Genomic DNA, 60,948 nt, shown 5'->3' on the forward strand with positions numbered 1-60,948 from the left:
AATTCCCTTGAGTTATTAGCTTAAGAGGGACTACTTGAGGCCATCAGTTCCAAGCCAGAACAGTTCTGAAAAGCCAAGATCAGTGATGCTCTCTCCTCTTATCCCCTGAGCCTCCCAGGTACTGGGATTTTGTTTTTCTCTGTTGTTAAAAAGTCACTATGTCCCACTCAGTAATTAAAACTTTAATTCTTGGGGTGCCTGGGTGGCTCAGTTGGTTAAGTGTCCGACTTCAGCTTAGATCATGATCTCATGGTCTGTGAGTTCAAACCCCGCGTTGGGCTCTATGCTGATAGCACAGAGCCTGCTTTGGGTCCTCTCTCTCTCTCTCTCTCTCTCTCTCTCTCTCTTCTTTCTTCCTTCTTCTCTCTCTCTCTCAAAACCAGAGAATCAGACTATCAGTCAGTTCATTGATGGAAACTACAACTAGTGGAAAAGTCAAATGCAACAATCCATAGCCATGAGATGTCTCCCATCTGCCAGGAGTGGGTGGGAGGGTCACGGTCCTTGTGACATGCCCTCGCCCAACCTGCTGCTTTGGGCAGGAATCACAGTTAGGAAGGCAACGAGTCTGCACCAGAAATAGCCGATCAGCAGCTGAGTTTTAACTTGTGCCATCAGAAAGCAAACCCTTCATCGTGGACATCTGCACAACCAGACGGTCCGGCAGCACCCGTAATGTTTTCACAGCGGCCGCTCCGCAGAGGGGTGTCCCAAATCTGGCCAGCTCATCGAGTGGAGTGATTTCACCTGATTTTCATTCCACACAGCTCGTGATGGGGCTGAAATGGCTCGCAGCAGACAACAGCAGGTGTCAGCCCAGAGTGGGAGCCAGGCAACCAGGCTCTGTGAATTCAGGATTCCAAAAGTCAGTGGCAAAAAAATAAAAACGGTAACTATGTAGTCTGATGGATAAGTTCATTAGCTTCATCGTGGTAAATATTTCACAATGTACGCGTGTTTTGTATTTCGTACATTGCATAGCAGGAAACCACATTGTAGACCTTAATTATGGGCAATTTTTTCTAGGGAATTTTTATTTGCCAGTTACACTTCAATAAAGCTGAGGGGGAAATGGCACTGGGTTTTCTTTTGCTGCAGCCAAGCCAGACAGCTTTCCTAACTCTTTCTGTCATGTTGGTCTTAGAGCCCAGGTGGGTGACCTCAAAAGTATACACGTCATCCAGAGTATCATCAGCCTCTAACGGTCAGACAGGCAATTTCACAAGAACTCATTAGCAACCTCAAAGTGCTTTTTAAAAAAAATTTTTAAATGTTTATTTAAAGAGAGAGAGAGACAGATTGCAAATGAGGGAGGGACAGAGAGAGAGGGAGACACAGAATCCGAAGCAGGCTCCAGGCTCTGAGCTGTCGGCACAGAGCCTGACGCGGGGCTCGAACTCACCAACCATGATATCGTGACCTGAGCTGAAGTCAGGCATTCAACCAACTGAGCCACTCAGGTGCCCCTGAAACTGCTTTTTATAAACCTCAAAAGTGTATCTCCATTTAGAGATTGCTTCTCTTTTTCAGTTCTCGCTCTCTTTTTTTTTTTTCCCTTAGAATTTCCAAAGGGCGAAAATCATAGTAAGAATCATCGGTTACAGATGATTGTTCTGTTTTCAATACTCGTAAGATTTCAAATTCCAGGCCACCCACATGGCAAAATACAAGAAAGTTGCATCCCAGTGACTTTTATTTTTTTATTTTTTTGCAACTCTAATTGGGATGATCCCTCTGGCACTTATGAAATTACAGGCATATAACAGTTTACATCAATTTTAACCATACATCCAGATGCAATAGCTGTAAAATACAAAGGCATTTTAAAAGTTCCTTCTCCTTTATTTTCATTGCAAATTTACTTAAACCCCTCGCAGTAAATTCAGTATTTATGGGGGGGTTGTGGCAGCAGCACCAGCTGGAGCACCCCCTCTTTTCCTTCCCCCCTGATTTGCCTGAAGCTTTGCTCCAGCTCTGAGAACTGATTTAACTTTTTCCTTCCCGCTTGGAGGAGAGCATAATATAAACTTCCAACATTTTTGGTGCAACCAAAGGCCACCATTGGAAATGTTTGGGCTCTTTCTCCTCCTGCCCTGAGGAGGGAACAAAAACCAAAGACATCACCCCCTGAGACTTCCCCCTCTCATTTTAGCCAGCGCACCCAAAAGAGGCCAAGGGATCTGGCTCCTCAACTCTCCTGGGCTCCTTCTATCACTGTCAGATCCCAGAGGTAATCTGTACTTCTTACAGCAGATTCGGCTGTGGCTCAAACAGCTCTTGCAAAAACCACGGGTAACTGCAGAGCCACCCACGCACCAAAGGATGGCTGACCATTCCGGGAGGCCACGCAGGCCACCCCAGGGCCCCTGGGCAGGTACCGAGCACTCAGCAAGGGCTTCAGAAAAGAGCTCAGGGCCAAGGCCGCCTGGGTCACGGTCACAAAGGAAGAAGACAGCCAGTGCTTATACAGCTAGGAATCTCATGCTCATATCTTAGCAAGGATGTCCCTTTTCCTTCACCCTTCCTTTCCCCAGACAATGCTTGTACCGCATTCCACTTGAGTCAGGATCCATCGAGCACGTCCTATCGCCGCCAGCACGGGTTGGGGGTTCCCAAGGCCACCACCGGGTTTGTTAATGTGCTAGGAAGAGTACAGGCCCCAGCCAATGGCCATACCCATGCCTCAGATGTATTACAGCCAAAGGACACAGGGCCAAACCAGCCCAGGGAAAAAGCACGTAGTTGGAGTCCGAGGAAACCAGGTACAAGCTGCCAAGGGCCCTCTCCCAGGGGGGGTGGGGGTGTCCCACGGGATACACTGCTTTCCTCCAGCAAGGGGTTTGTGAAATGTTGTCTACAAAGGAACCTTGCCTGAGCCTCGGATACCAGGGTTTTTACTGGGGGCCGGTCACACGGGCACCCCGCTCCACAGCACAAACCAAAATCCCAGACTCCCAGAAAGAAAGCAGGTGTTTGCGGTAAAGCACATGGCTTATGCAAACAGTTTACACACAAGGAACTACTCTGATCATTTCTGGGGATGGTGGGGACCTTCCTGAAATTCGAGTTTCTCAGTGCCAACCAAGGCTCAACCGGGAAAGCCGGCCTCTCTCCTCAAGCCTGCTGGGTTTACTCTTTTCTGCACACCAGGGCATAGCGGAAGATGAGCCTTCATAGTCCCTCTGGAGAGAAGACTCCATGAGCGAAGCTTCTAGAACCCCGCTCCCAGCTCATATCGGGCAGGAGGAGACAACTCAGAAACAAAGAGCAGACGGCCATAACCCAGCCACTGCTGATGCGTTATCCAACTGGGCCCAGCCTGCGAAGGAGAGTCTGGGAGGGAACGTGGGGGCTACAGAAACTGAGCCCTGTGGGCTCTCCCCCCCCAGCCCCGGCGTGCAGCTGAAAGAGGCACCTAGTAGTATATCCAACTGGGCCCAGCCTGCGAAGGAGAGTCTGGGAGGGAACGTGGGGGCTACAGAAACTGAGCCCTGTGGGCTCTCCCTCCCCAGCCCCGGCGTGCAGCTGAAAGAGGCACCTAGTAGTATATCCAACTGGGCCCAGCCTGCGAAGGAGAGTCTGGGAGGGAACGTGGGGGCTACAGAAACTGAGCCCTGTGGGCTCTCCCTCCCCAGCCCCGGCGTGCAGCTGAAAGAGGCACCTAGTAGTATATCCAACTGGGCCCAGCCTGCGAAGGAGAGTCTGGGAGGGAACGTGGGGGCTACAGAAACTGAGCCCTGTGGGCTCTCCCTCCCCAGCCCCGGCGTGCAGCTGAAAGAGGCACCTAGTAGTATATCCAGAGTGTGACTGAGATCCACAGTGTTTCTGGAAGCAAAGTCCAGAGGGTAGGACAAAGCCACCAGCCCCGGCCAGCTGAGCCAGACATCTGCCTCCAGCCCTCTGCTGCTGATAATCTGCTCCCTTGACCTGGTAAACATTGACTTGTGCCTAGGACACCAGTCAGGCCAAGCTCCAGGAGTAGAGGTTCCAGTTGGCCACTCTGCGCACGGGAACAGGATGTTCCGCCTCGGCTGGGGGGCCGAGAGGGCTGCACTGAGGCCCTTCTCCCTTGGTGGAAACTTCTGGCCTGTGAGCTCCACTCTGGGCTCCCTCCACACCATTCTTCTCAGTTAGAAACCTAGACCCAGAGGGCTGAGGTAGACACTGGGGGCAGGCTCGCAAGGCACCCCCAGGAGGGGCAGAACAAGGAGGTAGGATCACCTTGCCAGTCTCCAGACTTGCCCAGAAAACAGAAGAGAGAAGTTGGGAAACGATGTCTGGACTGGTGGAATGAGATCCAATCCCAGAAACAAATAGGCCAGGGTTTGGATCTCTATTCTTTTTTTTTTTTTTTTTTAATTGTTTAAGTGTTTATTTTATTTTTGAAGAGAGAGAGAGAGCACAATAGGGGGGCGGGGCAGAGAGAGAAGGGGACAGAGGATCCATAGCAGGCTCCGTGTTGACAGTAGGGAACCCCATGCGGGTCTTGAACTCACAAACCGCGAGATCATGTCCTGAGCAGAAGTCGTACGCTTAACCGACTGAGCCACCCAGGCACCCTAGATCCCTATTCCTACCAGCTCTGAGACCTTGCAGACACATGTTCCTTCTCTGGGCTTCAGTTTCCCCATCCTTCTAGTGGGAATACCAACATCTCCTATTTGTATAGAAGGCAATGCAGGAATTGAAAGTGCAGGCTGCGAGGGCCCCCTGGGTGGCTCAGTCGGTTAAGCGTCTGACTTCAGCTCTGGTCACGATTTGGCAGTTTGTGGGTTCAAGCCCTGCGTCAGGCTCTACATTGACAGCTCGGAGCCCAGAGCCTGCTTCAGATTCTGTGTCTCCCTCTCTCTCTGCTCCTCCCCCACTCATGCTCTGTCTGTCTCTCTCTCAAAAATAAATAAACATTAAAACATTTTTTTTAATTAAAAGAAAAAAGTGTAGGCTGTGGCGTCAGAATAACCCATTTCATATTCCAGCTGTACCGTGCCCCTTGCTAACTGCATGACTTGGAAAAGTTCTCTAATTGTCCTGGACCCCACCTCAGGGCTGCTGGCTAAGGCTGACCCGTGGCAGGGCTTAGCTAAACCTCAGACCTGGGTCTGGTGAGTTCTTAGAGGGCTTCCTGGAGAAGGTGGCAACTTGAGAACAGCCCGTTGGGAGGGGGGAGCTGATAGGGTTTGCTGAGGAAGGCGGAAGGGGGGCTCCTCCCTGGCACAAGCCGCTCTCTGCTCCCAGGTGAGGAGAGAAAGGCATGGGAGGGAAGAAGGAAAGAGGAGAGTAGCCTCCAGCACTTTCTTACAGTTAGTTTGTCTCACCTGAAATATGGTAATGTTGGATCAAATGATCCTTAAAGGCATTACCACTCACGCTGATTTGTTTTTACATACTGAAAAGAAAAAGAGGGGGGCTCCTGGGTGGCTCAGTTGGTTGAGCGTCAGGCTTCGGCTCAAGTCACAATCTTGTGGTCCATGAGTTCGAGCCCCACATCAGGCTCTGTGCTGATAGCTCAGAGCCTGGGGCCTGTTTCAGATTCTGTGTCTCCCTCTCTCTCTCTGCCCCTCCCCCACGCATGCTCTGTCTCTCTCTCTCTCTCTCTCTGTCAAAAATAAACTTAAAAAAAGAAAACAAAAGAAAGAGGGGAAAAAAAGGCTTGATGCAGGACATTTGGGGAGCCCAAATGCAAGAGGGTAGGGGGTCATAACACAGTCATGAGCCAAGACTGTAAGCATGAGAGACTAGAAAAAGTTTCCAGGCAATGAGGATAGTTGAAAAGTAAGTTCCCTGAGAAAAGGGAAGGATGGCTCAGCAACAGAGGTTCTGGGGACTGGGGTGGAACGAGAGGCGGCAGGCTGTCCTGGGACCCTCAGGTGAATGCCGTGGCTGGCCAGCAGCCACCATTCCATCTTTCAGGAAAGTGAGACCTGAGACCTGAGGGCCCGGGCGTGGGGCTGCTTAGGAGGGTCCTGGCATTCCTCCTCCGAGAGCCATTAGCTCCACCTTCCCACCAGTCTGCAGATATTGCGAACCTGGGGCAGGGGGCAGGACCATAACCTCTTTCCCAATACTCAGGCTGTGGCAAAGCCAAGGCCCCCTATTCTCCATCAGTTGCCGAGAGCCCTAAAGGAACATAAGTAATCATGACCAGCGCTAATAAGTGACCTTTCCACACGCCAGGCGCTATTTCAAAAACTTATGCTTTATCTCACTTAGTCCCAACCACACTATTATGGCTTCCATCTTACACACGGGGAGACTGAGGCTCAGAGGGGTTCCATGACTTTCCCCAGTCACATAGTTTGTAGCAGGGCCAGGATCCAAACCCCATACCCACGCCTCTAACCACCATGGAGTATGACCCTTTTACCTAATTATAAACCATGTACTCGCTATGCATTCAGGGCTTCAAGACCAGCCCCTATCCCCCTTCAAATTCTCCCTAAACAAGAATTCTGGAGCGACCACTGCACTCCATCTGGCCTTGACTTCTGAGCTTTCTATTCTGACGGACAGAGAAAACAGTCCCAGCCTGGGGTACTGGAGTGTGCCCTTGGCTCTTTGCTGTGGCCCTGCGCTGCTGGCTATTGGCCTTGGGGGTCACACCCCTTCTCTGGGCCCGACAGCATCACCCTGTCCAATGAGGCTGCGGCTAGATCAGAGGCTCCCAGGCCTAGGTGCTTCCAGCACTGGGATCAGCTCCCGCCCACCCCTAGGAAGGCCAGGAGCCCAGGGGCGGGACCTGTTCGGAGTTAAATACTTGTGAACAGCACTCCACTGGCCTCTTGTCTCAGTCTTAGAGCAGGAAGCTTGACCTCGATTAATCATGGTAAGTGCCTGCCGGCGGCCATGGCAGCCTCCCCCTGGTGACATCTGCGGTGAGACTTCCAGACACGTGCCTTGTATCTGAGCCTCCGAGTCTTACTGTCCTTTTCTTTCTCCTCAGACGACTTACAGCAACAAAGGAGAGAAGGTAAGCAGGAGGGGAGATGTGGGGTCAGGGCCCCGGGAGACTGGGATGTCAGCAAAGAGCAGGAAGGGAACTTCGGTGGGTGTGTGACGTCCAAGATGCTTGCTCAGGTTCATCTCTGCCTGTCCCTGTCCCCCAAAGACTTAGCAGGACTCAGCCTGGCCTTGCTAAGAAAAATTTTACCTCTTCTTCTTAAATTTCTACCAATCTATTAATCCTGTCTAGAAGTTCTTTCTAGATTTTTTTTTTTTAAATATAATCTCTCCCCCGACATGGGGCTCAAACTTATGACCCTGAGATCAAGAGTCATATGCTTTTCCGACTGAGCCAGCCAGCCAGCCCTGGAAGTTCTTTCTAAGGTCTAACTTAAATCCGTGTGGCTGTAGCAAACGGCAGCTCCCCTCTGGGAGACCTGGGCAGGGCTCCTGTGGGGGCTTTCTGATCCTAACCCCCAGGAGCTCAATCTCTACCAGTCTCTACGTGAGAAACGTCTCTTGAGGCTTGGCAAGGCCGCAGGGTGTTTGGTTTCTCGGCTCTGGAATTAAGGCCGGCACAAGGAAAGTGATTAGACGACACCTCTCCATCCGCACTTTTCTAGACCCACCTCCAGAGACTTAGCCTCTCCCCTTCTCTCCTTCTGCAGCCTGCGAGGGGCCGATTCCTCCATTTCCACTCCGTGACCTTCTGGGTTGGCAATGCCAAGCAGGTAAAAGCTGGGGCCGGGAACTGGAGAGGGCAGAGGGCAGGCAAGAGAGCCTCCTGGACAAGGGCGGGCCTCCAGTAGGGCCTGTGATTGGCCCCTGGGTGGGGAGGATCAGGGCCAGTGTTGGGACCATCCCAGGAAAGACAGACACTCTTTGGATCCTAGTTACACAATCAGGGCCTCAGACCCCAGCAGGAAACTTATCTGACATCAGAATGGGCCAGGCAGTGGCCTTTCTTCGCAGAACGGACTCTGTACCTGGGGCAACAGGGCAGACAGTCTTAGGGGGACTGGAGGCTCTCAGCTGGGGGCCTCCCAGGCTGGCCCTCAGGAACCCGGTTGCAACTCTGTGATTTAGGCTGCGTCATTCTACTGTAACAAGATGGGCTTTGAACCCCTGGCCTACAAGGGCCTGGAGACGGGTTCCCGGGAGGTGGTCAGCCACGTGATCAAGCAAGGCAAGGTGAGTCGCCACCCCAGGACCCCACTCACCCAGGAGGCTCCCACTTGCCTTCTCTGCCCCTGCTGGTCTCTGAGTCTCCTTAGGGCTCTGGTGCCTCTGGGTGAAGTAGACCAGGAGGCCCTTTCCCCAGGCCGACCCGGTTCTCTCCCAGGACGTCTGGTGGGGCTAAGGGAACATGGGCTGAGAGCCCCCACTCTCCCCTCCACGGGCACCTTTGTACAACTTGCAACACGGACGTTAGTTTCATCTCCTTGGCCTGGCCCGACGGAGGCCTCAGACATCACAACTGAAAGTCCGAGCAGTGCCCTGGTCCCTGGGACCCCTGGGGATTCCCTCCCCTGGGGGGGCCAGAGCCAAGAGCTCAGCTCAGGGAGAAGCTAAGGCAGAGACGGAGCCGGAACCCAGGGTTAAGGAATCCTGCCCGGCTGGGAGGGGTGACGTGGTCCTGGGGTGTCTCCCAGGTGGGCAGGGAGGAGGGGATGGTAATACATCGCCAGGTGCTCTCCTGAGCCACCAGCTACCCCTCCTTTCTCCTCTGTGTTCTTAGATCGTGTTTGTCTTCTCCTCCGCCCTCAACCCCTGGAACAAAGGTAAGGAGGCCCCGGGGGCTCAGGGTACCAGGGGGTGAAGACAAGCTATTGTGGGGGAAGGGTAAGGAACAAAGGAGTGGGTCCAGTTCAGGGAGGGTTCCCCAGCCTAGACGGAGATGGAACCCCGGGACTGACAGTAGAGGGGAGGGGGGAGGGGGCCATGGCTCTAGCGCCATGACCTCCCCTACCGGCCACAGAGATGGGCGACCACCTGGTAAAACACGGCGATGGAGTGAAGGACATCGCATTTGAGGTGGAAGACTGTGACTACATCGTGCAGGTGAGACGGCTTCTGGGCTGCCCTCGGTCTGTCACAGGGTTCCTTGTAGGTCAGGGCCGGAGGACCTGCCGTGTTGGGGTGACAACCCCAGACACTGCTGTGGTGCACACCTGAGCTCCACCTTGCCAGCCGCATGTCGTCTCTCCGAGCCTCAGTTTCCACATCTGTAAAATGGGGACAATCAGAGCACCTACCTCACTGAGGTTTACCCCGAGGAAATGAGATCATAATTACGACTTCTCGGGCGCGACTCTGAACCAAACACCCTATTCGAGAAGCAGCTTAGAGGTTCAGAGCATAGACTCCAGAGCCAGACTGCCCAGGTCTGAATCTTATTATCTGTGAGACTTTGGGCAAGTGACTTAACTTCTCTGCGCCTCTGTTTCCTCAACCATAAAATGGAGACAATCACAGTACCTTTCCTGTAATGTTGCTGTGAGGGTGGGAGAGGTTACTACCTTCACTGATGCCTGACATGTGATAAGCACAGCTATGCAGTCAGGTTTTGCTAAATAAATGCAGGAGTCATGCATGTAAGGGTGCCTGACACAGGTGCTCGATAAATGCCCGTCGGATTCTTCCTATCCAATCACCTGTTTTACAGATGGGGAAGCTGAGGACTGGAGAGGGGGAAGGGCCACAGAGTGGGTTAGCAGAGGTGGGACACGCCCCCACCCCCACCTGGTTTGTCTCTCGTAGCCCCAACCCTGGGCCTGGGTCTCAGTTGCCCTATTTGCCAGACGGGCACAAGGCATGGGTGTCAGGGGCGGTAGCTGAAGCCGGCTGTAGTTCCCGCCCGGGGCTGGAAAAACCGGAGGAGCCCGTGGCAGGACGAGGTGGGGAAGTCCCGCAGAGGCTGGACCCCAGGGGAGCCGGCAAGGGCTCTGGGAGGGTCCAGCACTTAACCGCCTCCCTGACCCATCTCCTCTGCAGAAAGCCCGGGAACGGGGCGCCAAAATCGTGCGGGAGCCCTGGATAGAGCAAGATAAATTCGGGAAGGTGAAATTGGCTGTGCTGCAGACAGTGAGTTAACTTCGGTGCCCCTACCCCTCCTGCTGTCCGCTCCCCTGAGATGCCAGGATTCCCCACACCATCCTCGCCCCCCCCCCACTCCATCCTACCTTCCCGCCCTTGTGCCTCGACGCAGATGTTCTCCCTCAAGTCTGACTGCCTGCAAGGCTTGGCCAGGGTGCAGCGGCTCATGGGAGCAACCGGCCCCCCCCCCCAGCTTCCCTTCCTCCCCTGTGGGGTGGGGAGGGGGATGGCAGTGATGACAATGGGATGTAAACGAAAAGCAGGGGCTCTGCAGAAGGGAGTGAGTGGGATCTGGGGAAGCCCCGCCCTCTTCCAGCTGTGTGACTTTGGACGAAGCATGCCACCTCTCTGTGACTCGGTCTGCAGGGCCTGCAGCTGGACCGCGTGTGTGACGCGCGACAGGCTACTTAACTCTTCTGTGCCTCCAGTGTCTTCAACTATAACCCCGGCCAGGGTCATTGCGAGGCTCAGATGAGCTCATTTGTGCACAGCATTTCGCACAACAGTGCCTGGCATGTCGCAGACACTCAGCAAAGATTTCCAAGGCTCTGTTACTGTCGTACAGAGACAATCACAGGTCCCATCACCTCAAGGTTAAATGCAGCTTAAAGATTGTTAAGATGACTGAAAGAACCCTTGGGTACAATTTGATCCAATGCCCTCATCATTCTCACTTAGCCAACACATTTTTCTTGAGCCCCCACTACTTGCCAGGCACTGCCCTAGGTGCTGAGGATACCATGATGAGCCAAACTGCGGCCTTGCCCTCACAGATCCTGGGCCCAGGGGGCGGGGAGGTGGGGAGGTGGGGCAGGCAGACCGTTAAAGTCCCGAACACATGGCAGGTGGCAATTCGTTTCAGAAAGGGGGAGGTGACCATATTGAGCTGGGGTCAGACCTGGGCGGGAGCTGTGTTGGCATCGTGACATGTGGCCCAGCCTCAGTGGGGATGAGGGCTCAGGGGCCAAGCTGGGCTGTTTTCCACCCACAGTACGGGGACACGACACACACCCTGGTGGAAAAGATGAACTATACCGGCCGGTTCTTGCCTGGATTCGAGGCCCCAGCATTCGTGGACCCCCTACTTTCCAAGCTGTGCGTACGCCTCAGGCCCGAGAGAGGGGAGTAGGAAGGGGGGGGGGGTGGAAAGCACTTCCCTGATCCTCCATGCAGACGGGGCTTCTCTGAGGGGACAGAGCATCTGGGAGCCTGCCGGGGAACTCCCGAGGGTCCCCAAGGGTGACTTGAAGGGGTAGCACAGAGGCTAAGAACATAGGCTCTGGACGTAACTGCCTGGGTTCAAACCCTGGCTCTGTCATTTTATAGCCATTTAACCTCAGCAGTTACTTCGTTTCCCTCTGCCTCAGTTCCCCATTTGTCAAACGGGGCTAGTAAGAGTGTGGGAGCTGACACGAACGGCTGCCTCTGCTAGTCCTATGTCACTGCGAGCTATTACAGTGGGAACGGGGAGACTGAGGAAATAGCCCCATCCTCACCGCCTAACGGCTTCCTTCCCCCAGGCCCAGCTGCAGTCTGGAGATTATCGACCACATTGTGGGAAACCAGCCTGATCAGGAGATGGAGTCTGCCTCCGATTGGTGAGCACCAGTCCCGGCCCAACCCCTCCGCGCAAAGGAGTCAGGCCCGCCCCCCAGTTCTTGCCTCAAGACACTAAAGTGGGAAGTGGGGCCACAAGGGCACGGGAGCCTAGCCTTATGTCACCGAGGCATCTTCTCCCTGTAAAGCCATCACCGTGGGGTCCAGGGGCTTTGAGGCTCAAAGTGATGGAAAGGTCTTCTCTCTGACGAACCTTGGGGAACCTCGGCACAGACGGGGTCACGGTCCTGGGAGACCTGGGGGCAGTCTGTCACTCCCCAAACAGTGCCCTTGTGCAAATTAGGAGCAAGTGCCCTTCTCAAAGCACTTCTATCTGTTGGACCTTTGCCATACTACACGGGTGTTGTTACAAGACACTTCACTTCCATCCGAAAGAAAATTGCCATAATAAAGGTACAGGTCTATGATGTATATGATGTAAGTGAACGGTGGTTCCTTTTTGGAGCCTGCTCGGGGCGGGGCGGGGGGTATTCTGGAAGGTGGAAATAGAGACAGGGAGCCAGTCCCCGGCTGGCGCTCAGAGCCAGTGGGTCCTTATGCCACCCCGCAGGTACCTGAAGAATCTGCAGTTCCATCGTTTCTGGTCTGTGGACGACACACAGGTGCACACAGAATACAGCTCTCTGCGCTCAATCGTGGTGGCCAATTATGAGGAGTCCATCAAGATGCCCATTAATGAGCCAGCACCGGGCAAGAAGAAGTCCCAGATCCAGGTGGGGCCTTCCCTGGACCCCGGGCGCCTGGTTGGGGAAAAAGAAAGCAAGAAAGAGGTTTCAAGGCTCTTGCAGGGGCTGGGGTGTGGGTGACAGGGGCCAATGACAGCGTTTTCCTTGTTTCCTCCCACAGGAATATGTGGACTATAATGGGGGCCCTGGGGTCCAGCACATTGCCCTCAAGACCCAAGACATCATCACAGCGGTTAGAAGCTCATGCCTGGTCCTAATTCAGCTCCAGAGCCAATCTCTGCAAAATGGAGGAGAGCATGGGGGGCGGGTAGTAGCAATCCTAGGGCGTCTTCACCGGCCCAGATGGCTGGCCTGGCTCCCTGACTGATTGCTGCCACTCCCGTGCAGGCACATTCCCACCCCAGAGAGTTCAGGTTCTCTGCAGAACAGTTTCTCTGCTGGCTTTAAAAGTAGCAGGTGCCAGAGTCAAGAGGAAGCCTGGATTCTAGTCTTAGTTCTGCAAGTGACTTGCTGTGTGTCCCTGGGGGATTCAGCCCCCTCTCTGGGCTTCAGTTGCCTCACCTTGAAAATGAAGATATTAGGCTACAAGGTGGATCAGGTCCTTTGAGCCAAATTAAATGTGCTGAGTCTGCGGAACCAGCCCTTGGAGAGACTGGGTCCTACCTATTCCCTACGTGGCAGTACATCAGAGTGGACAGGAGCCTGAACTGCCCCATTCCATCCTGGCCTAACCAGGAATTCACTGTGTGACCTTGGCAACTTTGTTCATTTGTTCATTCATTCACCCATCCAATAGATGTGTACTGGGCACCTATTATATGCCAAGCACCCTTTTAGGTACTTAGGATACATCAGTCAACAAAACAATAGTCTCTGCCCTTATGGAGGCAACAAGTAAAATACATATATTAGATGGTGAGAGTGCTGTGGAGAACAAAGCGGGGCAATAGGAGAGGGAGGGGGAAGGACACTGCACACTTGATAGGGCGGTCGTGAAAGGCCACATTGAGAAGGAGGCATCTGAGAACACAGGCTTGTAAGAAGGGAAGCCTGTGGACACCTGGGAAAAGTGCCCCAAGCAGAAGGGACAAGCAGGGCAGAGGAAGGTTGAAGGCACAGCCAGGAGATCAGTGCGGCTAGAACAGAATGAGCAAGGGAGAGGAGGTAGGAGATGAGGTCAGAAGGTGGAATTGAGGGCAGATGGTGAGGGCTTTGAACTTGACTCTGAGGACATCACTGTGAGGTAAGCAGAGAAGTGACATGATTTCACCTGTATTTTTAATTTATTTTTTTTATTTTTAAAAGTTATTTATTTATTTATTTTGAGAGAGAGAGAGAGAGAGCATGAGCAGAAAAGGGACAGAGACAGAGAGAGAATCCCAAGCAGGGAATCCCAAGCCCCGATGTGGGGCTTGATCTCATGAACCGTGAGAGCATGACCTGAGATGAAATCAAGAGTTGGACGCTTAACCGACAGCCACCTAGGCACCCCTAACTTGTATTTTTTAATTTTTTTAAAGTTTATTTTACTATTTTATTTTATTTTATTTTATTTTATTTTTGAGAGAGAGAGACAGAGTGTGAGCAGGGGAAGGTCAGAGAGAGAGGGAGACACAGAATCCGAAGCAGGCTCCAGGCGCTGAGCTGTCAGCACAGAGCCTGACACGGGGCTCAAACTCAACACCCGTGAGATCATGACCTGAGCCGAAGTCGGACGCTCAACCAACTAAGCCACCCAGGCACCTCCTAACTTGTATTTTTTAATAAAATCACTCTGACTACTATGTTGAGAATAGATATTTAATCTCTCAATGCCTCAGTGTCCCCAGCTATGAAATAGGGATAATTGTTTGGATACCTCAAAAACTTACTGCATGGACATAATGAGGCAACACAGAGAAAGTGCTTGAGATAGATACATAATGAGAATTCCATACATGTTAGTGATTGCTGTTCTTTTTTAACAAGTTTTTTTAATGTTTATTTATTTTTGAGAGAGAGAGAGAAACAGAGTGTGAGCAGGGGAGGGGCAGAGAGAGAGGGAGACAGAGAATCCGAAGCAGTCTCCAGCTCTGAGCTGTCAGCACAGAGCCCAACGCGGGGCTCGAACCCACAAACCGTGAGATCATGACATGGGCTGAAGTCGGGCTCTCAACCGACTGAGTCACCCAGGTGCCCTGCGATTGCTGTGGTTCTAATGGGGCCCACAAGGTCCAGAAGAGGAGGGGCATGAGGTCACAGGGATGCATCCTGGCAGGTAGGGGAAGCTAGGATAGGGACTCTGCCTCCTCCTGGCTAGGGGTGTTGAGCATGGAGAGAGGAGACTGACCTTGACCCTACTCTGAGACAGATTCGCCACTTGAGAGAGAGAGGCATGGAGTTCTTGGGTGTTCCATCAACATACTACAAACAACTGCGGGAGAAGCTCAAGTCTGCCAAGATCCGAGTGAAGGAGAACATTGATGTCCTGGAGGTGAGGCGAGTGCAGGATCCTTGAGTTTGAGATGGGGAGAATGAGCCCTGAGTTTCATCTTGCCTCACAAATATTGTCTAAGCCTCTACCCTGCATCAGGCACTGGGACACAAGAGGAAAACCAGACTGGGTCCCCGCCACCATGGGACTTGCAGTCTAGCAGGGAGACAGATAACAAACAAGTAATAACATAAACACCATCGGAGAGAGAGTTGGTGCTGTGTAGAAAGTTAAAACAGGCTACGACAGAGAATGATCTGGGGCTACTGCACCAGAGGTGATCTAGGAGGGCCTCTCTGAGGGGGTGCCATTTCAGTGAACTCGAAACAATAAGCAGGAGATGGCTGTGTGAAGGCCTAGGGGAGGGGCAAGCACAAAGGTCGCGAGTCAGGAGCAAGTTCCAAGTGTCTGAGGAATGGAAATAAGGCAAAAATGGATGAAAGGAAGTGTTTGAAGACTGGCCTAGGTCATAGAGGTAGGCTGGGGCTGATTCCTCTTGTAGATTCTTTAGGAGTTTGGATCTCGTTCTTCTATGGCCAGAAACCAATGGAGGGTTTGGGGGTTTTGTTTGTTTGTTTGTTTGTTTGTTTGTTTTTGTGTTTGTTTGTTTGGTTTGTTTTTAACAGCCTTATCCATATATAGGTCACATAACATATAAGGCACTCTTTAAAAGTATACAATTCAGGGGCGCCTGGGTGGCGCAGTCGGTTAAGCGTCCGACTTCAGCCAGGTCACGATCTCGCGGTCCGGGAGTTCGAGCCCCGCGTCGGGCTCTGGGCTGATGGCTCAGAGCCTGGAGCCTGTTTCCGATTCTGTGTCTCCCTCTCTCTCTGCCCCTCCCCCGTTCATGCTCTGTCTCTCTCTGTCCCAAAAATAAATAAACGTGGAAAAAAAAAATTAAAAAAAAAAAAAGTATACAATTCAGTGGTTTTTTAACTACCCACTATGTTGTGTAGCTATCATCAAAATCAATTTCAGGGCGTTTTTCATCACCCTAAAAAGAAACCTCACACCCCTCATCACCTTCCTCCCTGCAGCCCTAGGCAAGCACTCACCCATCTTCTGTCTCACTGGATTTGCCTCTTCTGGACATGTCATATAAATGGCATCGTACAATATGTGATCTTTTGCGTCTGGCTTCTTTCACTCAGCATTATGTTTTCAGGGTTCATCTGTGTGGTAGCAGGTGTCAGTGCTTCTGCCTTTTCGTGGCTGAATCGTAGTCCATTATATGGATATATCACCTTTTTCTTATCTGTTCATCAGTTGATGGACATTGGCATGTTTCCACTTTGGGGCCATTGTAAGTAATGCTGCTGTGATCATTCTCATACGAATTTTCGTGTGGACATGTTCTTCATTCTCTTGGGTTTATACCTAGGACTGAAATTGCTGGGTTATATGGTAACCCTATGTTTAACCTTCTGAGGAATCCGCAGTTTTCCATAAAGGCTGCACTATTTTACATTCCCACCAAGCAACATATGAGAGTTCTGATTTCCACTGGAGGATTTTAAACAGGGGAATGACACCATCCAATTTTTTAAATTATTTTTTTATGTTTATTTATTTTTGGGAGGGAGAGACACACACAACATGAGCAGGGGAGGGCCAGAGAGAGAGGGAGACACAGCAAGCTTCAGGCTCCACCCTGTCAGCACAGAGCCAGACGCAGGGCTGGGAACCCATAAATTGTGAAGATTATGACCTGAGCTGAAGTTGGTTGCCTAGCCGGCTGAGCCACCCAGGCGCCCTGACACCATCTGATTTTTGAAAGATCCCTTGGATGTCTGTGGGGAGGATGGATTGCAAGAAGGCAAGAGGGAAACATGGGGACCTGTGTAGAGGTGAGGCGACTGGGGTGGTCCAGGACAGCCTTGATGGTGGCTGGCATAGGACTGAGGCAGGTGGGTGGTAACAGGACAATTTAGAGATCTATTTGGAAGTGTCTGGAACAGCGGGAGAATGGGGTCTTTTCTTGGCTTTCAGGTGCAGGAGCTCTTATGGACTTTCTTTTTTTGGTTTTTATTTTTTAAATGTTTATTTACTTTGAGAGAAAGAGAGGGAGAGAGAGAGAGGTGGGGAGGAGAAGGGAGACAGGGAGAGAGAGAATCCCAAGCAGGCTCTGTGCTATCAGCTCAGGCCCGGAGGCGGGGCTCGATCCTACAAACCATGAGGTCATGCCCTGAGCAGAAATCAAGTCAGACGCTTATCCCACTGAGCCACCCGGGCATCCCCTTAGGGACTTTCTAAAGACCCCACCGTGCCACGTTAGACGGGTGAGCCAGCCGCCCCCCTAACCCCGCCCCCTGTCTCCCACCTAGGAGCTGAAAATCCTGGTAGACTACGATGAGAAAGGCTACCTCTTGCAGATCTTCACCAAGCCCGTGCAGGATCGTCCCACGCTCTTCCTGGAAGTCATCCAGCGCCACAACCACCAGGTACCACCTGTCTCCGACAACCCTCGGGAGCATGCAGGGTAGCATGGCTGGCTTTCTGGGCCCGCAGCTCACCTTCTCTCTCCCGCTCCAGGGTTTTGGAGCCGGCAACTTCAACTCACTGTTCAAGGCTTTCGAAGAGGAGCAGAACCTGCGGGGCAACCTCACCGACTTAGAAAACAACGGGATCGTGCCGGGCATGTAGGCCGCGGGTGGACCTAGCGAGGCCCCGCCCACCTGCGGGCTCCCGGTGGGCCACGCCCCCAGACCTGGAACACGCCCACCCCACCACGCACCCTGAACTGCCAGCCCTCCTTACTGGCCACTCCCTTAGGCCCCGCCCACCAAGCCGAAGCACCAGGCTCTGACCACGCCCCCCTCGGTCGGGCAGCTCCTTGCTCCCGCCCTCGGAATAAAGCGGACAGGGGTCCCGTGCGGGGTCGTGGTGTTTGTGCCTGGCTGGAGCAGTGACGCCCTTTGGCCTGCAGTGGGTGCTCAGGGCGTCAGCACTGCCGGAGGCGTGGGCGTTCTAGCTTCGCAGCCCAGAGCGAGCGAGGAAGGCACGGTGCAAGCGTTTTGCTAAGAGAGACCTTGCCGGCCAGGGAGAATTCTGGAACCGAGGAGGGCAGAGGGCTGACACTGTAGAGGGGAAGACAGTATCATTTCATTGAGTGGTAAATACTATGAAGATAAAGCGGGTGATGATGAGATTGAGCAGAGGTAAAGCTGGGAGGGGGTACTAATTTCAACCGAGAGAAAGCCCCTCTGGAGAGGTAACATTTGGGAGCCAGCCATGGGGAAATCTGGGGAAAGAGCATTCCAGGGAGAGGGAAAAACAAGGGTGGAGGCCTTGAGGTGAAACCGCGCTGGACAGCGTCCTGTCTGATGGCTTTACGATCTCTGTCCCAGGTTTCCTGCCCTGTGCCCAAACTTAACGGACCTCAGAGAGAGGAGGATGTTAGCCAAGGGACTCCCGCTCAGCAACCTAGAGACGTGGTTCCCAGCCTGAGAAGTAAAGCAGGTGGGAAGGATCGGAGCCCCTCAGCTTCTGCCCTCTGGTTTTAAAAACCAGAGAAAGGAGGAGCACCTGGGTAGCTCAGTTGGTTGAGCACCTGACTTTGGCTCAGGTCATGATCTCCCAGTTCAGGAGTTCGAGCCCCACATCCGGCTCGCTGCTGTCAGCCTGTCAGCGCAGAGCCCAGCTTCAGATCCTCTGTCCCCCTCTCTTTGCCCCTCCCCTGCTTGCGCTTTCCCCACAAATAAATAAACATTTAAAAGAGAGAGAAAATAAAAACCAGAGAAAGGAAGAGATAGAAGTCAGGGCTTCTGGGATCATGAACTTCAGAAATGAAAAGAACAACACTGAGAAGCCAGAGGAACAATGGCAGCCCCAGGCCCATGCTGCTAGTTAAAAACTATCCTCCCTCTATTTTCCTGTGGCTTATGCAAAGCGGAGAAATTCTGTATCTCAGAAGTTTACAAAATGGTGGCTCATGGGCCAAATCTGGCTCACAGATGTATTTTATTTTGTCTGTATAGTTCTACATTTTCTCAATTTTTTATTGTAGAGAGAGAGAGAGAGAGTGCACTCGAGTGGGGAGAGGGGCAGAGAGAGAGAGAGAGAGCAAGAAAGAGAGAGCGAGAGAGAGAATCTTAAGTAGGCTCCACACTCAACGTGGAGCCCAATGTGGGGCTAGAGCCCATGACTCTGGGATCATGACTCTGAGCTGAAATTAAGAATCAGACGCTCAACTGATGGAACCACCCAGATGCCCCTGTCTGTATAGTTTTAAACAAATTTGAATCATTTCGGAAAGTAGGATTATTTCACATATAAATTCTAGGATTCTGTTTCTTCTCGGAACAACTAGGCAGTTCTGGGCTTGCCTTCCTATGCAATAATCAACTAGTGCCAAGTGGTGCATGCCTCCTTGGACGGGACATGGGCCGACAGACCCTCATCGGCTGAGCACAGACTAGGAAGTGGGTTTGCCCAGGCTCACACTCCAGATCGGCTACGTGTTAGCTCTGTGACCTTGGGCAAGCTACGTGACCTCTCAGTGCCTCAATTTTTCTCATTTTAAACAATACCCACCTCCTAGCACTGCTGTACGTTTAGTATCAGGCTTTTAAAAGAGTGCCTGGTGTGGTGCCGGGGCTATATGTTTCCTCTTGTTATTTTGAGAGAGGGGCCTGGGTGAAGGGTCTTGTCCAAGTCTACCTGGCACCTCCCCTCCCCCACTCCACCCTGGTCTGCATGGAGATGGCTCAAGTTGGGACTCCCTTTCTGGTCCCCACAGCGGGAGCAGAGAAGAAAGGACTTGTCCTTTGGGACTGAGAGGCAGAGAGGTGAATGGATTTGAAGAATAAGGGAGGAGAACTGTCCCACATGGTAGTGGAGGGAAAAGAAGTCCAGGGTTTTTCAGATTTGAGTTTAGCAACAATCCGCAGCAGTGGTGGGTGGAGGGGAGGAACAGAAGTGCCATGGACTAAGGTGGAAATTATGGCAAGAGAGGCAGGTGCAAGAGGAGAGATGAAGGAGACTCAGATTGGGATGTGTTTCCATTCTGTGCCTTGAGCTACATGCCCTGGGTTGTCCTCAGGCTGCCCTGCAAGGCCCTACAGCACTGGTCCCCCCTCTCCCCAGTGGGGTACCAGCCAGACCTCGTCTCCTCTACTCCCCCTTCCTTCATTCAGCTGAAGCTCCACAGATCTGCTGGTCCCCAAATGCCCTAGGAAGCATTAGCCTCAGGACCTTTGCACTCATGGTTCCTTCTGCCTGGAATACAGCTTCAAAGTGCACTGTATTTAAACCCCCCCCGCCCCAACTGATCTCCCCTTTCTGTAGCTGTTTTTCTCCTTTATCATGGCATTTATTTTTTTTTAAGTTTACTTGAGAGAGAGGGAGAGAGAGAAAGAGAGAGAGAGAGAAGGAGTGGTGGTGGGGCAGGGAGAGAAAATCCCAAGCAGGCTTTGCACTCTTGGCGTGGAACCCAATGTGGGGCTCGAACTCACAAACTGCGAGATCGTGATCTGAGCCGAAATCAAGAGTTGGACACTTAACTGAGCCACCCAGACACCACCACAACATTTATTCTTTATGTCTGCTTGGATCACTTACAAGAACACAATCACATAAAGACAGGGAATGTGTTTTCTTCGCTCCTATACCCCCAGCACCTAGAGGACTGTCTGACACATAGTAGGTGCTCAGTGATGCCGGTGAATGAACAGAAGAATGGCCAGCAGGTGCTCTTTTCCTTTCCTGGCTCAGTTCCGCCCTCAGCCTTTTCCATCCCACCCACCCCCCCCCCCCCCCCAGTCCACCTTCAGTGGTGCTCACCTGTCCGGATGTACATTTCTGAAAAACAGCCCGCCACCAAGGACCCCTCCCCCGCCTTCGTTTCTTCTGCTCACGAGTGAGGCTGCAAAGAACATCCTTGTACATATTGTTGTCTGCTTGTGGCTTTCAGGTGCAATTGCAGACAGTGGAACATTTGTGCAGGTTTATGTGCACTTTGAAGCTGGTTGTATCTGATTTTTCCTCCTAAACTTTGCGGCAATTTAAGCTTACACTAATGGTGCACGAGTGCCCCCTGCCCTGGCCTCGCCAACATTGACCATTTCGTGGTATAGTTTGCATTTCTCTAGTAAAGAGTGAGGTATGGCATTTTTTCAGTCGTGCTGTTTACTGCTGAGGTTTTGCGTCCGTCCTTCTCCCAGGTAAGTGGATATCGTCTAACAAACTCTCCACGGGCCCCTGGGCTACCCCACCACTGGTTCAGGCAGGGTTGAGACCCACGGGGCACAGAAGATCTGGGATGCCATAACACTGGCTACACTTCATGCTGCTCAGCTTGTGACTATTTTATTAGTTCCTTTCCCCTCAAATGCAAACTAGAGGGCTATCTCCTTAAAGGGAGTATTACACATTTTTGAGATACCTACCAGTTTTCCAATTTCTTCCAGTGATAGCAATAGGATATTTGAGCTTGTTTCCTAATTGCAAACCTTCAGCAGTGTCAGATACCTAAGATTTTTAAAGTTCTAGAAACAAAACTTGAAGGCAAAACAAAAACAAAAAGCAAACACACACACGCACACACACGCATACACACGCACACACACACACACAAAACAACTTGGGGCGCCTGGGTGGCTCAGTTGGCCAAGCGTCTGACTTGATTTCGACTCAGGTCATGATCCCAAGGTTCGTGAGTTCAAGCCCCGCATTGGGCTCTGCGCTGACAGTGCAGAGCCTACTTGGGATTCTCTCTCTCCCTCTTTCTGTTCCTCCCTGGCTCATGCTTTCTCTCTCAAAATAAATAAATAATCTGAAAAACAAACCGACAAAGCATTAAAAGTTCTGGTCTGACTATAACTTGGCCCAGTTCACAGAATCCACCTAACAGGCTCAGAGTTTAAGAACCACGGGTCTGACTGGACCACACCACACTTAGCTCCTTGTACCTCGTGAGCCCAGCCAGCCCACCTCCGTGTGAGCAGGGTGTACCTAATCAGAAAGGAAGGAGGAGGAGCAGAGGGAGAGAGGAGAGCAAGAGAGACGGCGTATCTGTAAGAAAAGTCAGTATATTTATGGTTTGCTTTATAAAAGTTACTATAATACAATGGTACATAGTATTGAATTCACAAAAATATGAACAAATATTTACAACAAGACACACCCACAACGGAAACACTTCTCTTCAAAACAAGTTACGTACGGATGACAGAGTCTATATGCACAAACATCCCTAAAACTTATGGGTTCTCTTCTTTGCAGGAGGAGAGAGGCAGAGAGGGAGGGACAAGAAAAAAAAAAAAAAAGTAGGAACCCCCAACTTTTCAAAAGCAAAGATTTGTTCAATGAAAATGAAGGCATCGAAAGAAAAACGAGCCACGTTTCTGGATATGGCCAACCATTTTTGGGGTGGGCCGGGGGGTTCCCGGGTACCGGTGAGGGTGCAGCCCCTGGCCCATTGGGCAAGGTGAGGCCAGGGTGAGGGACGAGGGTGGCCCCCAAGCCTGGTTTCCTCACATCCCCCTCCACTTCTATGGGAAGAAGGGAGAGAATGAAGGCAGCCCCTTGGGGGCCGCACAAGTAACTTAAATCAACCATCTCTACAAACTACACATTTTCTCATGTGAAAAATAAATATTTTCTCAGTTGCACAATTAGGCAGAAAACCGCAAACGGAAGAGAAGGTCACCGCTGTGCCCAGGTCCCTCCTCTGTGTCTTAATGCCCCCGATTTCATCGACCTCGACCTTGAAACTGGTGGGCACAATCTCAAACAGAGAGGGCATGGGGTAAAGAAATTAAAAAAAAAAAAAAAAAAAAGAACACAACAAAACCACCAACGACAAAAAAAAAAGAGAGAGAGAGAGAGAGAAATAACAATTCTTTGTACAGAATTTACATGATAACAAGCTTGACACAAGCTGAGATACCAGAGGCTCCGGGCCTGCATCCATCCGCAGGGTGGGGGCTTCCCCGCTGGGAGCTCTCCCGTCTTGGTGAGGACTCCTGGTCACAACAGTCACTTTCCAGAAATTATTTACATGCCTGCTCTGCTTTCTGGGGTGCGAGGGACTTGCTTTTGTGTGTGTGTGTGTGTGTGTGTGTGTGTGTGTGTGTGTGAGAGAGAGAGAGAGAGAGAGAGAGAGAGAGAGAGAGAGAGATTTTTGGAAATACAAAGAAATGAGCAAAAAAGTCTCCCCACATGTTTCTACAAGAAACAATGTTCCCGAGAAAAAGTCCTTTATGGCAGCCTATATACAGAAGTTGGTTCTGAACTTCAAAAACCTATTTCTTCCCTTCGTTTTGATTTTATACACGCACAAGAAAAAAAAAATCTATGGAAATAAACCCTGAAGAGGATGGTGGGGAAGAGGGTAAAAGGAGTTAAAAAATAAAAAACAAAAAACTGTAGGACTTAGATCTGAGCTTTAAAAATCTTCTCCAAGATTTTCCTTTCTCTGGGAGAATAATCTCACTCTGAAAATAAATATGCTCTTGCCTCCTTGGGATGAGGGGGCTGCTGGCAGGGTGAGTTCGGGTGTGGGCCAGGGGCAAGCAGGTGAAGCTTATAGACAAAAAAAAAAAAAAAAAAAAATGCCACACGCATCTGGTCAGAGACCCGAAGCGGCGGGACTAGGGGACCCGCCTGCCCTGGGAGGCCCTCCTCCTGCCCTGGGGGGGGAGGCGAGAGCAGGAGAGAGTAGACAGGACCCTTCCCAGTGCCCCCACGCCCACATTGGGGCCTCCGGGAGGCTCCCTCATTGCTGGCATTCGAATGAGAAAGTAAACATTGAACCCAAGATTTTGGGGGTGGCAGGGTGTGGGGTGGCAGGGAGAGCCCAGAGGAGAAATTCCTGCCTGGGACCAGCTTGGCTCCACCAGGGTCTGCTAGGGGAAATGGCGCCCCCAGGCTGCTGGGGAAGGAACAGAAGGGGGGGGTGTCTTCTCCTCACTGAGTCGCTGCCAGCAGAGAGGGGGCCTTGCGTAGTGTTCTGAGGTCACAGCCTGGGGCTGACCCCCCTCCTCTCTGCAGCACCTGGCCCAGCGCCCTGGCCCGGGGGTTCCGGGACGCGGGCCGACACACCACCATACCGAGGCCTCTGCAGCCCCCGCCAGGGGTCCCCGCTCTCTGATTCTGCCTTCACATTTCAACGGTTAAAATGTCTTTTCTTACGACGAGGAAGAGAGTAAAGAGAAGACAAAACAACATAGCAGCATTCGTGGATAGAGGCTGACCGGGAAAGAGAAGGACAGAGACAGAGACGGAGAGCGAGAGACACGGACAGAGAGAAGTTTACGCTGGAGTTGAACAAAAATCCTGAAGGGAGCATTTTAAAAAAACCAAAGAGACATGGGCCGAGAGACACAGAAGCCCTTTCCCACTGAGGGGCTGGAGCTGCGCTGGGTTCTGGGGGTAGTGTTGGGGGCGCCAGGCCCTGACATGGCCGCTGGGTAGGGGACAGCACCTGAAATGGGGGTGGGAGGTGGGGCTGGGCCCCGGGGGCCAGGGGCTCCACGCGCGGGAGCCCCAGGGCAGCACGGGCGGCCTTCTGCGGGGCGCCGGTGCGGGGCCTAGTTGAGGGTCCCCCGGCAGTTCTCGGAGCCGCACAGGCAGGGGATCTTGACGTCCTCGATGGGGAACTTGTAGTCGTAGGTGATCTCCTCATTGACGTTGATGTGCTGCTTTGAGTAGATGACGATCTTCTTCTGCGACTCCACCGTGATCACCTTGGCATAGCAGTTGGGCTGTGGGTGAGGCAGGAGGGGAGGGTGAGCCAATGACCCACGAGGCACCCAACCCGGGCCCCCCAAACCCGACCACGCTCCATGCTCAAAGCCTGACTAACTTGCGTCTTGCCCCCCATTTCCACTGGCCACCTGCTCCAGGCCCCCGGCTCCCGTCTGGGTGACAGGGACCCTTGCCTCTGATAATAAATAAGAATGATGACAATGGTGATGATACTAAATGATTCTCCAGGGCTGCGATTTCCATTTACACTACAGGCGACTTCCAAGTTTTTGTATTTCTAGCTCAGGCCTCACTTCTGAGCTCCAGAGAAGGGGTCAGCCAACCCCGGCCGGCAGCTGCCTGTTACTGCAAGTCGAGTTTTCCTGGCACACAGCCACACCCATTCATTTACACACTGTCTACAGGCTGCTTTTGTTACAATGGCAGTTAAGGAGTTGCTAAGAGATTGTCTGGGCCACAAAGCCAAAAATATTTACTATCAGGCCTTTTAAAGAAAAGGATTGCTGGACCCTGCTCCAGACCCAGAAATCCAAGTGTCTGCTTGATATCTGCCTTCGGCAGCTCCTGGAGACGTTTTTGACTCAGTAAGCTCAAACCTCAACTGTAGGGCGCCCAGGCCCCCAAGCAGCCGTCTCCCACACCTCCTTCTTACACCGAGGCTGGCTCTGGCCCACTGCTGTGCCCAGAGGGTTCTCCCTCCAAAGGACCTACTGATTCTGTCTACTGCCCTTCACCTCCACTGCCGCAGCCCCAGCCAGGTCTCTCTCATCACTCGGCTGGACCTCAGCAGCTCCCGCTACCTCGCTGTCCTCTGAGATAATCTACTCCTGACCCAGCAGCCAGGGAAATCTTCCCAAAGGAAGAGCAGACCCAGTGGTCTCATGGCTCGAAACCTGACAGTGGCCCGCTTGCTTGGCTTTTAGAGAAACTTCTCAGCTCGGCCTGCAAGGCTGAGAGATCTGGCCACCCCAAGCCTGCCAACCTCATTCTCTTACCCGCCCTCTCAACCCCTACTCCATCCCTACTGTCCGCTTTGCTGTCCCTTCAGGGCCTCATTCAACGGAACACTTGCCCCACTCACTACCACCTGGGTGATCCCCTCCTAACCCTCAGGTGCCACACGGAGGCAAGAGGAAGTCCCTACTGGCCCCAGTGATGAGAGCTAGCTGTGTCCGCTGCGTCAAAGGGAACTCATTGGGGCGCCTGGGTGGCTCAGTCGGTTAAGCGTCCGACTTCGGCTCAGGTCATGATCTCACGGTTTGTGAGTTCAAGCCCCGCACTGGGATCTGTGCTGACAGCGCAGAGCCTGGCACCTGTTTCGGTTTCTGTGTCTCCCTCTTCCTCTCTGCCCTCCCTCCCTTGCTCGAGCTCTGTCTCTCTCTCTCTCAAAAATAGATAAACATTTAAAAGAGAGAGAGAATTCATTGGTTCTCCCAACAACCTACAAGGAGGGACCATTACCATCCCTGTTTTACAGATCAGGAAACCGAGGCACTGAGACGTTAACTAACTAGCCTACAGTCACTTGCTAAGTAGCAAGGTGATGACTCGAAACAAGAGTTGGGCATATTTGCTCTGGAACTAGCCTGTCCCCTGTTTGAAGCTCCCTGTGCCTGTCTTCGGCGTGAGAACCCCCCTTGTTGTCAACACTCACTGCCCCCTGGACCAGTGCCATCCACCACTGTCACCACTAGCCACGCGAGACTATTTAAGTTAAACTTAAACTCAATTAAATTAAAAACTCAGTTCCTCAGGGGGCGCCTGGGTGGCTCAGTCGGTGAGCATCTGACTTCAGCTCAGGCCGTGATCTCCCAGTTCACGGGTTCGGGCCCTGCGTGGAGCTCAGTGCTGACAGCTCAGGGCCTGGAGCCTGCTTCCGATTCTGCGTCTCCCTCTCTCTCTGCCCCTCCCCTGCTCACACTCTGTCTCTGTCTCTCTCAAAAATAAACAAACATTAAAAAATAAGTTAAAGGGGCGCCTGGGTGGCACAGTCGGTTAAGCGTCCGACTTCAGCCAGGTCACGATCTCGCGGTCCGTGAGTTCGAGCCCCGCGTCGGGCTCTGGGCTGATGGCTCAGAGCCTGGAGCCTGTTTCCGATTCTGTGTCTCCCTCTCTCTCTGCCCCTCCCCCGTTCATGCTCTGTCTCTCTCTGTCCCAAAAATAAATAAACGTTGAAAAAAAAAATTAAAAAAAAAAAAATAATAAGTTAAAAAAAAACCCAAAACCAAAAGTCAGTTCCTCAGTGGCAGGGGCCACATTTTAAGTGCTCAACCCCACGAGCAGCCGGTACCACAACAGTGGCCACTACGGATGCTGTGCCACTCACAGAGTTCTGCTGGACACCACCGCCCGGGGACCGAAGGCCTCTGAGGGCCGAGCCTGACCGCCGGCGGCACAGCAAAAGGCCAGCACGGAGGAGGAACCGGGCAAATGTGAACTGAGCGGACTACTTCCGGAGTGAACTGAGAGGACTACTTCCGGAGTGAACTGAGAGGGACTACTTTCGGAGCACCTCGAGTCTCGTCGTGCCGTTTTGCAGAAGGGAAAACTGAAGCTCAGGGGAGCAAAACGCGGTGTACGAACGAGCCCCCCCCCCCCCCCCCCCCCGCCTCCATCACCCTTGGGACGGAGGCCGTGCCGATTCCGTGCCAGAAGCTTCTGGGTCCTTCGGGCACAGCGGCAGGGGCAGCAGCGGCCTCCGGACAGGCACTCACGTTGCAGCTGTGGTTGATGAAGCGCGCGAAGTTGCCGCACTTGGTGGCGTCGATGATGGTGTCGTGGTCCACCCGGAACATGTAGCTGCTGCCGATGCCCTCGTCCTCGTAACGCTTTTCCCGCATGTCCGCGATCACCTGGCCGGGAGCAGGCCTCAGTCGGGGCTGGCCCGGCCCGCTCCCACCCCTGCTCCCGGCCTGCCGGGCGGTGCCTACCTGGCGGATGTTCTGGCCCACGTACTCAATGACCATCTCGTCGGCCGCGATGGGCTCCATGGCGAACAGGCCCCAGTCGTGAATGTGGCTCTTGCAGAATTTGAGCTTCTTCTTCCGGAACTGGGGGAGGGAAGGAGCTGAGAGGTGAAAGGCCTGGCCTCAGCCCCGCTGCCACCCGGCGGCCCTGGGTGGGGCCCGGCCTCACCTTGAGCTGGTTGAACTTGAGCAGGTCACTGTCACAGCTGCCAGTGAAGGAGGACAGGAGGCGGCGCTGTTCAGAACGCCGCTCCGAGCCGGCCCGAGTGGAGGCGTGTGGCTGTGCCGGGATGCTCATGCCCTGTGAGGGGGACGGGGGGACGGATCAGGAGGGGTGGGACCGCCCTGCTCACCGTGGCACCGGGACCGGGGTCCCCATCACAGCCTAAGCCCCGGGTTCCTGTCGTCCCACCTTCTCAGCCTCCTTGCTCTGGGCTTGGCCGTGCCTGTCCCATCCCTACTTGTCCCCTCTCCTCTTCCCTGGTCCTTCCTGCCAGAATGTGAACGTCCTCAACGGCCTCCGGTCAGAGAACAACACAACTTTCCCTTCACGCTCGCCGTCTCTCCTGTCCCAGCTAGAAGGCTTGGAAAGAACTCCACTTCCGGGAGGCGAGATGGTGCTCTCACCACGGGCCCTCCGACCTCCCCAGGCTTTCGGGATCATGGCTCTTTCCTTGGCACCCTTCCTTCTCTTCCTTCCCTCGGCCACCCTCGTCCTCTGCCCTCCTGCCCTCACGCCCTCTCCCTGGGTGAGCTCTTCCTTGCCGTGACCTCCCATGAACGTTTCCATCCCGATGACTGGAAGTCTCTCCCCTGCCCCAAGTTCTCTACTGCACCCGTATATCGAACTGCCTAAAAGACCTCACTCCCTGGATGTTCCACAAACCCCAAAACGCAAGCTTCCCACCTCAGAGCTTGGCATCCAGCTCCCTAGTTCCCCAAGCCAGGCCCAGCTGCATTCCAGCCAGGTCCTTGGTCTCCTCCAGCCAATCCAGCCCCCAGTGCTGTCCTTTTGGCTTCCCGATATCCCACTGTTCCTGCTCTTCTTTCAAAAACATCCACTTTTTTCTCACAGCAAATCAAGTTGAACCTACCCAAATGTCTGGACTGGGAAATGTAGCAGCTGTGCACGGTCTCCCCTGTGGACCCTTGGGGTCAACCCTCCACACAGCAGCCAGCGTAAGCTTTGAAAATCGTGGGCCGAGCCACGTCACCCTCACCCTCTCTCTGGAAGCCCTCATGTGGCTGTCACACACAGAATACAAATCTCACCTCATCACCACAGCCTCCAGGGCCCTGAGGACTTGTTGTTCTGTCTCTGGTCTCAGCTAGTCTTTCCTTTCCTTTCTCACACCACTGAGATCCGTTCCCCCCCCCCCGCCCCCCCCCCCACCTCAGGGCCTTTGCACATCCTGTTCACTCTGTGCATGACTTCAAGTCATTCTCGAAAAGCATGACTTCCAGACTTAGTGACCCCCTCGCCTGTCTTGTTTTGTTTTGAAGGAGGCTTCATGCCCAGCGTGGAGCCCAATGCAGGGCTTGAAATCATGCCCCGGAGATCAAGACCTGAGCTGAGACCAAGAGTCAGATGTTCAACTAAGCTATGCAGGCACCCCATCCCCCCTCCTGTTTTAACTTTAAAAGAACGTGGTTTTTTTTTTAATGTTTATTTATTTTTGAGAGAGAGAGACAGACAGACAGAGCATGAGCAGGGGAGGGGCAGAGAAAGAGGCAGACCCAGAATCCGAAGCAGGCTCCAGGCTCCGAGCTGTCAGCACAGAGCCTGATGCGGGACTCAAACCCACGAGCCATGAGATCATGACCTGAGCCGAAGTCGGACGCCTAACCGACTGAGTGAGCCATCCAGGCCCCTGACCTTTATTTATTATTATTTTTTTAATAAAGTAGGCTCACACCTAACATGGGGCTTGAACTCAAAACCCTGAGATCAAGAACTGCACGCTCTACTGACTTGAGCCAGCCAGGCTCCCCTCCTGTTTTAACTTTTTATTGAAGCCTTTTTCTACTTCTCTGTGGTCTCTCCCAGTTATTCACGTGGCTCATTTCTTGACTTCATTCAGGTCTGGCTCAACTGTCACCTTCTGTGACCCCTCTGACTCCCCAGTCCCTAACCTCCTCTCCTGTTTTCCCCACCTGGAATCCTATGTTTATTTGTTCGCTTGATCATTTCCCACCTCCCCGCTAAAATGGAAGTTCTGTGAGGGAAAGGATTTTGTTTTGTTCACTGCTGTAGACCCAGAACAGTGCCTGGAACACAGCAGGCACTCAGGAGATGTTTGCTGAATTTAAAGAGGAGAGAAGGAAACTTCTGGAAACACAACTCCACTCTGCTCACATCCCTGATGAAAATCTCAGAGGCTCCCACTTCCCAGCCTCGCCTCACCTTTCCAACCAGGGTACCCGGGTGAATTAACGCCTAACGCCCCCTGTGCCAGCCCCTCTGACCCCACAACCCCTCATGCCACCTGGTACGCCCCCCTCCAGAAGGTCCCCACCCATGGCAGCCTGGGAGGCTCCAGTGTCCAGGCACCTGAGGGCAGTACCTGGGTGTCTGTCGGGGGCTCATCGGTGCTGGCGCGGCTGCTGTTGAGGTATCTGAGCTTGTCCTTCTTGTCGATGGTGTAGAAACCCTCGCTGCGGGCACAGCCCGTCACGTGCTCACGGATGCCATCGTCCCGTTTCTTTTTCTTAGCTGAAGAGAGGCTGGTGGGTGGGTGTGGGTCAAGGGCCACATGGACATTCTTGAAAAGCCCCTCCCAGTCCTTCCAGAGACAGCCCCACTGGGCCTGGCCTCTCTACCCTCAGGCTAATTTCCAGGAGGTTCCATCCCCCACACCTACACCACCTCCACTGAGGGTCAGAACTCTTGTCAGGGGTACCTGACTGCACGGTCCTGGGTGTATTTCTTATCTGCTTCCTGCCTCGGTTTCCCACCTGCGCACTGGGGCAATAACAAGGCTTCTCTGAATGATTACACACGTTCAGGTGCTTAGCAGACTTCCTGGAACAGAGGAAGTGCTCAGTAAACTAGTTTGGTATAAGGGGTATAAAGACAGCTCCAACTTGATAGTTCTGTCTGTGCTGGTAACACAACTATCAGGATTAGCATCGTGGTTAAGAGCCCAGACTCTGGAACCAGATTTGCCTGGGTTCAAATCCCAGCTCTGCTACGTCATAGCTGTGTGACTTTGGGCAGGTCACTTAACCTCTCTGAGCCTTGGTTTCCATATAAGTGAAATGGGAAGAATAGCTCCCACCTCACTGACCTGTTGGGAAGATCAAATTAGGTGATGGGGGGCGGGGGGCCAGGAGGAGTTGGCCCTCCGTCAGCCTCTGCTACTCTGATGTTGTGCGATCACGCCGCTACGTTTGGCCCCGAGACCCGCTAACTCTGGGGGTGAGACGGGCCTGGCACAGAAAAGGTGTTTTAAAAGTGCCAGTGATGACTCCACACGGAGCCTGGCTCGGTGCCAGCAGACGCCACTCAGTAGGTGGTGGGGAGTCGGGCGACTGCCTTCGTGGGTGTCGTGGGAGACAGGGCCCAGAGAGGCGGGCAAGGACCCCACCGCGTCGTCTAGGATATAGGGATGGTAGACCCAGAGTGTGTCGTTGAGCCAGTCCATGCCATTGTCCTGCTGTAGCAGCCGCTCGTAAGTGACACACAGGAAGCGGATGTCCTCCTCGTCGATGCCACCGTTCCAGATGTCGTACAGGATGGTCATCTCCTCAAACTCCGACCGGGGCCGGAAGAGGGGCTGCGGTGGTGAGAGCTCGGGCGAGGCTGAGGCCACCAGGTCCTCGTGGCGTTTTTTAGGTGGCCGGCGCCAGGGTCCCCGAACCTTGGCCAGGTCCATGAACTCCTCGGTGACCTCATCGCGCCCACGGGGGCCTGGAGGGATGGCCTCCGAGGGCCACTGGTTCTCTAGCTCCTTAAAGGGCAGCTTGGTAGGCTCAACAGGGGGTGGAGGTGGGGGCGGAGGAGGCTGGGGGGGCAGAGGGGGAGGGGGGGCCGGGATCCCCGCGTTCCGGAAGTCCAGGGTCACGGCCCGGGGGTCATGGGTGCTGGGGAAGACAGGGGTCTGTGGCTGGCCTGGCAGGAGCAGGAGGTCTCTGCCGAGGGCGGCCCCCCCCGGTGGCCGGACCAAGGGCCCATCCAAGGAGAGCACAGCCGGCGGGGATCGCCGGGGCCTGCCCGGCTTCCTCTTGATAGGGGGTGGGCAGGGGGCCAGGGGCGCAGGCAGCAGGGGCGGCAGCTGGGTGGGGGCCCGCGTCTGGGCCCGCAGGACAGGGACGGGCAATGCCAGGGGCAGGGGCAAGGGCAAGGGCAGGGGGAGAGGCAGGCCCGTCTCCAGGAGCACCGGGGAGGTCAGGGGGCCAGACCGCTCATCGCGCCGGCCAGCTGGGAGGGGACAGACAGGCAGGAGCAGGGGTCCGCCGGGCTCAGGGAAGGTGGGCGTGAAGGTGAAGTCCCGACCAGGTGTCCTCGGGAGGCCACCGCTGCTCAAGCTGGGGGACTGGGATGGGTAGGAGAAGGGGCTGCCGGGCACCTGCGGGGAGCTCAGTGACAGGCCACTGCTACCCCCTGACAGCGGGGGCTCCCCGCTTGGCGTGGCCGGCACCGTCTCTGTGCTCTGTGACTTGGCCAGGCTGCCACAGAGACCCGGAGTACGCGGGGGCTGCTCCTCGGGAGGCGGCTCCAGAGGGACGGGTGGGTGTGGGGGCTCTGGGGTCTCGGGCTCTGGCGGTGGGCTAGGCGGCCGAGGTGGTCGAGGGGGTGGCAACGGCGGCTGCAGTGGTAAGGAGAGCAGCGTAGGGGACTCGGGCGCCACTTCCAGGTCATCCTCTGCAGAGAGGTGGGCAGAAACCAGACCGTTATTACTGGAGTCAAACATCTCGTGGTGCCCTATTTATGCTGCCCTACTCTGTGCTTGATACCCGACCTCACACCCCTCTGGGCCCCCTGGCATTCTGTGAGTGTGGGGACCGTCCCCCCACAACTAAACCACTCAAGGCTTCTTAGTGCCCAGCCCAATGTCTGGCACACAGTGGGTGCTTGATAAGCTAAAGATGTAGGAGATATGGTTCTTAGCCTTTGGCATTACGTCCTTAGAACGGTGTTCTTGTGAACAGGGAACATCCCATGGATCCAGAAAATGGGCTCTGCTATTGAATAAAATTCAACAAGTCCCTTTTCTGCAGGACTTGTCAGTGCCTTTCTCCCAGCATTTATCTCCATCGTCATATAATATATTTTCTAGCTTATCTACTGTCATTTATCACCCTGTCTTTCGAATGTAAGCTCCATGAAGGCAGATACTTTTGTCTGTTTGGCCACTGTTGTATTGTCAGTGCCTAAAACAGTACTGGGGACACAACATAGGCTTAATACATACCTATGGCAATATTCAAAGACCTGAGGTTCTGTAGCCAAACAATACAGAATTAAACAAAGTATAATAGGTTTCTTTCCCGAAGGATGTATTCCAGGATCGAACTGACCACACAGTGGCTACATAAGTTTAAGTTAATTAAATAACATTACAAATTCAGCTCGGCAGTAGGCACTTGCCACATTTCAAGTGCTCTTAGCAACATTGTATTTAATGGCTATGATCTTGGAGAGAGCAGATAAAGAACGTTTCTATCACTGCAGAAAGTTCCACTGGACAGTATGTTACAGCCTTTAATATGCTTTGTGTGGCTCCATCAAGGTGGCTGAGAATGCTGTGTCCATGGCCCTTCTCACCTGGCCCAGCACCCCAAGCCTCCCCCACCTGCCTGTCACTAAAATGACCATATACACCTGCTCCCCACCCCTGCCACACCTTTCTGAGCGCGTCTCATAGGACTAATGGTCCAAGGAGCAAACGGTGGGGAAATGTGGCACTGAGGAACGGTGACAGGAGCAGTTCTCTCAGGCAGCTATCTGAAGTTCCGGCTGGGTGCCAGGCTCCGTGCCGGCACATTATGTCATCTCACTCTGCCCTCCCGCACGACCTCATGGGGGACATACCACTGATCCCACATTACAGATGGGGAACCTGAAGCTTGGGAAGGTTACACGAATTACCCAAAGGAGCCTGGGCTCATTCTGCCGGTGAGGACATCCTGCCTCCATCCCCACCACCTCAACCGGGGTGGGGGGGGGGAGGGGAGAAGGTGGGGGGGTGGGGGGACGGGCTGCGGGCTGCAGGTGTTACCTGGGGCAGGTTCCGGGGAAGGCGGGGGCCGGGCCTCCGTCTCTCCAGCAGGGGGCTCTGGAGACAGCAACCTGGCCCCTTCTTGCTTCAGGCCCGGCTCCTCCGAGGGCTCCTTGCAGCCTGCCAGCTCTTCGACACACACAGGCAAGGGGGGCTCTTCCAGCACGGAAGTCCGCTCCTCGGGAGCTCCGTCCTCGGCCTCGATGTCCACCTCCCCTTCCGTGACCGAGGACTCTGTCACAGGTGCCCCCGTGGCCACATCCTCCTCGAAGTCCTCATCGGGAGCAGCAGAAGCCATACTCTCGTCTGCTGCTGCGGTCTCCTCCTCCTGCTCCTCCTCCTCTTCCTCCTCCTCCTCCCTTGCCACCAGCTCCTCTTCATCCTCTGAGGATGACGACGAGGACTCGGAGCTTGATTCGAACTCAGAAGACTCAGAACTCTCGCTGGAGGACCCAGCTCCCGCCTTGGACGTGGCGATGCTCACCGTCTCCTCTGGGCAGGGGACACAGGGGACACAGGCATGAGCCCTTCAGCGTCTGCTGTGCGCTCCGGCTAGATGCTTCCCCAAACATCTCAGACTGATGGCGCCCAGGCTGAACGCGGCCCTGATATCTCGGGGCGGGGGTGGGGGGGGGGGGGCGCCTGCATGTTAACTAGTCAGCATTTAAAAAAAAAACAGAGGCGGGGCGCCTGAGTGGCTTGGTCGGTTAAACGTCGGACTTCGGCTCAGGTCATGATCTCTCGGTCCGTGAGTTCGAGCCCCGCGTCAGGCTCTGTGCTGACGGCTCAGAGCCTGGAGCCTGTTTCGGATTCTCTGTCTCCCTCTCTCTCTGCTCCTCCCCTCTTCATGCTCTGTCTCTCTCTGTCTCAAAAAAATAAACGTTAAAAAAAAATAAAAAACAAAAACGGAGGCGAGGGGCGCCTGGGTGGCTCAGTCGGTTAAGCATCCGACCCCGGCTCAGGTCATGATCTCACAGTCCGTGAGTTCGAGCCCTGCATCGGGCTCTGTGCTGACAGCTCAGAGCCTGGAGCCTGCTTCGGATTCTGTGTCTCCCTCTCTCTCTGACCCTCCCCTGTTCATGCTCTGTCTCTCTCTCTGTCTCAAAAATAAATAAACATTAAAAAAAATAAATTAATTAAAAAAAAAAAAAAGAAAACGGAGGTGAAATCCACGTAGCATAAAACGAACCATTTTAAAGTGAATAAGTCAGTGGTATTTAGTACATTACAACTATCTCTAGTTCCAAAACGCTCTCATGAGCTCAAGAAGAGACCCAACACCTTTAGCTATCGCCCCTCCAGCCTCCCATCCCCAGACCCAAGCAACCACTAGCTTACTTTCTGTCTCTGTGGAGGGACCTGTTCTGGACATTGCGTACAAATGGAATCGTAGGGCGAGTCCTGTGCATGTTTTAATGAGCTCACGTTTCAAAGACAAGAAATCTTGCCCCAAAAGTACTGCTGAAAGTTGCTCGGGCTCTGGTCTCTGCACGGGGGCCCTGGGGCAGACCAGGTGCCTCGGTCCACACCGTCCACACCGCTCACCTCCGTCCGAGTCCCCTTCTTCCTTCTCACTCGCCTCTGACAGGGCTATGTCCTCGTCCTCATTCTCAGACTCCTCCTGCTCATCGCTGTCTTCAGCGTCATCATCCTGGGGGAGGGGGAGGGAGAGGGGAGGTCAGGCTGAGCAGAAGGGCCCCCCTCACCTGGCCCAGCACCCCAGGCCTCCCCAACCTGAAGGTACCTTATCTGATGTGGATGAGGTCGAGGAGGAGGAGACCTGGCTCCTGGGGCCTTCCTCCTCCTCCTCCTCTTCCTCCTCTTCATCCTCCTCCTCCTCCTCCTCCTCCTCCTCCCCCTCCTCTTCCTCCTCAGTGCTTTCCCGCTCCTCCTTGTCAGAGGCTGAGGATGAGGGTGAGGTCGTGGAGGAGCCCGAGGATGAGGACGCCGATGATGATGAGGACACCGACAGTGACTCCTTCTCATCCTCCTCCCCGCCACTGTCCAGCTCCAGCGGCCGGGCTGGCCGGCGCCGCACGCCCACGCCCTTGGGGTCCCGCTTGGCAAGCTCACAAGGGGCGTCCGCCATATCCCGGTCCCGTTCTCGCTCTGACTCTGAGGGGAGAGAGGGGTGTCCGAACTGGGCTGGGGAAACACGGGAGAGCCCAGCGCCACGTGAGGGGGCGCACATACCTTCATCTTCCTCGTCCACAGAGGTTGAGGGCCGCAGGCGCTTCTGGTCACCAGAAGAGGCTGTGTCCGGTGGCTCCTTCCTCTTGACCTTGAAAGAGGGCAGGCGGATGGCCCCGCGCAGCCCGATGCCCAGGCCGAGGCCCTCATAGCCCAGGCCCTCGCCCTTGCCCCACGACTCCAGCAGGCACGAGGCGATGCGGTCCTTGGGCTTTGGCCTGTCCTCGTCCTTGTGCTCGCCTGACTTCACTGGGGTCAGAGAGGCCTGGGGTGTGAGAGAGGAGGGGACTGTCACTATGGTTACGGTGCTGCCGGTGGACCCCCACCTCCCCAGTGGGTGGCCCTCCCTAAGCAGCCTGCCTTCCCTCAACAGTGACAGCCACACAGTAACTGGCACTTCCTTCCCACCAAGTCGGCTGGGCTTCGTGCCTGCCGGACATTCCCAGCGCCCAACTCCGTCTCACTGAACTTCAACCTCCTCGCCTGCAGAGCAGGCTACATGCGGCAAGGACACATCCGCGTCATGGACACACAAGCTTTAGAAGGTAACACTCACGCTTTCCTACTTGGGGGTTACCGGGACCAGTGTCCCTCGGGGGAAGAGAGCGTGCCTGCTGGCCGCCCGGGGGCACTCCGCACTCGTTGCCTACCTTGGCCATCCGCTCCTTCTTGTCCCACCACTCGTCGAAGGCGCGGAAAGCCACCACCTCCACCATCTTGCGGTTCAGGTCACGCTTCATGATGGCCTTCAGCTCTTTGAGCACCACCAGCAGGACGCCATCCACAGTGGCCTTGTGTGGGTCCTCCTGGCGTGGCACGTAGCCTGGTGGCGGCACTGATGGGTCAAACTTGGGTAGCGGTGGCCAGGGCTGCCCGCGGCCCGGTCCGCTGTTGCTCAGGGAGAACGGGCCCCGGTAGGGCGGCAGGTTGACAAACTGCAGCCCGGCTGAGGCGGCCGCGGCAGCAGCGGCCATGAAGGGCGGGTAGGGGCAGGCGCCCTGGCCAGTCATCAGACGGCTCAGCATCTGCGTTTGCATCTGGAAGGACATGGGCATGCCGCCCCACTGGCCACCCAGCACGTGGCTCATGTCCACCTGCATCACGGGAAACAGCCCTGGAGGGAAGGGCGGCAGCGGTGGTAGGATGGGTGGGGGTGGGACACCAGGGGGGGGCGCTGGCAGGGGTGGGGGGGGCACCGTCACAGCTGGGTGGGCGGGGGGCGGGGGGGGGCGGGGGAGGCGGCAGAGGCGGGGGCATGGGGAAGCCTGGCTGTGGTGGGGGCGGCGGCGGGGGCGGGGGGCAGCGGCGGGAAGCCGGGGGGTGGGGGCAGCGGCAGCGTCGGAGCCAGCACAGAGGGGGCTGCCACGGCTGCCGCCCCTGGGGTCACCACCATGGGTTTGGGGCAGTCGGCGCTGGTGATGGGGGCTGAGGGCATCTCATCGTCCGAGATTTCCATGTCCTCGCCCGAGGACTGCTGGCCCTGTGGGGAGAGCCGGGGAGAGCGGTGAGGCTGTGCCTGGGAGGCCAAGCTGGCTCCTAGAGCCCCTTCCAAACACCAGAAAGCTCGAGAAGCCTTTTGCAAGACTAATGAGCAACACGGATTCTGCAGTTTGGGTCCTAGTCCCCTCCCTTCTGGACCATGTGGCTTTGGGGAGTCACTTAACCTTGCTAAGCCTCAGTTTCCCCATTTGCATTATGGGCATCTTAATACCTGCCAGTTGGTTTAGGAGGATTCATTCATTCATTCATTCATTCATTCATTCGGTAAACACTTGCTTAGCACCTGCTGTGTGCCAGGCACTGTCCTAGGTGCTGGGGACACAGCATTGAACAAGACAGACACAATTCTTGCTCTTGTGGAGCTAAGTTTCTAGAGGGAAGAGACACAGGAAAACCAGGATGAAGAGGAGAAATATAGAGCCCACCTTGGAGGAAAAGAAAGCTGTGGAGGGGGACAGGGTGTAAAGAGGGAAACAGATTCCATGTCAGCTTGAGAGATTCTATTTCAATTTGTAATTGGAGAATACTAATAATTAACACTTCTATAGTGCTTCCTACGTGCTCGGTATCTTTCTAAGGCCGTTCTTTTACCAAGGAAATTGGAGCACAGAAAGCTTAAGTAACTTGCCCAAGGCCACAGAGCCAATAAGAGATGGAGTCAGGATTCAAACCAGTTAGGCTCCCAGTCAGCCTGCTGTCCTCACTGCTGCAAAGAGGGCCCGGTGGCAAGGGCGACATTTGAGCAAAGAGAGTTAGCAGTTTTAAGGCTGCATAAATAGGAGGTATGTCTTTTTATTTTCCTTAGTTAATCTTTCGTCTATTCTTGAGACTGCACAACACCTTGTTTCACATCAGCACTGTAGCCTTGCAAGGTGGGGCTCTACTCCAATCCCTTCTGACAAGTGAGGAAACAGAGCCAAAAGCCACTGGCCCAGGAGGCACAGCCGGTCAGAAATAAGGCTGGAACTCAAGCTCAAGATGCCTGCCGAATGGAATCCAGGAACACTCACTGTACCAGGCAAACAGTGGGGAAGCCAAGGATGACCCCAGCTCCGAAATGGGCAAGGGCCCCTTTACATTGGGACACAGGCCTGGAACTGGAAGGAGGCATTGGGGTGTACCTGGTAGGGTTGGAGTGAGAAGGCAGAGCAGGGGTGGTGAGAGGAGAGTTATGTCACCCCCAGGCTTTTGTGTCCGGACAAGAGGTGAGAAGGTGGCTCAGGCCCTGCCCTAGAAGATCTCGGTAAGGTGACAAGAGCGTTTGTAGGCTGCCACAGACAGGGAATGCATTTGAAGGCTGAGGGGGCGCGGTCTGTACAGGCTGTAAGGTCAGAGGTCAGATCTTCAGGTGAGGGAGTCCTCAAAGGGAAATGGGGGGGAGCGCCCGCGGGGAGAAGAGGAATACTAAACTTTCAGCAGCAGTAGGAAGCTCAGGATTTTGCTAGACCCCCACTACACACACACACACACACACACACACACACACACACTCTCTCTCTCTCTCTCTCTCTCTCTCTCTCTCTAAAGGTCCGCACGCACATGCAGCAGGAGGGACTGGCAGGCTCAGCCCGATACTCCGGGACAGCGCCCGGGAGATCAGTCCCGGACAGCGCCCAGCGAGGCGAGCGCAGCACATAGAGGGTTAACCCGGCATCGCGGCCAGCCAATCACAAGGAGACCCGGGATCCTGCGCTCCAGCCCTCGGCCCTGCCCCTCCCTCCGCCCCTCCGGCGCCAGGGGGTGGGGGTGAGAACCAGCGGGAACTAGCCGAGCGCACACTGCTCAGCACCAGCCCGCGCGAGGTGCCGGGAGCTTCCCTTGCGGGCACCTCAGTTAAGCCGAAGACCGTGTGAGGCAGGTACTTTCACCGTCCCATTTCACAGGCGATGAAACTGAGACTCAGAGAAGGAAAGTGCCTTACCCAAGGTCACATAACCAGTAAGCGACAGAGCTGGGTTTCCAGGCTCACGGACTGGAGCCTGAACTTTTAACCACCAGCTTCTGTGAAGAAAGGGAATCTCCCTCAGTGGTGCCCCTGCTCTGTCTCCGGAGTCCTCAGCCTGAGCTAGCTGGGACTCCCTCCAGGTTCAGTCTGGAGGAGTCCGGGTGCTGCTCTCCAGGCTGCCGGCAGGGGGCTCCCGAGGGCCAGCCTGGAGGTTATCTGTACTTCGGTCTTACTACCGCTAAGATCTAGGGGCATCCCGACCCCATCTCTCTTCGGCTTCAGTCTCCCGCTTCCCTACAGTGACATGATGGGAGAGCCCAGTCCCTCCGTCTACCCTGGGATTCCCAGTCCCGGACCATTCTGTCAGCATGGTAGACATCCCCCAAGCCCAGGCAGCAGAGAGGAAGGGAAGAAAAGATGGCAGGGCTGCCAGCCCCCCACCTCTGCACACCTGTCAACTCCTCCTGCCCGGACCCCTTGGCACCAGAAACCACTTCCCCAGAACTGCCTGGAGGCCCCCTGGAGCCCCGGCCACCTGCAGTCCCCTCCAGGGCAGGCCAAGTTCCTCTCTGTTCCTCCCCGAGGCAGACAAACCTGCCTAATCAAAGAGCCTGGGAAGGGGGGACCCTCCCTCCTGCCGCCCACAAGGGCACAGAGCTCTGTCTAAGCCCCTGGCTGCTCATGCCCGCTGGGCGCGCAGGTTCCAACACAGGTCTTCAGGAGGACCAGGACAGGTGCCTGGACCAGGAGTGGGGAGGAGCAGAGCCAAGGAAGATGACCTAATCCATCCCTCCAAGGGATTGTAGCACACAGCAGCCCCCACCCCAACCCAGAGGCTGGAGATTTGGGTAATAAGACCCCAGATAAAGATCTATGGCTGAGGAGAGGCTGGAGAATGGTCAGTTTTGCCTGTTTCTGGCTGTGGCCTTCCCCCTAGGCTAACCCTTAAGTCCCGACTCCTGGAAACAGAGGAAAAGCTAAGGGAAAATTCAATGCCCTCCCTGCCCACCATGGCTTCCTCTCTTCAGAGGGCACCAGGTTCTAGGAGGCAGTGCTCCAGAGCTCCCATCTGGCCTAGCCTAGCAGAATGCTCTGGCTAATCCCTCCCCCCAAATATGCCTGAGTGTCAGGATCAGCCCTGATCACCCTCAGGCGACCCAACAGACAAGGGGATCCAGAACCATTACCATAGTCCATACTATCTGGGGTCTCGGCAAACTCCCACCAAAGAAGCTCAAGTCAGAATTGATCCCTAGGAAAAGTCTTAACTTCCCATACCTAACAGGAGAGCAACAGAACTAGGTCATGTTTCCCTTCTCTCTATGGCTGCTAGGTTGCTCAGAGCCAAAGCAGCTGCTCAGTCACAGCCCCTGGTGCTTTTTGCGTTGGCTTTTTATTCTCTGTATTTGACCGGTTATTTTAGCTGCCCTAACCCTGTTACTTCTGTGTTTTAGCTAATTGTCCTGAGGGGATAACGTTTCAAAGGAGGAAAGGGAGACACAAGATACACAAAACCAATCCAAGACAGAGGTGGACAGACATGGTGGTACCTCATCCATCTTCTCTGAGGTTGGGGTCCTGTCTCCAGCCAGGTCCAAGGCTACCTCAGTTGTCTGGCCCAGAAGACCAGAAGGGTCCGGGGGGCCTGGCTCCGGAGGGGGGCGGGGCCCCACGCCCAGGTCAAGCTCATCATCCTCGTCTGAGTCGGGTAGCGGCGTGGGGCTGATATCCTCCAGGCCGGTGCTGGAGGGGCGTGAGGAGGGTGGCGTGGGGCCTCGAAAGCCTGGCTGGGAGTTGGTGCCAAAGGGGGCCAGTGGGGAGAGCTGGGAGGAGGAGGAGGAGATGGGGCTGCCCTCCATCTGCAGCTCCGTATCCGAGTCCTGCTCTCGAAGGAAGGGCAGCTTGGTGCGCTGTTCCTTCAGCAGCATCTCTATGCGTGAATCCAGGCTGTCGTGGGGCTTCTCCAGGCCCGCAGGTGAGGACTCCAGCGTAGGTGTGCCTGGACTGTCACAAGGCTCAGGGCTCCAGCCAAAGGTCGGCCGGCCACCCAGCTCCATGCTGTTGGCATCAGGGGGCGGTGGGCCGGGCGGTGTGCCTGGCTTCTCCTTGGTCAGGGGTTCGGTGGGTGGCAGGGGTGGGGGCGCAGGTGCTCTCCGGAATTCCCCACTCTCACGGGCCCCAAAGGTGGTTGTGGTGGGGGGCTCCTCAGGGGGTGGGGGGAAAGGGGGCACAGGGGTCTGATACGGAGAGAAAGCCGACTTGAACGTGACTCCAGGAGCTGGGGTTGCTTGGGCAGGCGGTGGAGTGTGGGCGAACGTGGCCGAATCCTGTGGTTGGGCCTTGAATGGAGGGCCACTGCTGCCCCCACTGCTGCTGACTGCCCCAAACGGGAGGTCCACGGAGCCCCTGAAGGCAGCTGGGGCCCCGGCCACTGTGGTGGCCGCACAGGAGTTGTGGACATAATGATGCTCGTGGCGGCGGTTGTAGGCATCTGTGAACTTGCTTTCGTGGCGCCGGGCCTTGAAGGTCACCGTGGGGTCCTGGCTGAAGAGGTAGGAGGGTGTGGGCTGGCGGCTGGAGTAGCTGGAGTCCTGCGAGAAGGGGGTGCCCAGACGTGGCGTGAGCGGTGTGCCCTGTCCGTAGGAGTTGGGGGTGTCCAGGCGGCTGCTGGAGTACGCCGTGTCCTGCGAGAAGGGTGTCCCACCACTATTGGGGGTGACCGAGGAGGAGCCGGAGCCACAGCCTGCAGACAGACTACCATCCTTGAGGCGCTTCAGAGCATCTGACAGCTAGAGAGAGAGAGGGAGAGACAAGTGAGGTTGCTGGAGGGGGCTGCATGCAATGGATGGGGGCTGTTTTCCCTCTACACTCTGGGGATCTCAGAGCCAAGCTGGTCACTCTAGAACTGCAGCATGGTGGAAGAAGGGGGGGGGGAGGGGTAGGAGATCGAAGAGGAGCTTCTGGATTGTCCTAACTTTTCTCTAATCATAGGATAGCCAGCTATCCCCAAAGAACCTTGAGGGTTTTTTCTAATCCTTAAAGCAGAGAGAAGATCCTGACATCTTGATTTAAACTGGGATTTCCTTCCCGTCTCAGACTGTCAGAAATCAAGGATCTTCCAGCAGGGAGAACTATAGTGTGGGGAGTGAGGGGGTGGCCAAGGGTCCTGTTCCCTCTGGTCTCCCAATGTTTTAGGAGTTAAGGCGTGTGACACAGTAAAAGTGCCTAATGAATAACCTAGCCGACCAGCAAGTCGGTGAAGGCTGCGTTCTGGAAAAGCTACTCCTGAGGGTAGGTGAGTTGATGCCAGGGAAGGGTTGGATTGAGAATCTCCCTGTGTGAGGGTGGCCTAGGTAGGAGGCAGTGGTTGGGTAAGGGGTCACGTCAGTCTCGCTCTGGGAATGGGGACCACTGAGGTCTGCTTTCTGGGGGCAGGGCTAGAGCAGTGCCCAGGACATCAGACACAGCAATGTTTCAGCATTAACACGAAGCCCTAGGTAGGCTGTGGGTCTGTGGGAATCCCAGGCTGGACAAGGCCAGGCTCCTCTGCCTCCTAGGCTCTGGCGTCCAACGCTAGAGATGGTGAATGGGGGCGAAGGGCCCATCAGAAGCTGGTGATGAGTGTGAGTATGTGGGGGGAGGGTACTGAATGGTAACAAACCCACCTGCAGGGTCTCATTCACGATCGGAGAGACAGCATCCAGCTCACCCACTGGGAGGGTCTGGGGTGTGTATCGGCCCGTGACCAACAGTTCGTAGAACCGCATGCGGGTTTCCCCTGTGGGAAGGGCAAGGGAGGGAGGATTGAGGGAGGCTCCAGGATGGGGCAGACCCCACAGGTTGGCTTATGGGCCCCTGGCGCCTGAGACCCCCAAGCCTGAGAAGCTTTGTGACCCTGACCGGGGAACCACCTCTCTGTACCTCACTGAGGAGTCCGATCTGTTCAACCAAGCTGCTCACCTGTATGATTTTTCTGACCCTAAGATTCAGAATTTAATCCTCTGTGGGGCCGGGACTCCCCCCCAAAACAGAAACACCACCCCCAACACAGAGCCTCTCCCTGTCACTTGAGCCATAGCACCTGAAAAAAGAGTCAGGTTTTCCCACTTAACAGCCAGAGCCTGTAGCAGGTGGAGAGACCCAGTGACACAGAGGTGACAGTTCACTTTACTGTTAGCTATCTGAGGCCAGGTGACCAGCAGAGTTTGTAAAACACAGTCTAGTACCACGTTACTGTGAACTCCGTGGGCCTCCTCCGCTGACCTGGCTGACCAGGCCTCCCCAGCTCTGCCGGGCTGGTCCCACTGGGCCCCGTCTGGTAACCCTCCCCCATCAGCAGAGAGAGGCCTCTATAGACCCTGGGGCCCCAGATTATTGATATTTATAGAGCCCTCTGAGGCAGCTGCTTACATATGCAAAGGAGGCACATTCCTTGAGCTACACTTTACACTTTGCTGGTCTCTTTCTTGAAATACAAAGTTAGTTGGCAGTCTCTGAGGGCCTCCCACTTTTTTTTTTTTTTTTCTTCCTTTTTTTCAGAAATGAAATTTTGGGAAGAGCTGGCTGCTCCTTAAAATGGGCATGTGACAGGGAAGAAGGTTCCACATTCAGTTCTCAGGGAGAAATGAGACTGCAGCCACACAAGGGATGTGTAGAGTTTGAAGGGTCTGTACTCCCCTGACAGAGACGGGAACCCAGGCTTGTGCCCTGAGGAAACTCAGAACTAGATATGGGCTTGGCAAGAGTTTGTGGGATAACGGTGCCCACCCAGTTCCAGCATCCCTCCACAGCCCCCAGCAAGGTCTCAGAGACCTAGTCAATATGTATTCATCGTTGAAAGCACAAGAAAGGTTTAGATTTTCCTGTTTGGGTTTGGTGTGCCATTTGCCTCTAAACACCATGCTCACAAAACTCCTGGAAGCTGGCCACCTAAGCCTTCCCAGACAGTGTCTCCCAGAAAACCTCAAGAAGCACCGGACCCAACAGTGCCTGCCCAGTCACAGGGCAGGTTGGTCCTGAGGCACCCAGCACCTTCTTTCATATGGGCGGGAACTTCCCTAGAGAGGCCACAGGCGAACTTTGGGGGATGCCCTAGAGTCTTGCAAGCCCCTCCATCCGGTCGAGAAGAAGCCTCCCAGGAATGTAAGGAAGGAAGGGTGACTTCCCCAGCCCCACTCTGCCAGCAGTGAGCTCAGAGTGAGCACATAGCGGGATTCCCGGCGCATGGGAGGTGCTGCTGTCTCTTTAAGAGAGAGGAGGGAAGGCACAGTGTCAACCCTTGAGCACCCACAGCAGCCCGCCCAGCTCTATCAGAACATTATCAATGAAACCACACTCTGAGCCCAGATTGGTTCCCACTCCAGAAGGAAGGGGCAGCATGGGGGAGGGGGGGGGACCCTAGATCCTTGGAGGATTCCCTTTTTAGTTGAAGGACCCACTCTATATGTATTTAAAGGCATTCTAGTGGCTCCCTCTCAGCTCCCACAAATAAACAAACCCTGCCTCTTCCCCTAACACAGATGGCAACACTGGAGACTGCCTAAACCCAGGCCACTAGGGCTCCAGGAGGGGCCCGCAGGGGTGTCAGTGGTGGGGAAGCCTCTGGGTGGTCCCTAGGGGTACATGCAGTAGCCAAGGACAGCACATTTGGTAAATTATAGCCTGTCTCCTAGCAACAGACAACACATTTAGCTCCATGTGACTCTATCCTCAGGAGGGGGCAAAAAAAAAAAAAAAAAGGCTGTTGGGGGGGTCCCTAAACACTGCAAGAGGGGCTCTGGGAGGGAAAGGAGTTGTAGTGACAGGTCTCACTGCCCCTCCATCGCAGTTTGTCCCAAGTGGGTCTCCACTCACCTTTAGTGTCCAGCTCCACGTGGATGATATTGCCCATGACCGAAGTGCTATGCAGGTGCTGAACCGCCTCTTTGGCTCCCCTGACCGTGGCAAAGACCACCTTGGCAATGCCCAAGTGCTTCTTGGTCTTAGGGTTGTACAAAATCTCCACCTCCTCCACCTCCCCATACTTCTTGCACATGTCCCTCAGGAAGTTTTCTCGGATGTTATCATTCAGCTTGGCAAATGTCACCTGCTTCGGAGGCACCGGGCCCACGTAGAACTCATCGATCTGGCAGGGACGAGGGGGAAGGGAGTTTGGAGAACATTGAAACCGAAGGGAAACACAACATTCCCCACTCGCGTGCCCGATGAAAACAATGAAGGTTAAAAAATAATTTTTTTTTTTTTGAAAAAAAAAAATGCACGCGGGCGGGCCCGGGAAGCGGAGGATTAAATCGTTTGGAACGTGGAAGTCCTCTGGGTTCGAAAGGAAAGGGGAAAAAGAAACAGTTTCTCTTTCCCCACCCCCCCATTCTGGCCTCCTCTCCCTGCAGCCGGGTCAGGGGTGAACCCTTGGTCTATGAAGTTGTCCCCTCTTAAGCCACAAGACTGAGAAGGGGGGTGGGTCCCTAGGCCAAGCTTCGGGGGCTAGCAGGAGCCAGGTGGGGACCCGGAGCCCCCAGCTGGGCCGGCAGGACACTGTATCAGATCCTTGATTACAGTTTCACTGAATGTTATTCTGTTTACAGTAGCTGAGAGAGGACACCCCTCTCGCTGCCATCTCCCCCTCCCCGCCAAAACTTCCCTGGCCATGGACGGCGGGAACTCAGAACCAGGCTAGGCTCCGGTAGAACTGGCGTTATTTTCGAACTCGGGGACTGGGGAGGCGGGGAGAGACCGTGGGGTCGGGGGGGAGGGGTCCTACCTTGAATTTAGGCACCGACAGCTCCAGCTCCTTGTTTTTGGTCCAGATCCCAACGACCCGGGGATCTTCGACAATTTCCACCGGGCGGTTGCTGGACATCTGTGGGGAGGAATGGGGGGGGCGGGGCGGAATGGGAGGGCTGGTCCCACTCCCCAGGGGCAGAGGCAGACGCCCCCCCCCCCTTCTCCAGGCACTTGTCAAACTCCAGGACTGGGGACCCGGCTGACAGTTGGCCCGGTGGTCGGAAGGGGGGGTCCCTGGGCAGCTCGGACCCCTTTCCCTACGCCCCGGGCACGGCTGGTGGTGGGTGGGGGCGGCGGGGAGGCGCGCCGGCTACTCACCGCCAGGCTGAAATGCTGCCCATCGTAGCGGTACAGTTTATGATGCCCCTTTTTCAGAGCCGGGTCAATCATCAACTTGTAACTTCTCCAATGGTGGTTCCTCCTCTCGCCCGAAGGGCCGGGCTGCGGCGGGGGCTGCTGGTGGTGGTGGTGGGGGGGGTGACTGTTCTCCATGCCGTTAACCCAACCTGAAAACGAGCAAGTTGTTGTCGTCTCCGCCGCGGCGGCGGCGGCCGCTTCTACACACACGCGAAAGAATCAAATCGTCCAGCCCCCACCCCCTCCCACCTTACCAGCGCGCCCCAAAAGGAGCTGTCTCGCTGGCTCCCCCCAAAATAAGAATAGAGCGAGAGAATAACCCTTCCGGGAGAATTAGGCGCCCGCCCGCTCGGCCACCGTCTCGGGGCGGCAGCGAGGGGCTCCCGGGGGCCCCCGGTGCGTGCTGGCGGGGCCCGGGGCGTCCGGAGGACGCGGGCTCCGGCCCATGGTGCCCGTCCTGCCTCCCGGCCGCCCGGCGTGGCGCTCGCTCGCTCGCTCGGCCCGGCTCGCGCGCTGGGCTCGCGGCAGGCCTGGCGCCGCCCGCCCGCCCGCCCGCTCGGCCGGAGCCCGGGCCGGGGCCGGGGCCGGGGGCTCGGGCCGCCCGGCTGCCGACCGCGGCCTCTCCCTCCCCGAGCCGCGCTTACATCCCCGCCGGGCGCCGGCCTCCCTGCGCCGCCAGCCAGTACATGGTGTCCCCCGCGGGAGCCGAGGCCGGGGCGGCCGGACGGGGGGCCGGGAGGGGGGGGGCGCCGCCGCCGCGGCTGCCGGGCCCGGAGCTGCTGCCGCCGCCGCCGCTGCTGCTGCTGCTGCTGCTGCTGCCCGGGAGGCGGCTGGCGGCGGAGGCTCGGCTCCCAGTAGCCGCACATCCCACAATACACCGCTAAGGAGCCCGACCCGAGCGCTCACCCTCCTCCTCTTCCTCCTCCTCCTCCTCTTCCTCCTCCCCTCTCCTTCCTCGCCGCTTCCCCAGGCACTCTCCCGGCGGCGGCAGCTGCGCCGCCAAAGCCCCGGGCCCCAGCGGCCCCCCACCCCTCACTCGCGCGCTCCCACACTGCCTCCCCCCTCCCCGGGGGAAGGCCTTTTAATTTATTTATTCTGCTGGGACTTAGGTGGGGGGCTTGGCTGGCGGGGGAGGGGGGGGTCTCCCCGGGCTCTACCTCCCGCGGCTGGGGCTACCCTCCGAGCCGCGGCGGCCGCGGCGTGCGCCTGGGGCCTCCAAAACTGTTTCCAAACTGCCAAGACCGGAGGTGGGCTCGTGGGGGCTGGGGGAAAGGGCTGGGTTTTTTGAGGGGTGTGTGTGTATGATTGTGTGTTTAGATGCTGGGAACCGTGGGGGGAGGCAAGACGACTCGAGACGAGTTGCAATCGAGGTATCTTCGCTCCGGCTTCCTCCTTCTGCCCCGAGACCCCCTCCCCCGTGGTGCTGAGCTAGGGAGGGGAAACCAGGATTTTAACCAAATTAGCATTCACATTCCTGGGAGGATGTAGCCCTCGCCTGGACCTGGGTGATAGAAGCTTTTTGCTCTGTTTTTATTTTTGGAGAGGAGCGCCCTGTAATTGTCCTAAACACATGCTTCTCTCTCCACCCCCCCCTTCTTCCTCCAGCCACCAACGGAGGAGAGAGTCCCCCTTTTTTGCATTTATCTTTTCCTTCCCCTTTCTTTATTAAAGGTCCGGGAGTGGCGGCGCCCAATCAGCGCGCGGCTTCCATTTTGTGAGTTCAACTCCGAGGCTCCCGGGCTTCGCGAGGACGCATTTGCAGCCCCCTCTGCCTGTCCTCTCGGGCGGCCGAGGCGAAGGAGCCGCCTTTCTGGGGCTTCGTGGTGGTGTATTTCATATTGGGGCTCTTTTCGGGGTTTGTAATTTGGCCGTGGGTAGGTAATTGGCTGGAGCAGGGCGGCAGGGCGCGGCAGCCAATCAGCGCGCGGCTTCTATAGGGCTTGAGTTATTAGACGCTGATCTCAAAACATCGTTCATCAGACACCAAGGAGAGGCCAACAGATGAGGGGAGCCATTTTTCTGCAATGGAATTAAATGGCCAAGTGGGTTTTTCCTTTGTTGCAAATGGGGAATGCTTTTCCTTTGACTCCACCATCCAGTTCAGGACGCCTCAGTGTTGTGTTTAACATTTGTCAACAGGCTAAAGGACTCACAATTGGAAGAATGAAGAAGACTTTTTAAAAAGATCTGGATTTTTCCTTATGACTTGGAATCCATCTTTGTCTTGTATAACTAGGTCATAGCACACCATTAATGTCAGCAGTTAACAATTTTGAATTCCAAAAAACCTAAGTAAATGACATATTTAATTTTTTTCCTCTTTTTTTTCTTGGGTGGGTGGGGGGAGCTTGGAGCTGTCTTAATCTGTATTCTCTTGACTGAACAATAAATTTTTAAATATATATAGTTTCCTCTATTAAACACTTAAACCTGGCCATCTTATTAACTCCTTCTGCTCTCTTTTTAACAAGGTAATGTTTTAAATGTATAGTTTTAGGACTAGCGAAATGGCAGCAACAAAAAATTGTAAGCAGTTGTTACTTTTAAGCTTTTAAAAAACCTTTTACGTTGTAAGTACCCAATCCATTCTGTCCTTACGCAGTGCAGTTTTCATGTTAATGTTGCTGAGATGTCCTTAATTTTCTGAACCTTCATCTGCATGTATGTCTTTGTCGCTCTTGTCTAATATAAGCCAGTTAAAATGCTTTTAGACGATTTTGCTTTTATAAAGCTAAGGTTTTTTAGCTTTAAGCTTTTGAAAATGTTTAAAGCAATAAATGCTAGTCAGCTTTCTTCCCAGTAACATGTACACGTTCTTTGAAAATCGATCTATTTGAAGAAAAACAGCTCTGTTTTTCTCGTCTTGGTAGGGGGGTGGGTGAGGGAAAGGAAGACCTTCTCTTTGTGTACAGAGTCTAAAGCCGTCACAGGAAACTAGATTAAAACTGGAAAACAAGTCCTAGCTGGTTCGAGCCAAACACCAACGTTAACTCGCGGGTATTTTCTATGGTGGTTGGGATGGCCGTGCGTCTTTTGCCTTTTGTTTGATTTGACTGTGTATTTTCGCCTTTTGTCTCTTAATGACGATCACACCATTGCTATATCCAGAGCAGTAAACAGTCCTCAGCGAAGCCGCCTTTTGCCAACCCAACCCTGGAAAGTTTGCAGAAGTGGAAGGAGCAGAAAATGCCATGAGAGTGTAACTTACAAAAAGGTAACAACAAGAAAGACACCACCATTCCCCCAATAATCCTAACTAAACAATCCCCCCCCTCCCCCGCCAAAAGATATTTTTTACATAACACGTCCAAAACCTCCGCCCAGCTTGATCTTCCAGACTCCATGGCACCGGGCAGAGCCGGTAAGTTTAAAAAAAAAAAAAAAAAAAAAGTGCCTTTTGCCCCTTCGAGGAAATCTTTTTTCTAGCAGGCCAAGGGCTGCAGATGTTTGGGAGCTGAAGGGAGGTTTCTGGAGCTTTATGTTTGGCAGCCAGATGGGGAGGGGTGGGGGGACGAGGACTCGTCAGACCTTTTTGCCCCTTCTGCCCCGGAGGCGTGGGGAGGGTCTCCCCAGCGAGCTCGGGCATCCATGGAGCCGCCTGCGTTCATCCCCTTCGCTTTTCTAGGTCTGAGCCTTCCTGGGGAGGAGAAAGTTGAAGTGTTTTGGAGATTGGGGGGGGCTCGAAAAACGAGGAAAGCTCCCCACTCGGCCTAGGGCCTCTCTCTCGTTTGATTGTCGGGCTCGCACTCTGAAGCCGGCTTTTCGGGGCTCCTGGGCGGGCCTGCGCTTCCTAAGCAAAAAGAGGACAAAAGGCCGGCGTCCATGTTGGCACCATGACGCAGCATCTCTCCCGCCTGCCACCAAGCGCTGCCTGTTCTCCCGACCGCGCTCGCTCCTCCCTCCCAAACACGAGTTTTATTTTCAGGTTCAGAGCAGAGCCGCAGGCCGGGGCCAGGGCCGGGGTCGGCCGGCGGGCGGGCCGGGCTGCGGGTGGCTAATGGCGGCCGCCCTCCTCCTCCTTCCTCCCTCCTTCCCCGGTTGTCGTTGGGGGCCCGGGGCTGACGGCGGCCCCTCGCCGGGCGGGCCCCGAGAACCCGCCAGGGCACAGCGCCCCACGCCGGAGGGTGGTCGCCGAGACTGTTGCGGGGGCCGTGGGCCTGGGGGCGTCACGCGCCCCGGCTCCCACCGTCGCCTCCGCCGGGCGAGGCGGCCAGACGGGCGCCATTTCGCGCGCCGCCCGCGGCTCGAGCGGTGGCGGCTGCTGCGCGCCAGGCGGGAGGAGGGAAGGAGGCGGCGGGGCCGGGGGGGAGGGGAGGCCGGCGCGCCGCCGCCCGCGTTTCAGGCCGCCGCCCGCGTGGACGCCCCTGGCCGGGGGAGGCCTCGACGACGAGCGCGGGCTCCGCAGCCGCCCCGGACCCCGCGCCCGACTCCGGGGAGGGGTGAGGGGCACGAGGAGACCTCGTTCCGAGCCCGGGGAGCGGGAGCCAGTAGCAAAGGGCCACGGGGACGGTCGGGGCCTCGAGGCTTCCCCTGACACCGCCCGGCGCCTCCGGAGGCGGCGGAAGCCTCCCTCGCGGCCCGACCCTGATCCTAGGCCGACCCCCGCTGCCTACCCGGCCTCGGCGACCTTGTCGGGCTCTCAACGCCCGTAACAGCTGAGCCCGAGGGGTAGCTCCCTCCCCCACTTTGTCCCCACTTTGGGCTCGAGGCCTTCACGGAAGCCACTGATCTAGTCGTGCAGGGCACACCCCCCAACCCTGAGCTCTAGAGGCCGGGTGGGGGGGGGGGTGAGGGAGGATTGTGGCCTGGGAAAGCCGAGCGGGCCTTCCCCGGGATCCCCTGAGGCGGAGGGCTCCAGGGTAAGCCCTCACATCTCCGGCCCATTCTCGGGGAGGGGACGTGGACGGGGCGGGGACGTGGACGGGGCGGGCCTTTGGAAATGCAGATGAGTCGCCTCCTGCTGCTAGTCGCCCTGGCTGAACCTTCGTGACTCAGCCGCCCCCCACCCCCATCCTTTCCAGAGTGAGGGCCCCCTGGGCAGATGGGAAAGGGGGGCTTTTGTAAGGCTCCCTTTCCCTCAAGGAGACCCTACCCGGTTTGTGGCTATCAACACCCTGAGAAACCATCCGACTTTTCCCCGCCAGGCTCTTGGCTGGAGAAAGGGCGACGGCCAGGTATCCCCAGAGTGAACCATCCTCCTTTGGACAGCAGGATCAGGCCTAATTTCACTCTGACAATACTCTAAGGTAGGTGTGAGTCTTTTCCCAGTCTGAGAGGAAGATTTGGGGGGCTTGGGCCTAGAGCCCAGGGAGGGCGGGCAACCCAAACCCGCTAGGCTGGTTCTGCAGCCCCTCCCCCCCACAGATGTGTGGGACTGTTGTGTGTGAAACCGGCTGCCTGCTGGGCCTGCTTGGTCCATCCATCCCCGCCTGTCAGCTTCTGTTGTCAAGAGTTTGGGGCGTGCAATTCTCTGCAGTGTTGAGCAGCATAGGAGAGGCTGAACTTGCAAGTATTTCCCAGTTGTGTGTTTTGGGGTGGGTGGGGTAGGGCCATGGATGCCTCTTCTGAAAGGTAGTCTGTTGCCAGGAAGCTCAGCCCTGCTCTGGCCCTCCCTTCCGGCCCTAGTGGGGGCGTGTGGGGTGACCGTGAGCTGGTCTCTTCCCCTCTGATGTCTGGCTGCTACAGAGGTGAACACAAGTACCTGAGATCTGGGCCAGCTTCCTCCGAGAAAGAGGCTTCTGGACTCTTCTCCCCCTTCTTGGGAATTCCCACGATTTTCTGCACCCCCCCCAGCCCCCCCCCAAGAGTCCTGGTTCTAAAATGAGACAAACTGGGATTTGAAACCTGGCTAGCCATTTATGTGCTGTGACTTTTCATGAGCTGCTGAGTCTCTGAGCCCATTTCCCCATCTGCACAATGGGGCTGGGTCACTGATCCCTAGTCTAGAGTGTGCACCGGAGTCATACAGGTGGCTCATTAGAACATACTGCTGGGGCCCAGTCCTCAAGTTTCTGATTCGGTAGGTGGGGCCCGAGACCTTGCATTTCTACCAAGTTCCCAGGTGATGCCGATGCTGCAATCTGAGGATATGTTTTGAGAGCCTTTGGGTGAGAGACTAAGAGAAAAATTACCAGGGGTACCCAAAACCGCAAAGAAAAGACCCCCCCCCCACCCCGTACCGGAACCAGCCAGGGCATGCCCGGTTGTGGTTTGACCTAAAGGCGGGAACCAGTCAAGTTTTGCTGAGTGTTCAAATTTAAATATCAACCAATAACAGCTCTGTAACCGTGGAAGATCCCTAACTTCCCCATAACTTGTTTGTGCCTGTCTATAAAAAGGCTGTAAAAACCTCACTCGGGCACTCTTAGTGTCACTGACAACGAGTGCGCGGAGGTCTGGGTTCGAACCTGCAATAAACGGCCCTTGCCGCTTGGCTTTGACTCTGGACTCTGGTGGTTTGTTCTTGAGGGTCACCCGAATTTGGGCATATCATTTGGGGGCTCATCTGGGATACCCCCAAGCCCTCCAGACCCCAAGTCAATGGGTCGTCCCTGAAGCCGATCGGTAAGTGACCCGGCTCTGTCCGTTTCTGTCTGTATATCGTCTGTTCGTTTCTGGCTCTCTCCCGCGCGAGATCTGTATCGGGGACTGACACAGCCCTGGCGGACGCGCTATAGGGCAGTCAGTCGGGACCAGTAGGAGACGTCCTCTGGCACCCGTCTGGGGCACCATTTTGGCCCATTGGAGCTTTTCTGTTCAGGTTACGGACACCCGAAACGCGCTAGCGACCTATGTTTCATGTTCTCTATTCTATAACCTTTAAGTGTTGAACCCCTTCTCTTTCACAGGTGACCTGGCCTGGCGCAACCAGAAATCCTCATAACTTTACTGTTTCTCCTTTTAATCCTTTTCTCCACCTCCAGGATACAGATGGGCCAATCTCAAAGCATTCCTCTTTCTCTCCTTGTTGCTAACTTCAGGGATGTTAGAACCAGAGGACAGAATTTGAGTCTAGACATCCGGAGGGGAAAATTAATAACCCTCTGCCGCTCCGAATGGCCAACCGAAGGAACTTTCTGCCTCCCTATAATTGCTAAGGTGAAGTCAAAGATTTTTCTACCGGGTCGCAAGGGACACCCGGATCAGATTCCCTTACATTCTAGTATGGCAAGATTTGGTGGAAAATCCACCCCCTTGGTTGGCCCCCTTCCTGTCCTCAGGAACGTGTAAGGTCCTTGCCATGCGGACTACAGATCCCTCAAAACCAAAGATGCCATCCGCGCCCTTGTATCCCATATTGCCTGATAGTCAGGACCTACTATCCCTAGACCCTCCACCCTATCATCCCCCTCCCCTCGTACCCCAGGCCCTACTAGCACCAGCCGCCCTGCTAGTTGCCCCCCTAGGGGAACCGGGAGGACGGGAAGCGGCAGCCGCGCCGGAACCAGGAGGACGGGAGGCTATAGCTGCACCGGGCCCCATTGAAAACGAAACTGACCTCGAGGGGCCAGCCGGCTGAACCCGCGGGCGCACTCAGCGTGAGCCAAACCCTCGCCTCCCCGACTCCACTGTGGCCCTACCCCTGTGGGAATTAGGACCCCCAGATGAAACAGGCAACCCCCGACTCCAGTATTGGCCCTTTTCCACCAGTGACCTTTACAACTGGAAAACACAGAACTCTCGATTCTCTGATAACCCTAAAGACCTAATAGCTCTTTTAGACAGTGTCATGTTCACCCACCAGCCCACCTGGGATGACTGTCAGCAGCTCCTCCGCATCCTGTTCACTACAGAGGAGCGAGAGAGGATCCAATTAGAAGCAAGAAAGCTGGTTCTCGAAGACGACGGTCAGCCGACATCTAACCCTGACCTCATTAATGCGGCTTTCCCCCTAACCAGACCTCCACAGGACGAATGGGACTACAACACGGCAGAAGGTAGGGGAAGGCTACTCATTTATCGCCAGACTCTGATGGCGGGTCTCCGGGCTGCAGCTCGCAAGCCCACCAATTTGGCTAAGGTATATTCGGTCGTACAGGGAAAGACAGAGAGTCCAGCTGCTTACTTAGACTAATGGAAGCCTTTAGACAGTTTACCCCCATGGATCCAGAAGTCCCTGAGAACCAGGCTGCTGTCGTTATGTCCTTTGTAAATCAAGCAGCTCCTGACATTAAGAAAAAACTCCAAAGGCTAGAGGATTTAGAAGGTAAACAGATCCAGGATCTGCTCCGTATAGCACAACGGGTCTACAACAACAGGGACGCCCCAGAAGAGAGATCAAGGCCACAGAGAAAATGACTAAAGTCCTGGCCTCTATAGTCCAGAAAGAACAGCCACCCCCAGAAGGCACTCAAACAACACGCCCTCCCAGGCGGCACTTAAAGATCAGTGCGCCTATTGTAAAAAAAAAGGCCATTGGGCACCAGAATGCCCCAAAAAGAAACAACCCCGCCCCAGCCAAGGACAATGGCAGCCTAAAACAGCCCCCATACTGTTTACCCAAGATACAGAATAGGGAGGACGGGGTTCGGATCCCCTCCCCGAACCTAGGGTAACATTGCAAGTGGAGGGGACCCCGGTCCAGTTCCTAGTTGATACCGTGGCACAGCACTCAGTTCTGGTCAAGCCCCATGGAAAAGTATCTGAAAAATCTTCCTGGGTACAAGGAGCCACCGGAATAAAAAAGTACCCCTGGACAACTCAGAGGACTGTGGACTTGGGAACTGGGAAGGTAACCCACTCCTTCCTGGTCATTTCTGACAGCCCCTGCCCCCTGTTGGGGAGGGATTTGCTTACCAAAATGGGGGCCCAAATTCATTTCCAACCGGGAGGACCCACAGTGATTGACTTTCACAACCAACCCATATCTGTACTCACTGTGAGACTAGAAGATGAATACAGGCTCCATCAGAAACCCACTCCTCTGGATCAGGGCACCGAGCCCTGGCTTCAACGCTTCCCAGACGCGTGGGCAGAAAAATGGGTGGTATGGGGCTAGCAAAACATCGCCCAGCCCTATTTGTAGAGGTCAAGCCCGGGACAGACCCCGTCCGCGTGCGCCAATACCCTATGCCCATGGAAGCCAAAAATGGCATCACACCGCATATCCACCGCTTCCTTGACCTCGGGGTCCTACGCACCTGCCACTCAGCATGGAATACCCCCCTGCTGCCCGTGCGCAAACCCAACAGCGGGGAATACAGACCAGTGCAGGACCTGAGAGAAGTCAATAAGCGGGTGATGGACATACATCCAACCGTTCCTAACCCCTATACTCTCTTGAGCGCCCTCAGCCCAGAAAAACAATGGTATACTGTTCTGGATCTAAAAGATGCTTTTTTCAGCCTACCACTAGCGCCTAAAGTCAGGAGCTATTTGCATTCGAGTGGACAGATCCAGACAGGGGCATAAACGGCCAACTCACTTGGACCAGACTGCTACAAGGATTCAAAAACTCTCCGACCCTGTTCGACGAGGCTCTACACGAAGATTTAAGTGAGTACAGACAACAACACCCTAATATAACTCTCCTGCAGTATGTTGATGATCTCTTAATAGCTGCCGAGACGCCCGAAGCCTGCATCCAGGGAACCGAAGGTCTCCTGCGAACTCTGGGAACCTTAGGCTACCGCGCCTCATCAAAGAAGGCTCAGATCTGCAAGTCAGAGGTAACTTACCTGGGTTACTTACTGAAAGGGGGGCAACGCTGGCTAACGGATGCCCGGAAGGAGACCGTCCTTCGTATTCCCAGACCGCAGACACCACGACAGGTGAGGGAATTCCTGGGGTCGGCTGGGTTCTGCAGACTATGGATACCAGGGTTTGCTGAATTAGCAAAGCCTTTATACCAGGCAACAAAGGACCAACAGCCCTATAGTTGGACGGAAGAAGCCAAACAGGCCTTCCAACGAATTAAAACTGCTCTGCTATCAGCACCTGCCCTGGGACTCCCCGATGTCTCCAAACCCTTCCATCTATGTGTAGATGAAAACCGAGGCATAGCTAAGGCGGTGCTAACCCAGCATTTAGGCCCTTGGCGCAGGCCAGTAGCCTATCTGTCTAAAAAGCTAGATCCAGTGGCCGCCGGATGGCCACCCTGTCTCCGGATGGATGATTGCAGCCACTGCCCTAATGGTAAAGGATGCTGATAAGCTGACCATGGGCCAAGAGCTACAAGTCACCACCCCGCATGCCATCGAGGGCATCCTCAAGCAGCCGCCTGACCGATGGTTGAGCAATGCCCGACTCACTCATTACCAGGGACTGCTGCTGAACCCCCTCAGGGTCATCTTTACCCCCCCAACGGCCCTGAACCCAGCATCACTGCTGCCAGACCCAGACATGGGAACCCCACTTCATGACTGCGCCGACATACTGGCTCAAGTTTACAGGGGAGGACTTGCAGGACCAACCATTATCGGATGCGGACGCCATCTGGTTCACCGATGGAAGCAGCTCCGTTCACCAGGGACAAAGGTATGCGGGGGCGGCCGTAACTTCAGAAACCGAGGTGGTTTGGGCAGAAGCCCTACCCCCCGGAACCTCGGCCCAAAAGGCTGAACTAATAGCCTTAACCCAGGCCCTAAAATTAGGAAGAGACCGCAAGCTAACCGTGTACACTGATAGCCGATAGATATGCCTTCGCCACCGCTCACGTACATGGGGCGATATACAGAGAACGGGGGCTCCTCAGAGCCGAAGGGAAAGACATCAAAAATAAAGAAGAGATTCTAGCCCTGCTAGCAGCCTTATGGGAACCCAAAAAGCTAGCGATTGTGCATTGCCCAGGACACCAGAAGGCAACCGACCCAGTTTCCTGGGGCAACAGTTTGGCCGATTGGACTGCAAAAGACATAGCTCGGCCCCCAGCGCAATTACTGACCCTACAGCTGCCAGACCCCGGACCCCAGGAATTGCCCCCCAGCCCTGAGTATTCAGAAAGCGATATTCGATGGATGAGTAAACTTCCTATGACCCGAGTCAAAGATGGCTGGTGGAGAGACTCCAAAAGCAGCATTATACTCCCAGATAAACTAGGGTGGCAGGTTCTAGAGCGGATCCATCACAGCACCCACTTAGGTTCCCGGCGAATGTTGGACTTACTGAGACAGACTGGATTAAAAACCAGAAATGTCTCCAATAAGGTCGATCAAGTAGTCACTAAATGTACACTGTGCCAACTCAACAATGCGAATAGCAATCCTCAGGCAACAGGGGTAAGACAAAGAGGGAGCAGACCGGGGACCTATTGGGAAGTAGATTTCACTGAGGTAAAACCAGGAAAATATGGATATAAGTATTTGCTAGTTTTTGTAGATACCTTTTCAGGATGGACTGAAGCCTTTCCAACCAAGAATGAAACGACGCAGATTGTAGCCAAAAAGATCCTGGAAGAAATCCTGCCCAGGTATGGTTTTCCAGTAATGATAGGGTCAGACAATGGACCTGCATTCGTCTCTAAGGTAAGTCAGGAACTGGCTTCCATACTTGGGGCTGATTGGAAATTACATTGTGCATACCGACCCCAAAGCTCAGGACAGGTAGAGAGAATGAACAGAACATTAAAGGAGACCCTAACCAATTGACCATGGAGACTGGCGTTAATTGGGTGGTCCTTCTCCCCTACGCTCTGTTCAGGATGCGTAATTCCCCATACAAACTGGGACTCACACCCTATGAAATAATGCATGGTAGACCACCCCCTATCATCCCTAACCTAAAAGATAACCATGTCAAAGCTGAGAATGATAATAGTCTTGAATTCTGGTTCTCCCTACAAGCCTTGCAGAAGGTCCATGAAGATGTATGGCCCAAATTAAAGGAACTCTATGAGACTGGACCCCCGCCTATTCCACATCAATTCCGGCCAGGGGATTGGGTCCTCGTCAAACGTCATCGGCAGGAAAATCTGGAACCCAGGTGGAAAGGACCCTTCCAGGTCATCCTGACAACACCTACGGCCATCAAAGTAGACAGAATCGCCACCTGGATTCATTGCACCCACGCCAAGCCTGTACACCCATTCTCAGACCTCATCGGACCTCCAGCGAAAGGAACAACCTGGACAACCAACCGGAGTAAGGACAATCCCCTAAAAATCACCCTGCGCCGCAAACCACCCAAGCCATAGCCATGATAATCATTCTGTTCTTTGTAACCTCTTTTATTTTACAAACTCCCTTTGTGAGCGGAGGCCTCGAACCTCCAGCTAAGGAGGCAATACTACATAACTTATATGGAAAACCATGTGAATGTAGAGGGGGAAAGTCTGAATCCCCAGTAGTACCCGAGTGGTACACCTACACACAGGATTGTGGAGAAACAACCGCCTATTTAGTTCAGAATTATGGAGCAATGGGGGGCTCTCAATCATGGAAATGTGTTCCTAAACCTAAAACTCTCCCCCCTAGCTCTAGATGCCCCTGTAGCACTTACCAAGACTCCATGCACGGTGCTTGCTATACTGCTGTCTAGCAGTGTATAGGACAGGATAACAAAACCTACTTCACCGCAGTATTGCAGCGTGCCAGGACTGCCGCGGTAACGGGAGAAAATGAATATATGCAGGCAGGGTGCCGGGGCACAGTAGGAACTCATGTGTGCTGGAATACCAAAGCCCCGGTACACGTTTCAGACGGGGGTGGGCCCCAAGATACGGTCCGACAGATTGAAACCCGGAAGAAACTTGAAAAAAATATTTCAGGGGATGTATCCCCAACTTAATTACCACCCACTAATTCTGCCTGAAAATAGCCATTCCGACCTGGACCCTCAGATTATGGATATAATTAAGGCTACCTTTGCGCTCCTAAATGCCTCCAACCCCGCTCTAGCCCAAGACTGCTGGCTATGTCTCCCTCAGGGGCAGCCCAGACCTATAGCAATCCCTACCACCCTAAGCCTCGATAGCACTGATGACTGTCATCCCTTTAACCCCGTCGACCCCTTCCCCATGCAATCTCTCATTGTATTCAATATCTCATGTCTTGTTAAAAATCACACAGACGCTAACGACAGTATTGATTTAGGGGAAGTCTCTTTTGCTAACTGTACCAACTATACAGTAATCAACTCCTCACTATGTAGCTCCAACACCACTGTATTTATATGTGGGGGCAATCTCGCTCACACTTACCCCCAAATTGGACAGGAATCTGCGTCCCAGCAACCCTCCTTCCGGATGTAGACCTGGTTCCAGGGGATTCCCCGATGCCTATACCTAGCTTAGACTATCTACCAGGGAGAGCCAAGAGAGCAGTGGCAGTCATCCCCCTATTAGTAGGGTTAGGAATAACGGGAGCTGTAACAGCTGGATCGGCGGGCTTAGGTGTATCTGTCCACACATACCATCAACTTTGGCGACAGCTAATAGAAGATGTACAGGCCCTGTCCGGAACCATCCAAGACTTACAGGATCAACTTGATTCCCTAGCCGAGGTAGTATTACAGAATAGAAGGGGACTAGACCTGTTAACTGCAGAGCAAGGTGGGATATGTTTAGCCCTCCAAGAAAAATGTTGCTTTTGTGCTAACAAGTCAGGAATAGTAGGAACAAAAATCAAACAACTCCAAGATTTAGCCCGCCATCGGAAAGAATTAGCTGACAACCCTTTATGGTTCGGACTCAACGGCTTCCTCCCATACCTCCTCCCCCTCTTAGGGCCATTGCTAAGCTTGCTACTTCTCCTCACAATAGGGCCATGTATCATAAACAAAATGTTAGCTTTTATCAAAGAAAGAGTCAACACTATTCAACTGATGGTCCTCAGAACCCAATACCAACCTATCGTTAATGAAACATTTGGTCAAACACATAAGATCCAAGATTGGCTCTTAAGGCACCAAAGAAAGGGGGGAATGAGAGACTAAGAGAAAAGTTACCAGGGGTACCCACAACCGCAAAGAAAAGACCCCCTCCGGTCCCAGAACCAGCCAGGGCGTGCCAGGTTGTGGTTTGACCTAAAGGCGGGAACCAGTCAAGTTTTGCTGAGTGTTCAAATTTAAATATCAACCAATAACAGCTCTGTAACCGTGGAAGATCCCTAACTTCCCCATAACTTGTTTGTGCCTGTCTATAAAAAGGCTGTAAAAACCTCGCTCGGGGCCTCTTAGCGTCACTGACAACGAGTGCGTGGAGGTCCGGGTTCGAACCTGCAATAAACGGCCCTTGCCGCTTGGCTTTGACTCTGGACTCTGGTGGTTTGTTCTTGGGGGTCACCCGAATTTGGGCATATCATGGGCTGGGTAACACCTGGGGGTGTTGTGAGGAGGACGTGAACTAGTGCTTTTGAAACCGAGGCGTTTGCTTCATAATAATGGCAACTCTCCTTACTCTCCTAACACAAGCTGACTGGCTCCTGGTGTCCCACTGTCTCCAGGAAGCTCCACAGCTGGAGATGGTGTGGCCCTTGATCTCTGACCCCTCCCCCATGCGGTCTCTAGTTAGGGATTACTTTGATGAACCATT

At 54.7% G+C, this 60,948-nt stretch overlaps 2 protein-coding genes and 1 long non-coding RNA gene across 6 annotated transcripts; 2 read left to right on the top strand and 1 right to left on the bottom strand.

Annotated features, from left to right (window-relative positions):
• The first annotated feature begins 8,034 nt into the window (after nt 1–8,034).
• HPD (4-hydroxyphenylpyruvate dioxygenase) lies at nt 8,035–17,674 on the top strand. Its single transcript, XM_047088422.1, has 11 exons — nt 8,035–8,130; nt 8,678–8,720; nt 8,918–9,000; nt 9,934–10,023; nt 11,027–11,130; nt 11,556–11,633; nt 12,203–12,365; nt 12,499–12,570; nt 14,689–14,811; nt 17,136–17,252; nt 17,344–17,674. The coding sequence occupies exons 1-11, from the start codon at nt 8,050–8,052 to the stop codon at nt 17,452–17,454; spliced, it is 1,065 nt and encodes a 354-aa protein (XP_046944378.1). The 5' UTR covers nt 8,035–8,049; the 3' UTR covers nt 17,455–17,674.
• A 4,147-nt stretch (nt 17,675–21,821) lies between these two features.
• Nucleotides 21,822–47,394, bottom strand: SETD1B (SET domain containing 1B, histone lysine methyltransferase). Its single transcript, XM_047088265.1, is given in 19 exon segments — nt 21,822–24,515; nt 27,234–27,371; nt 27,450–27,569; nt 27,655–27,786; nt 30,050–30,216; nt 31,090–32,349; nt 33,707–34,198; nt 35,252–35,357; nt 35,451–35,821; nt 35,900–36,161; nt 36,547–37,125; nt 37,127–37,195; nt 37,197–37,376; nt 40,892–42,130; nt 43,007–43,119; nt 45,195–45,465; nt 46,102–46,200; nt 46,443–46,630; nt 47,388–47,394. Coding segments are annotated over 18 exon segments (5,946 nt in total). The 5' UTR covers nt 46,617–46,630; nt 47,388–47,394; the 3' UTR covers nt 21,822–24,341.
• Nucleotides 47,395–47,704: 310 nt separating this feature from the next.
• Nucleotides 47,705–60,665, top strand: LOC124518312 (uncharacterized). 4 transcript variants are annotated; one of them, XR_006963655.1, is made up of 4 exons: nt 47,705–47,728; nt 49,590–49,695; nt 51,626–51,727; nt 58,262–60,665. It is a non-coding gene; the product is annotated as an uncharacterized LOC124518312 (long non-coding RNA). The 4 variants fall into 4 exon arrangements; XR_006963652.1 differs by lacking the exon at nt 47,705–47,728 and adding an exon at nt 48,387–48,523; XR_006963653.1 differs by lacking the exon at nt 47,705–47,728 and adding an exon at nt 48,448–48,773.
• The last annotated feature ends 283 nt before the right edge of the window (nt 60,666–60,948 follow it).

Source organism: Lynx rufus, unplaced genomic scaffold (genome assembly GCF_022079265.1).
Source record: "Lynx rufus isolate CCGP_SWC_20201006 ecotype Redwood Valley unplaced genomic scaffold, mLynRuf1.p SCAF_24, whole genome shotgun sequence".
Classification (NCBI taxonomy): domain Eukaryota; kingdom Metazoa; phylum Chordata; class Mammalia; order Carnivora; family Felidae; genus Lynx; species Lynx rufus.

Bases quoted from the DNA above. Each gene is read 5' to 3' on its own strand.
- HPD (XM_047088422.1), top strand. From the start codon at position 8,050: ATGGGCTTTGAACCCCTGGCCTACAAGGGCCTGGAGACGGGTTCCCGG. The intron at 10,024-11,026 runs GTGAGTTAACTT...TTCCACCCACAG, and splicing joins AATTGGCTGTGCTGCAGACA to TACGGGGACACGACACACAC. The intron at 17,253-17,343 runs GTACCACCTGTC...CTCCCGCTCCAG, and splicing joins TCCAGCGCCACAACCACCAG to GGTTTTGGAGCCGGCAACTT.